This window comes from Cupressus sempervirens, chromosome 1 (genome assembly GCF_028749045.1).
Source record: "Cupressus sempervirens isolate cs-2001-9-10 chromosome 1, ASM2874904v1, whole genome shotgun sequence".
Lineage (NCBI taxonomy): Eukaryota > Viridiplantae > Streptophyta > Pinopsida > Cupressales > Cupressaceae > Cupressus > Cupressus sempervirens.
In genome coordinates this window covers 165,672,918-165,733,865 of record NC_143118.1, presented here as the reverse complement: position 1 = coordinate 165,733,865, position 60,948 = coordinate 165,672,918, and the positions used below count along the sequence as shown (strand labels likewise).

Below are 60,948 nucleotides of genomic sequence, written 5' to 3'. Positions count from 1 at the left end.
GTATAGCCACTTCTACCCTATTTGAGGGTGAGTAATGCCAACACAACCCTTACAGTTTTGTCCACAAAACAAAATGTAAAACATGAAAGGAAAACAATTTAAAAACTCACAATAGCCCATCTCTCACATGTTTCATCACACATACAAAATCCACACACATGCAAAAGGCCTACTTAAGCAAATGAAAACACAACATGAAGAACAAGGCCATGAAGGATTCCTACCTTCACAAATGGTTATGGAAAATAGAATTTTTGAGAAGACTTAATCCTTCTTCCTCCTCCAATCCTAGCTTGACTCTAAATGTAGAGAATGGGTGAACATCCTTCAACCCTCAAAATGATAACTAAATAGGCTTCTAAACTCACTCACTTAAAATGGTAATAACTCTAGACTTGACTCAAGCCTTCTAGGGTCTTCCCACTTGATCCTACCATTAAGACAACCTCTTTGGTAAAGTGTAAACTTGGAAAACTCATGGAGGTATTCAATTTTCGTACTTAAGGAAAAATGAAATATTTAAGGGGTCATAAAAGTCGACAAAAGGTTCTAGAAGGGTAGAAAATGTCCCCAACCCATACACATACCCCCTAGGCACTTGGATAGCATTAATTTTGGCCTCTAGGATCATTTTATGACCTATATAATTGGCTTGAAATTTTTGATCTTTTAAAACCTTAAGAATGAGACCTTTCCACTAAACCTTAATTAGGGTAATTAATCTAGGTTAACAACTAAATAGTCTTATATTACTAATTTAATCAATCTTCGGGTAACGGGTTACTCTGCTAACTCTAATTAACATGTTGATACACATATATGTATTACAAGTGTCAAGTGACACCATAAGATTCATTGTTACGTAACATTAAATACCTTACAATTGCAGAATGATACATATGTTCAGATTATGATACAAATAAAATACGAAACAACAAGGTCCATGTCTCTTCATTAGACTTAACCTTGGGTTTCATAGATTGTACATAAGGTCAATTATCGATTCTCCGTTAGATTATGGTTAATTATCCTACACACTCAATTCACACATCGGTAGTTCAATAACATCATATTCATATATTTAAACCAAATTGCATAATCACATTGATCAAAACATCAAACTTTCATTTAAATAATCCTTTCTCATTTCTACAAACAATCATCAGTAATTGCATAATCAATATAACATAATCTATTCATCAATTCGAATTAAAATACTAGAATAATCATCATTAGGCATGCATATACCTAAACATCATAAACATCCTCAATAGGGAACACTAAACTATCTGAATGCATATAACCTAATCATAAAGGTGTCATTATCAACATCATCATCATAAGGTGAAACACCTTGTATCATCGTTAGTGCAAATTAATGTTTAAACAATTGAGATAATGCAGTAAGTCTCGAATCACGAAGTATTAAAACATGAACGTATCAGCTAATCTCCATTTCCCTTATGATACATAAACCATAAAATGTTAATTCAAATTTAAATAAGTACATATGAGGAGGGGTCTTACATCCTCCCCCACTATCCTTTGACTTCCTCCTAGAAGTCACACAACTAAAAACATTCATCCTATGCTAGACCTTGTCTAGACTTATACCAAATTTTACTTCTATACAAACATAATGATTAATAATTTACATACATACTCACTCATCATGGTAATAGTTGTACAAGACTTCCTCAAATGAGGTTTCTCATTAAGCAACTTGGCTCTTTATTCAAGGTTAATCACCTTCACTTTAGAGTTTCCATGACGTACTAAATCTTTGATGGGACACTAAACATGTCCATCACTACACATGCACCCATTACATCTAGAAGTCCATTAGGTTAACTCGTAACGTTAACTATTTTTATGTTGTGGTGCAATCCATTACTCATAGTAGTCAACAAATAATCACTAGACCTATTCTTGAAGTCCTTGGAGAGGGTGAAGCATGAATACTCTCACTAATAACCCCATACCCTAATGTTATACATCCATTTGGTTGTCAAGAATCCCTTTGGTAGGCCCATCATATGTCACTTTGTCAATAAAATTCACAAGAAAGTGCCTCAAAAATCAACATCAAGGATGAAATATCCAACACAAAAGTATGAAACAAAAGGAATAAAGAGTGACCACAATCGTATAATTTTAATCAAAAAATAAAAACATGTCCTAGAGGCAAAAATAGAATCATCAACAATAAATTTGACTAAGTAGCCCCACATCACATTGTTGGCAAGAAGGAAAGAAATATTAAAATACCAAAATCTGAAATCAAACAAATAAGGAAATAAATACATTTGCTTACAAAATTTACATTACTGACAAAATGCGGTTGTACCAGGGTCACTGATGGAAAAGAGGAATCTTAAGTCTTCCAAATACATTGCAGGGATCTTGAATTAAAATCAGATGGTGGTCTAAAGACCATATTGCTCAAATTATGATTAAACCCACATACTGAATACATATCTATCTTTATCAGCATCACCCAACGGTTAGGGTTTACTGTACCAAGGGTGTGTCTAGACTAGAACCCCATTGTAACGTGCAAATGCGAGAATAACCAAAATGTCTTTCCTTCCATCCTCTTCTTGTTATAGGGGTCTCCTTTTGAAGAACCTAAACATGTGGGGACCTTATTGATAGTAGATTCGTACTCTGAGTTGCAGTTACAATACCAAATCTCTTACCCTTTGTTCATTATAATTACATACACTAGTTGTAGTTGTGTTATCAATCTCACCAAATTTGGCATGATCCTGTATATATACATACATACATATATAAAACTATCCTGTATTATTTCATTGGTTACAAAAGTTCTAATTATCATATGAGAATGTACTGAATGCTACTTGTTCTTAGCAATAATCCATATTTCATATCTCCTAGTTATAAATAGCTTATGAATTCATCCTTAGGTTGTAGCTTTGCAACTAGGTAGGTATAAAACCTTTATTAGGATGTTGTCAATGTTTACTTATTCACTTTTACAACTATCTTCTTACCGACAATATAGGTCATCACTGTTCTTATCATACCTCGTGGCTTGTAATTCCCTTATTACTTAACTCTGATACCTGAACCTTTAGTTCATATTAGGTTGATGATCTCATCACGACTTTACTTTCTCTATATTGTAGGGTTATAATTGATCCAATAATTTCAATACTAGAGTCTACGAGTATTCACTTGATAGTTAAAATTTAGTATTACTCATGCTTATACAATAAACCTACTAACATAACCCTAACTCAAAAGTTTGCATTTTCTATCTTATCGGTTCAATACTATATGTCACATACTTCCCACCATTTAATTTGTTCTTACCACCATATTTAGATAGATTTATTCCCTGATTAGGGTTCTATTCCTCGTAGTAGACTGAGATACTCCCTTTCTTTGTTTGTTCCTAGCTATCTCGCTTGTTGAATAACTTCTCGCATTAATAATCCTATCATTCGAGGTTTCCAAAGGTTACTTGTAGATTTCAATTGAGCTCTTGCTTGCTTTCCAAGGATTACTGGAACAATACATTTTAACACTGCAATAGGTTAGAGGTACCCCAATAGCTTGATAACATGGTATATCTTTCAAGTGTTACCTTCTTATTTACTCACCATTCATTTATCTATTCAATATTTTAATCCAAAGGTACAAAATTAAATTATGAAGATCGTAGGCTTCCTTTACTTACGTTGTAATGACTAAATCAATACCAATCTTCTTGATCACCTCCATGCACAATATGAATTACAATTCATCCACTAGTGATTGGATCAGGCATAATCTAACTTCTACTAGAGATGATGTGAAACACTTTCTCCATGATTACTAGGTTATGTACTCATTTCCACTCACAGGATTGGAAGATGCTTTAGGGTTCTTAAGTTAGTTTTCCCCAAGGTGATCACGATCAATATAATTTTGAATTCTTTATGAGATCATAATCTACCTTAATATAAATGTAACATTCTTGCATCTAATTAGTTGTTTCAAGTTATTAAGACTAGGTTATCTGTTTATGGTTGACTATTTACAATCGTTGATACCAATTTTAGGTTTTGCTTAGGTTTGCTCATCAGTATCGTTGTTTACAAAGACAACATTAGCTTCTTAAAGTTTTGCAAAGAGAAACCCCTACTTTGTATAGTGAAATTTAAATGTCCACACTTTACATGAACCCATTGTTGCCCAAGTGTTACGAACCTAGGTGCTCCGATACCAAAATATAACTCCACATACATGCACAAGGGTGTGAAAACAAAAAGAAAACCAAAACAACACAAAATAAGGGTTAGTACCAAACAAACCCAAATCAACTAGCACAAGAAACCTTGCTAAGAAATATTTCTCATACTAATATCATATTTGGAAAGCTATCATAAAAGCATAAATGATTACATAAGAAAGATAAGAGAAACACTATAAATAACATAGCTTCATGATCAAGTCCTACTAGCATGAAAGCGAAAAGAGAGAAAAGGAGGAAGTGATTACCTTGCCCAGTAAGATGCCCACCTTATCGTGAATCACTAAAGGAGGGAGAGCCAAATAGGTGGCCAACCCTGATAGTTCACCCATAAACTATGCTTGCAATTGTAATGCATCTTTTGACGGCTTCTGGAATACCCATAGATCCACCTTCTTGTATCGCTATGAATATGAAATGTGTGTCTCCTCAGGATTTAGTAACTTTTGCGCATTCCCTTCAGAAGATTTAGCATATTGAAAATGCATGTCTCTTTAGGATTTAGCAAATTATGTGCATTACCTTCAGAGATTTAGCATATTAAAAATTGAAAAATGTGTGTCTCTTCAGGATTTAGTAACTTATGTGCATTACCTTCCAATATTTAGCATGTTGAAAATTGAAAAATGAGTGTCTCTTCAAGATTTAGCAACTTAAGTGTGTTGCCTTCTAAGATTTAGCATGTAATTAAAAAAAAAAAAAAAACTATAGTACAAGGGAGACCCTATATATGCCCCCCTCCTTATCGTGGTTGTTTACTAGACATGATAAGGAAGAGGAAGATAATACCTACTTCATAATGCAAGAAGATATCGTGTTTAACAACAATGTATACCATATTCTTAGCGAGGGATATTGACCCTACATCCAAGAGTATTGATAATTGTGAAAAAGATATGTCACTCATAGAAAAAGGATCCTCGAAGAAAGAGATCTTATCAACAAGACCCCCACCTTAGGGGAGTGGTTTTAGATAAAATATCATCTTTCAAAGATAAACCAAGTGGGAACAAAGATTCAATCATCAAGCCCCCTATAAGGAAGAGGAAGAGGAATCTTTGGAATGAGGAAAACAACTCTAACACCAAAGCAAGGGTAAGAGTTTATAAAGAACATAATTTATAACATAGAGAATAGGTAATGAGCTAGGACAACAACCTCTCATATGAAAAGGTTATCCATAGTCAAAATATTTGTCAATATAATGAAATAATATTGCAATATAAATAAGTACCACTAAGCTAAGGAAAGAAGTTCCCTAGACAAAGAGAAAGAAGGAAGAACCTTGTCCCCCAGGGATGAAGACAAGGGATACCTTTGCAAAACAAATATTTTTAGAAAAGATATCTTGAAAAAGAAAACTATGGATCATTACTAACATAATACAAAACCATAGGTATACAATACAAAAAGGATAACCAATTAAGCTCAAAACAAAACATAATGGATTTGAGAGAATTGAAAGAAGTACCTCTTGGCCCCCAGTGAAGAGACACGAGGAGAAAAGATCTATTTTATAGAAGAATGAGGAGTAAAATTATGAAGAAATCTCAAAGGGGAAGTTTCTTTTCTCTTCCTTCTAATATCATTATGGATCAGATAAGAAGGGGAAGGTAAATTAAAGAATTCTTGCACATTTGCATCATAAACCATAGTTTGAGCCTCATCATAAGTGTGGGAAGAACTAGGAATAATAGATGGAGAATTGGGAATATGAATATCAGGAATCGGATTAAGAACTAGATTAGGAAGGATACAATTAGGAAGAGTATAGGAAGTGGTGAGAATGGAAGACACAACCCAAGGAACACTTGGAACCACAGTTAGAAGAGGGTTGGAATAGTTATAAGGAATACTATGGTAAGCAGGCTATGGGGTAGGTAAAGACACCAATGGAACACTCACAGGAAGAGATGAAAGAGATGTAACCACTATAAGAGGAGTGTAAGTAGGAATTCTAGGTAAAGGAATGGAAAAAGGTTCCACACTAGTGACAGGAGGAGTGAATCCCAAATCTCGAACTTCTTGAATTAAAGGTTTAATACCACACAAGAGATTAACACTTTTATCACTATCACAAAGGACTTTCTTAGAGGCCTCTATAGCTTGAATAGAATTTTGAGGATATAACATTCTAGGTGCATCAATGTTGTAAATAGTGGAACATGAAGGTAACCATGCACACACCCTATGGCAAAGATCAATTGAAAAGGTTGCAGAGGAAGATGAAATAGGAATAGGATCAATGGAGATCTCATTCGAACAATTTTCATCCTCACTTCCATGTACCTCATTAAGGGATCTATCCTTTTTTTAATAAAAGCCTCATCAAAGTATTCATAACAAAAATCATACATGTTGAACACAAAGTAACACTAAAAGCATGAAAGATGTAAATATTTTTGTATTTTAAAGAGATTTTACAATTTTATTTATTTATTTGTATTTTTGAAACTTAAGCATAAAAGGAATCTATTTTTATAAATATGCAAGATCTAACAGAAGATGCAAATCTAACACCAAAAAGAAAGAGTTGTTGTAAACGGGTTCACCAACATGTAAGATGAAGGTGAACACACAAGATAATATGAAGAGAAATCTAACACCAAAAACACAATAAAAAATCTAATTCCACAAAAGAGAGGGGGTAAGCTTGTCGGGTTCACCAAATTGAATAGTGAAGGTGAACACATAAGATAATATGAAGGGAAATCTAACACCGACAACACAATAGGGCATCTAATTCAACAAAAGAGAGACGATAAGCTTGTCAGGTTAACCAAAATGAATAGTGAAGGTGAACACACAAGATAATATGAAGGGAAATCTAACACTAAAAGCATAATAGGGTATCTAATTCCACAATTGAGAGGGGGTAAGCATGTTGGGTTCACCAAAATGAATAGGTGAAAAATGGAGCTTTAATAATGCATCTAACATTCCAACTATTCATTTGTATTTTGAGTTGAAATTGAATAACTAATCAAAAGTTGGAAATGCTTGAAATTAGATAAGATAAGATACATACCTCATGATGGAATTAATCTAAAAGTACCTGTTTTCTGATGCTTGTGTACAATCTTAGGAAATTATGCAACCTGCTTCAAACTAGAAATGCCGAGACAGAGAAAACCCATAATTTTTTTGTCTTTCTAAGGTTAGGTTGACTTTGACCTAGATAGCGAGGCACAATCTTACCCCTTTATTTCTGACCTTGACCTACACTGCTACAACAAAAATTCTATTCCGAGATCATGGAAGTTTGTCGAAAAGGGTATCTAGATCTAAACTTCAATTCATTGTCCTACACTTGTACTTGCAAGAAAATGGTTTTTTTGTTTGGATGAGGGGTTTGCCTTGGTCAAACCTCAATTTGGAATCAACCTTAATAATGAAATTGAAATAGAGAATGCTAGCAAGTAGTAGAAGTGGATCTAACAACGAAGTTATGATATTCAATAGATATGCAATTGTATTTGAAATGTAAACAAGTATGTTGATATGAAAGCTTGAACATAACATTATCAAATGTAAATCAAAACCTCCATGATTGTATGCTTGGAATCCACCTTGAGAGAAGAATGAATGGATCTTGAAGATAAACAAAGGATCTTGAAGGAAGATCACACCACCATGATGGTTAGATCTAGGGTTTTCAATGATTAATCTTGAATGCTTGAACCAAACCCCTTAAAAGGCTTGAATGTTTGAATCCTTGATCTTCAATAGAGAACTTGAATAAAGACAATGGCTTGGATGCTTCCTTGAAAATGCTCGATGGAATACTTGCTTGATTGTGGAGATAATGGATTGTCCGATATCATAATGTGCATTAGAGAGAATGAGAGGAGGAGGCTTCCTTATGTAGTGATCTAGGGCACAAACTTCTAGAGAGGTTGACATTGGAGAATTAAATCCTAATTAATCTTAACCCCTATAAATGGACCTAAATTAAATGCAATTTAAGAGTTTACCACTCTGAAACCTGAAACAGCTGACCCAAAAGTGGGAAAATGAAACTTTCTGAAGCTTGATATCCCGAAACCTCAAGAACTTAAAATTTGGACCTGGAGTCAGGGTTGAGGTTGACTCTGCTCTAGGTTAGAGTTGAGGTCAACCTTGACCCATTAGGTCTTCATTGACCCAAAAAGTCAAAGTCTTCAGTTTCTTAGAGAAAGTTGTCAAAAAGAGGTGAGAAATAAAGGAAGAGAAGCATAACAGGGGGGAAACAACTAGATCCATGCAAAGACCTATTCAAGATGCTTGACATGACCCCACACCACTTACTCGGAGGGTTAAAAATTCTTATCATGGAAGTGCTTCCATTTTAAGACGATTGGAATGCGATAGATCCAAAATCCACATCAAACAAAGTGAAATTATAGCAATTAGGTTTTCATCAAATTATATAAATTGCAAATTAAAATGCTACCATAGGCTAAAATAAAAGTGGGTTATACTCAAACTAAGCGCAAGCGTAAATTGATAACCCAATATTGACAAAAGAAAGAATTAAAATGCTAAACACCTATTTGAGACAAAGAAAAAAGAGATACCAATGAGGTTGACACATGAGATAGTTGAAGCATCAAAGACACCATTCAAATACAAAGAGGATATATTACATCAAGATTTGCAAGTTTGGATGTGATATCGAAAAATTAGAATGAGATTGACCCAAAATGGCATAATAGTTAAAGATTCAAAAATATTATGTGTTTTTTTTATAGAAAGTTAACTGCAATTTTTTGTTCAAGTTATGCTCTATAAATATTTAAATTCTTTAAAGATTTTCTCTCCTTAAGGATCTTGTTTTAGTTTCATGTATGGTGAGTTACATATATTGTTTATAGTGAGAGGGTTATACTAGATTAGTGGTGGATCTTGAGATATTAAAATAGCCGTGCTTAGTAATATATGATGATTGTTTTGTACCTCGTGGCTTGTTGTCCCTAATTGTTTCTATGTTCCTTAGATATCCTTTTTCCCACCATTATTTCTTGGTTATCTTAGGGTTCTTATGAAATAAAGTGCTTTAAGAACATCATGCTATGTAACCATGTATCTATAAATTTTAGTATCTTTATACACTATTTTTCCCTTTCTCTTTTCACTTTTCAATTATGTCAAAAACTCGTCATCAACCAAAAATATGGGGAGTGTGTTAGTGCCACCAAGCTTACTCTTGTCATTTGGTTATTTTAAAGTGAGAAAATTCTCAAAAAGGCTTGAAACTGAGTCATAATTAAGGTTAATAAAAAAAAATAAAAATCAACACACATTTACAAAGAGCACACAGCCTAACAACTACACCAATATGTTTGGAGACTTCAAAGCCCTATTTACATTTATGTAAACAAAAATGTAAAACTAGAGTAGAATGCCACACAACACCACAACAAACCATTCAATATTTTAAAAAGGATTACTTCTAGTCTCAAGGAGGAAAATATATATAACAATTGAAGCCTCAAAGAAATACCTCTTTTTTCTCCAAATCCCCTGTCATTGAAAACTTTTAACTCTCACAATTTGAGTTGAAAGGAAAAGATTTTGAGAAACTATAAGTTTCCTTCCTACAAATATACACAAACATAAAGATCTTAGATCTCAATATCATATAGTGAACAATAGAAAAATAAACCTCCCTTTACATGCCACAAACATCACCAAACAAACCCTTAACGGACAACAAAACAAATGACAAATATTCACAGAAACCACAAGACCCAACAAGCACAACCACACCAATACATTTGAAGAATTCAATGCCCTATTGCCACATGTGAACACAAAAGTATATAAGCAAAGTTGAACAACCCACATGTTGCAATGCAAGCAAACTTTCAATAAATTCACGCCATAGGCTCTCTACAATAGTTGGAAGATTGTTTGAAATTTATTTTTTACCATGTTTTTTTGGCCACAATGAATAGGATTTCCAATAATTCACTTGTGTTTGAAATTAAAAATTGCATAACAAAACACAACTTATATAGCAGGTTGAAAAATACTTGCCTCTATTAATGAATGATTTTCATGAGACCATCAATCTAAGAGACCACAAATCAGAAGCATTAATCCTAATTGAAGATATTTTTTAATTGCATTGGAAATACAAATCAGAAGCATTAATCCTAATTCTTTGGATTGGAAGATTTTTTTAAATTGCATCGGAAATATTTTTTAATTATGCTTGCGCGACTTATAAATGGAAAATTACTAGGTACCTACTTTAACTTTTATGGAAGAATAAATTAAAAGTTTTTTTGTATGAGGGCGTATATATACAAAGTTTTCACGAATCCTCCGCGTTGCTGGTCCGTTACTTGGCACCCTTGTAAGGAAAAGTCCTTTTCGTCCATTAACCAATCCGCTACGGAATCCCCAAGTTCCTTGAATTCGACATCGTAACTACCAGCTATTCAATCCAACTAACTCATTGGAAACAGTTAATAAATGTATGCTTGATTTGTTCGATATGAAAAAGGGATTATTTATTTTCAGGGCTTTCCCAATTAAAGTTGGCACAAATAAAAGGCAGTTATAACACATCAAATGTGTTTGAGTTGAATTTCTTCGGCACGAAGCAACAAAATCTTAAAATTTCCTTTTGATTGCACCTGTACATATCGACATACTGTTTCATTGTTGGGAGTAAACAGGAGCCTGCCAAATCCCCTATGAGATTAACTGGATAATTTCTGCAGCATAGGCCAGCCAGTGAACCGTAATGGGATCCTTCAAGGGATTTGGCCCATGTCTAACATTTTTTTTACTATTGCTGGTCTTGAACCTAGGATTTGCAGAGTGTGGCAGAAATGATTGGAATTCGATATTAAAATTGCCTACGGAAGCTGTTAAGGGCGAAGATAATGATGAAATAGGAACGAAGTGGGCTGTTCTGGTGGCTGGTTCTTCTGGGTATTGGAATTACAGGCACCAGGTTTCTTCTTCATTTGGCTATACCCATTGCATTTTATATTTTCCGTGTTTTTTGAATTGGGTTTGCTTAATCGAGAATTAGCGTCCATGCATTGTTTTTATCCGGCTTATTTCATTGTATTTTGTTTGATACCTAATTTGGTTTGTGTTAAGCTTTAATCAGACCTGTTCTCTATGCACGCCTATATTTTTCCCTTAAAATTGTAATTTGAATTGGGTTTTACTATAAGTGATGGTCAGGATTCAGGTACTGTCTAGCCCGATCAGTTAATTGAACTGTTTCTTGAATTGGTTTGTCTTGAGTCCTCTTCACTATCCACACCATTGCTTTATTAGTGTGTATTTTGAATTAGGTCTCAACTTTGAGATAATTCATAAATAAATTTCAAGTATTGGAGCCATTTCTCTATCGTTTACACATCTGGGTTTGTGTTAATCTGTACTTTAATTCTAGGTGTATTTCAATCATTCTTGTCTATTTTGATTTATAGTCAATAGGATTTGGAGAATTGGGGTATTCTCAATCAGTAACTAATTTCTTTTTGTAACCTCTCCATTGACTTTATCCTATTTTTGTTGATGGTTAAATCATTTTTTTCTGATTCATAACGAGGGCTTGTTTACGTTCGGTTTAATCTGTTTTGGTTTTTTCTCACTCTATAACTTAGTCATTGTCTTGTCACGTTTATTCAAGATGAATAAGCAATGTATAAATATTTTATTAAAATTTTAATCTGGACCCTTCATATTCCTGCACATGTAAATCGTTTTAACGTTTAATTACATTAAGTTGACTTTTTAAATCCACAACCATTCTTTCTTTCTTAACCTGACAATTTGGTTGCCTATTCTGATTAATGATGAATGAAGTTTGTCCTAGTTGATAATCAGGTGTTTCTTTATCCTTTCCGTTCAATTTGTTTTATTAATTTATTTTGAATTATGTCTTTTTTCAATTCGTAAGCATCTCGTGTGTTTTATCTCTCCATTGAATTGTCCTATATTTCAATATATGCTGAATTAGTTTTCCCTATCTTGAACCAAGTCTATCATTTATCCAACGCATTTCATTCTAGTCTAGTTGCCTCGAGTTCAAGGGGACTTTTCTATTTTCATATTAAGGTTTGTTGTTTGTTATATCCACTTGGTTGCTGTATATATTTATGAGGTCTCATCTTTTATTTGATCGTTTTTTCTTCATTTTATCAAATTTACATTTCAGTATTGAGTAATGCTGAATAAGGGTTGACTTAGCATTACCCTACCCGTGTAAATGCTTCTTAAACTTTTAATTATTCCGAGTTCGGATTTTCAAGTCCATAATTGTCTTTCTTCTTTAACCTACCCATTTAATTACTTCCCATTTTGATTTCTGACGAATAAACTTGTCCAAATTCATAAGCAGGTCTCCATCATCACTTTATGATGTATCCATTCAATTGTTTTATGTCTGTTGATGCTGGATTTAGTTTTTCCCTATTACTAATTAAATCTCATAATCATCCTACTTAGTTAACTGTATTCTTTTATTAGTTCTACTGATTTTTTTAGCCCATAAGAAAATCTATTGTTTATTTGACTCATTCTGTTCATGTATGCATTTAGTGGTTTTATTGATTGGGGTACCGGGTATGGTTATTCCATAATTGGCTTGTGCAGGCCGATGTATGCCATGCCTATCAAATTCTCAGACGAGGAGGGTTGAAAGAAGAAAACATTGTGGTGTTTATGTATGATGACATAGCAACCGATAAAGAAAATCCCAGGCCGGGTACTATCATCAATCATCCTCAGGGATCTGATATCTATGCAGGTGTGCCGAAGGTAAGTCACATGATTCATCTTAATTATTCCATAAACACTTATCTAGATGATTGCACATGATGGATTAAAAAATGGGTGGAGATTCCATTGAGCATAGTACAATTAGTAACATACTGCAAATGTGTCTGGTTGGCTTGTTGGAGTGATGGACAGTGGAGGGGCAAATCTTAATAAGGAGAATTATTTATGATATATTCATAACTTTTGAATGTTTAATTGAGACTTATTGACTTTGTGAGCAAACTGATCATCTAGATTATGATGAATTAACTATTGTTTGCTTTTTAAAATCAAGTTGGAATTGCTTGTGATTTGCAGGACTACACAGGTGAGAATGTCACCGTACAAAACTTTTTTGCTGTTCTTCTTGGAAATAAAAGTTTGGTAAAACGTGGGAGTGGAAAGGTTGTCAACAGTGGTCCCAACGATCATATTTTCATTTACTACTCTGATCATGGAGGGGCTGGAGTTCTTGGTAAGTGTTGCGACTTTATGAAATATGCATATTGATTTGTTTTTGATGTTCGTGGATTCCCTTAAAATGTTGTCACTAATAGCAATGCTAATTACTATTGTGGACAGAGTTCGATTGATGTAAATAGAAAATTCACACAGATTAAACATGCAAATCAAATAAAGATCTGACTGAAACAAATTTGATATAAAATCAATCCACATGGAAACAAGAACAATCAGGAGAAACTAACTCCTTCCTCTCAAGTTTCTACAACAATCTCGCTTCTCTATCACATAGCTATTGTCAATCACCATCACATGACCGCATGAGCCTCAAATAAACATCTCCAATCTGATACAAATCAGAAAATAAGCAAGAGGAAACAACGAGGAATTCATCTGACTTGAGCTTCGACCTCACTCCAATTTTTGTCCTTCAATATTCAACTGTCAAACTGAATGCTCCAACCCCTGTTTTCGATTTATCAAATGTGATGCCATGAATAATTCCCTTATGGTTACCACACCCCATGACTGGGCAGCCCAACCAAATCCTACGTTCAGATTAAAAATCTCTCCAAAAACCATTTAAATTTTACATTGAATGTTGTTGTAATGCTGCACAAGTCCACCTTCACTTCCACCAATCACAATAAACACAAATTATTAATGTAAAATCAGATTTTCTCCAAATACCAAATCCAAATAAGACAACCTTAAAATAATAAATGCAGTACAATACACTTCACAAATATTCAGTGAAACTTCGGGACCCCCCTTCCTCCCTACCCCAGCCAACCCTGCCCCCCAAAATGTTTTGATACCGGGTACTTGGGAGTATCCGAGCACCTACACCTATGGCGTTGTTGGGATGTGCACTTGAACTTCTATTTGAATTTTGATTTTTGAATGTTACACAACATGTAGAATCAAAAATTCAATGTTTTGAAGTGAAACACCAAATATTCAACTCTCTCTTGATATATAGTCACTTCTAATGTTAAGCTTGCAAAGTAAGATCACAAGGTGACTTCAAGGTGGACCATCTAGGGGACTTACGCTAGTTCACTCAAGGGACATCATCTCTTTGCACTTCTAAAGATTTAACTTTACAATGTGCAATGATAATATGGTTAGACTTTTCCAATCTAACTCCAACTTATACTTCTTGTTAAGTTTGTAGTTACAGTCAGATTGATGGTAAATCATCATTAGATAAATATTCTTACACACACACACACACACACACACACACACACACACACACACACACACACACATATATATATATTATACATATGGTTATTTATATTATTAATATATTAACTAATGATGATTAACTATAGAGACATGTCTCCTCGTCTCATTATTTATGAGTCCTCAAATTTGCATTTGGAAGACATCAATTACATTGGCAATGTTAGAACTTTAACATGGTATTAGAGCCTAACTACAGATTTTCTCATGTTAAAACCTATGAAATCAATTCTGATCATATGAAATTCATGGTCGATGATGCATAGTATTAGTTTGTGATTATGGAAACCACGAAAGATGTGTATGTTGCCAACCACTTGGATGATACACTCTGACAAGAAAACCACCAAATCCATAGATAAGAAATGATATAATATTAGAAAAATCTATGATGGTTTTCGACTCAGTGTCTCAAATATTAATGGAAGGCTTGCAGTCGGGCGTAGCAGAGAAGGAAAACTTAGTAATGAGAGGATGCTGGTCAAACATAAGCTATCCTATTATGATAGGAACCTTTATTGCCTTATACAAGAAATAGTTATCGAGATAAATGAAGTGGAGATTGAAAGGAATTGAAGGTTTACAAAAATTGAATAGTGATTGAATATTTGATACCCTCGACGATTTCAGAAATAAAATTAGACAGAAATATGTGTAAATTTAAAGATCAGTGCAAAATAGAAAACTTAGTAATGAGAGGATGTTGGTCAAACATAAGCTATCCTATTTTGATAGGAACCTTTATTATTAAGATAATATCTTATACTTTCTATAATAGTCAACTACTTCTCTGTAGTTCGTCTTTCAGTCTAGATAGGAATGTTTCCTATCCTGTCTCTAGTTTTGTTTCTAATTCTGTCTTCAGCCTACGTTGTTTCTACGTCCTTGTAATTCTTTATAAGGAACACATTTGTTCCTCTGTTAATCAATCAATCACCCGAAAAATCGTGGATGATAATCTGCAACTCGCGGTTTTTCTTTTCTGCTCCCATGTTCTGAAACTCGCATTTGTGGCTAAGGAACTCACTTTTTTTTGGTGTTGAAAATCACGGGTTTACCTTTGGCAAAAAATCACAGCTCATTTCTGGTTCTGGGCTCGCGACTGGTATTTACCTTTGCTCTGCAATGAATTTTTGTGTTTGGTGCCATTTTTGGGAGATCCGCGTCTCAGTTACAGACGGCTTTGGTTTTTAAAACTCACGGCTTCCTTCCAACTCACGGCTTTGTGTTACAATTCGCCTACTCCTGCCACCGTTTGGAGGTCAAACTCAGTGTTTTTGCACCGTCTCAGCCTGAAGTCATGATCTGGGAAATAGATTTGGTTTTTTCAATCGACATTTTCTATTGTCTTTGACCTTCCATGGCTGTCGACTGAGTTTTAGCTTCGAAAACCTAATTTTTGGGGTCTGAATATTTTTTTGATTTCATATTTGTGTTGGGTTTTTCGAGACCTCATTTGGGTCTTCGTCAGAATTTTCTAGGTACCTTGTTTTCTGTGCCTCGATTTTCGGGCCAGTGGATTTACATTGTGACTACAGATTCCTTTTGGATTTTTTATCTACTCTTGTGGGGACTTGTCATTTTTTCTAGGTTAGCCTCAACATTGCCTTGATCTTCGTGCAAATGGCATCTTTGACTAATTTGATGTTGGAGGGCAATCTACGATTTAATAGCCACAATTATAATCACTGGAAGCAGCGCATGTTAACCATCTTCGAATATCGTCGTTTGGATGAGCTTGTTCTAGGCACAAAGACTCGTCCGACCTCCGACCAAGTAGAACAGGACAAGTTTGATGATCGCAATCGAGAGGCTGTTATGCTTCTTAAGCTCTCTGTTATCGATGATCAGCTACCTCAGATTCCTTCTGGCAAGTTAGCTGCAAAAATTTGGAAATATCTGAAGGAGCTGCATTGAACATTTGACAAAAGTCGGGCATTCTTTCTAAAGAATCAGTTGTTCTCCATTATGATGGATGAACGTATGTCCTTACAAGAGCATCTGACAAAGATTAAGGACATTCGTGATCAGCTCGAAGCTATTGGTCGGAAAATGGAGGAAGAGGATATGGTAGTCATCACTCTGAAAAGTCTACCATCATCCTATGAGCACTTCATAGAAACACTCAACATTACGTCAACTAATGTTGATTTGAAGTTTCCAAAATTATGCACCAAACTTCTGCAGCAGGATCATTGGAAACAACAGTTTGGCAGCAGTGCTTCTACAGCCTCCTTGGAGCAGGCATTTGTTGCAAAATCCTTTCAATAGAACATCGGCAACCATCATTCTTCTCAGCCTTTCCAGCATCAACCTTTTGCTCAATCCCTGGATGGCTCTACGAAGCAAAATGTACAGTGTAATTACTATCACAAGTTTGGTCATATGAAGTTCGAGTGCCGGAAACGTTTGGTTGCGCAAGCAAGGCAAAATGCTTCCCAACCAACAGCACAAGTTGTCGAGCTTCCTGATCAAGGCGAAGTTGCATTTTTCGCCTTCTGAATTTGTTTCTGTTTTTTTTGGGCTTGTTGATTTTCTCCTCAAAAATCATTTCAAGTTGTCTGTAATACGCAAGGTTGCGTGAGATTCTGGGTTTTACCGTTTTTTCCACAAAAACGAAGTTTTGTAATTGCAACCTATTTTGAGTCATAGCACTCTTCTGGCAAAGCTTCTTGGTTTCAGCATTCTGTAGATCCAGTAAGGGTCTCAGTTATCACAGAATGTTCCGACATCCATACGTTGACCATTAAGGGAGGGTATTAAGATAATATCTTATAATTTCTATAATAGTCCACTACTTGTCTATAGTCCGTCTTTCAGTCTAGATAGGAATGTTTCCTATCCTGTCTCTAGTTTTGTTTCTAATTCCGTCTTCAGCCTACGTCCTTGTAATTCTTTATAAGGAACACATTTGTTCCTTTGTTAATCAATCAATCATCCGAAAAACCGTTAATCTGCCAATTCTTGAATCTTGTAACATTTATTACCTTATACAAGAAATAGCTATCGAGATAAATGAAGTGAAGAGTGAAAGGAATTGAAGGATTACAAAACATGAATAGCGATTGAATATATGAAACCGTCACCGATTTCATAAATAAAATCACACAGAAATATGTGTAAATTTAAAGATCAGTGCAAAATAGAAAACCTAACACATGAATATTGCAATCCACAATATGTTTATACGAAGCAATAATATTATAGTTTGACATTTGGAGAATCTACAAAGGAATTAAGTGTTAAGAAAGAGGACCATGTCAGAGAGGTGAACAGTAGGAAATAAGATCAATTTTGAGATGACTTTGAAGTCTAGCACAATATTGGAGAGATTTTTATTTAAAATAACCAATTTCAAGGGCGCGATCAAGGAATGAAGAGAACTATATTTTATGGCTAACTACCACACCAATCAATGATCGATACTTGGGGTGCATAAGGAAGACTAAAAGAAAAGACTTATAATTGTATCAACGCACCAAGATTAATAATCGAATAAGGAAAATCAAACTAAGAGAATAATAAGGGAATTCAAAATAATAAATTCAATTATTGAATTTGTACGATCATACCTTTTGTCGGTGACATCATCCACGCTAGCCGCCAAGAGGCAAATATAGAACGATCGCTTATTCGTTCAATCTATTGGAAAATAAATTTAATGTGCATTAGAAAAGGTTGTGAGCGAATTATATCACCCTTCTGGCTATCTGACATGGACCCACAAGGATAGGATGGAACAAATAAGGAACAACAATAAAAATAAACAAATTGGGAGCATCGAAAAAGGTATTTAAAATGAAGCATATGAAAATGGGTGCTACCTTATTTATTCACCCCACTAACATGGGTAAAGTATTAAGCAACAAATGAACATATTCCCATGTAAACTTCCCATCCCCTAGGCACATGGAAGAAAATAGGAATATTTCTACCGCCCATCACATCATATAATGCTTTATATCGTTGTTGATAAGCAATGGTTATAATCCTGTGCGAATTACTTTCTATACACCATATACATTGAACATATTCACTGCTAATCACTACCAAAGATTGGCAAAAGATAAATGAAGAGATGACTACCACATATTCAATATACGAGTCATATCAACATGACATGATGACATATGCCGCTAGCCATGTAAACTAACATACATATATGTTGATTATTAAATGGGCATTTTAATCAAACAAATATATAAATAGAATCAATTTTTTCTACCTGAGATGACAAAGGATGGGAAAAGTAAGGAAAAATAGATAGTTAAAAGAGAGCGAACACAAGTTTTGACCCACTAAGATATGCAGCGAGTATACATTACCACAAAATCCATGTGCTATAGCAATAGGAGGCAGATAATATGATCGTAAAGTAATAAATTCAAACAAATATTACTAAAGCAAATAAACCCAAATGGTGATATATGACTTTGTTGGTTATTCGAATGGAAGAGAATTTTTTTTTTTTTGAATAAGAATAATTGCCGATAAAGTATTGTTTAAGATTTAAAAGAGACATGACCATACATTGAAAAGTCATATCTCATATTTGAATGAGATATAAATATAGAAAGAGGTTTTGGGACAGGCAAAGGTTGTAAAGCGCTGATTCGCCTAATAGGGTATAATAATTCAGAAGTAAATTTTGCAAATCAACTCAAAGAATATGTAGATCAAAGGCAAAGAAAATACTAAATAGACATATTCTAGTTACAAGATGGTTAGAGAATTATAATCATGATGGAACTGATCGAAAGACTCTATCCTGACTTTAAGACAAATCAAGTGCTCGACTTGAGGTAGATTTATGAAGTTATTGATACATGAATTTAGAGAGATTTCTTATAGGAGAAATGGCACCACAAGAACCTTTTATAAGCGTAAGGAACATACCTTAGAGACTATAATATAACAATTCAGATTAACTATTGGATTAGAAATGAGATCTCAAATAGATAAACATATGAAGAATAGAAACATCAACCCTCTTATAGTGCATCTCTATACGAAATATAATCCTTTTGGATACATATTATAGAGCCAAGTAAGAAGAACAAGAGGGAGATTGAGAGGGAGATTGACACACACACACAAGGATCATCTCAAGATTGAATATGAATATAATTTATTTACAAGTGGAAGTGAACTATACTATTTTATGGTTCAAATCTAAGTTGCCGGTTTGGATTTTGGTTCAGATGTGGGTTTGACATTTAGGTTTGAAATTCGATCAAATTCTTTTTTGGCTGGGTTTAGTTTCATTTTGGGGTCGTTCATACAAGATTTTATATATATATATGTATGTATGTATGTATGTAAAAATATGCTGCAGCAAACAAGTTCATACACCACTATGCTAATCTAAAGCAATTTAGCAAATTAAACCATCAAATATATTAATGATTTTGTTCGAATGACATGACAAAATGTCAAAATATACCAATATATGAATGTTTCAGTTCAAAAACTCTAAAACAACAATATCAACATTATTAATCAGTAATCAGTATTCAGTCATAGACTCATATGTGATAAAATATCAATGTATCATCAAAGAATTCATCATCATTATGCAATTGCTGATTAGAAGCACAATTAGTGCCACTAGCATCAGCAATCTCAACCGTAGCCTCAAGATCAGCTCCATCAGTACTATGTATCTCAGGATCACCATCTTCAATCGCAAGTGCATCAAAGTGGGCTTCCAACTTTGCAGCCTCTGGGTCGACATTCCATTGTTTTGCCTCCCCCTTTTTGTAGGTATTCTTTTTGTGTGTTGTGAGCCTCAAGTTTGAATGCACAAAAACGAAGTTATTTGCCTTCTTGGAGTTTAATCGGTTGCGTTTTATTGAGTGGATGGAGTATGTGCTCCAATTCCTCTTAGATGATGATGAACTAGCAACCTATCAAGATTTGCAAATTTACCAACAAGAAACTAGAAATTAGAATCTTAAGATTAAGGAACTCACCTGTGATAAAATTTTGATGGCAATGGGCTGCAAGTGTTAGTATCTTTGTCCATGGAAGTACCGCCATTTATGAGCATCAGCATTGTTCTTGTCTTCAAGAGTGTCAATACCACAATCATTGGTTCTCGTGAAACTCATAATTTCAGGCCGCACTGCAAGTCGTAGGTGCTCAGGAAAGAGTCTTTGAAGGGTTGTCTTGTACCCTTGAACAACTTCAGGATCTCTGTATGGAGCAACTCTAGTGGTACTCCCTTTGAGGACCAACTGGCTATAGAACTTGGGGCTTAATGCAAAGGCAAGTAGATGCAAAGGGATAGTCATTTTGTTCCATCTCTCTACCATGATTAGATGTAGCTCCTTGAAGAACATTTCATTAGGATCCTGCTCTTTCTCATTTATTATATTGTCCTCAATCATGGAGTCAATGCCATCATATACCTTACCCAAGCAAGGCCTATCCATGTCAGTGTATCGGATCATGCTCAATATAGGCTCGGTGATCATCAGAAGGTACTTAGCCCAATCCCACCAAGGTTCATATAGTAGCAATCCCCTTATGGCAGCTCTGCCTTGGCACTATTAGATTGCCTCCATATGCTCCAATTAGCACTAGTTACCATTCTAGTCAATGCGTCTTTAACCTTGACAATGCATCTCAACACAATAGTGTTGGGGGCAAAATGGGTCTTAGCAATCTATTTTAAAATAAAAACAATAATAGATTAAAAATTTGAAAACATAGAAAGTTTACTAAAGAGACTAGATTTCTAAAACATGTTTAAATTTTAAGCAATTCAACTTACCTTCAAGAGCTCCAATTTTGAGAATTGTCTGAATATGGCTTGCATCATATGGTGGTTTGTGACAAACATTTGGATCTCTTGTGCCTCTTCATACATTTTTTTAATTCACTCAAACTTAGTGCCAATTTTTTGCAGCATTAGGTTAAGTGAGTGCACAACACAAGGTATCCAAAAAATGTGTTCATAATGCTCCTCAACCAATAAACCGACAACCCTACAATTCTTCGCATTATCAGTTATTACTTGAACAACATTTTGAGGGCCAACTTGCTTGATAGCTTGGATGATAATATTTGCAATGAAAGGACCATCCTTTACCTCTCCTTCACAATCCATGGCTCTCAGAAACATTGCACCTCTTGTAGACATTGTAATAACATTTACCAAAGGACAGTTCTTTGCATCTTTCCATCCATCTGATACTATTGTCCCACCTATTTCAATCCATGAATCCTTGATGGGCAACATTGCATTCTTTACACGAGCCACCTCATCATCTAATACAGTGGAGCATATCTTCTCATAACCAGGGCCAATGAACCCGAATGGAGCCTCATTAACTGCCCTCATCATGTATTGCCAATATAGTGAGCGAACAATATTAAATAACAATCCATTTGCATAAACACATCTGGTTATGGCTTGATCAACAATGTCTCTAGCTTCATTTTGGAATGATGATTCCAAGGGTCCCACTGCTCTCTTACTAACAATTTGCTGTTCAAGAGGACGTAAGAATGGATGGCCCTCTGCAAGTGGCTCACTAGGAGTGGTAGTTGAAGACATAGATGATGTTTTCCCCTTTCTTTAGAGGCCTACCACTTTCTAATGGATGTGAAGAATTTGCCCTCCCAGTAGCTTCCTTTGCTTGAATGTATTTGTTTATCATGTGATTTCGAAGGAAGGTTTTAGGCAGCACTCCGTTTACTTTTGATTTCCCAGTGCAAAATTTGATGCCTTTTTCAGGAATAAAGCACAAATGTGCTTTTACTCTATTGTAAGAGCTACTAAATTCCTCCTTGCAATGGCTACAAATCCACACATAACCTCCTCCACCCGGCATTGGTTGAATCATTTGCAACGCTGCAATTGTTGCTTTTGGAGTCAAGTTTTGGTTCCAGAACAAACACACACAGATGAAGGTGAGTCTTCTACATTAAATCACAAGATGTCACATCTCAACTTTTGCCCTTGTGTATCTCAACCACGAGCTGAAATGCAAAAACAAACCGTCATCGAATGTGTAAGTAAGAATACGTGTATAATAAGAAGTGTGAATATAGGTGTAATGAGAAGTGCGAGGGTGTCGTTTTAGGGTTAGGTGTGAATATGAGATAAAACCGATTGTAATAAACTAACAAACGCCTTTCCAAAACTTCAAAAAGTCAAACGGTTTTTGTCGTATGCCCAGATTTGGTACAAATTCGATGTCATTCCATCTGGGCTCTTTCGTCGACTCCTAAATTCGCTTGAAATTTGCTAACATTTGTCTAGGGTGCGAAATGAAGAATCCACAAGGAATTTAGCAGACATTTGGTGAATTTGGATAGAACCGGGACCAACTACATTTTTACTGTGAATCAAATTTCAAATTTGCCTATTAAGGAGCGAATATTGTTACTTCGTTCAAATTAATAATAAAGTATGTGGGAATTCTACATTGTGGGGGGTGAGTGATTACCTTAACCAATGTTTCATTCCCCATTGGAGGCATTTTCTTGTTTGATGTATATGGACCTTCATTGGAGCAACTTGTATCAAGAATGTTAATGTGCAAATAAGTATTCATTATCTTTGATTATTATATTTACTTGCTTATTATTTGTATTTCTACACATACTATACGAGTAAACTGCCTTGATCTTTTCCTTTGTGTCTAAGGATGCTCTTCCAGGAAAAGAAGGTTGGTACTTTACCAAATATAGTGCAAACTCATTCTTATGGCAACAACTCTAAAGGAGTTACTCATTAGTCAAACTCAGGAAGCGAACATCTTTGATGATTGATATTATGAGTATCCTTTCATATAAAGAGAGACTTCTATACTTCATTAGAGACAACCATTCACAAGGAGCTCAAAAAATTGACCCTATTCTTTATATCTGCAGACCTGGGTCTGCAACTCAAGGTTTTCAGACTTAAAATGGCTTGAAATGAGAATCAAGATCTTGCAAAAAGCCCGCAACAAGGTTAGGCTCAGATTGAAAACAATGACAAAACTCAGATTTACATGGAAAAAATATGATTTTCTCACATAGTCCAGACTTTCATTTGTAGACCTCCGTTGACTGAAAATTGTTGTAAAAGAAAGGTTTTTGGTCACTGAATAGTCTGCAAACAAGTTTGGATGCTTAAAATGCTTCAATTATTTTCTATGTTTTTTCAAAAAGTCACCTCTGTTCATAAAGTTTTCAGATGGGCTTGCTTACCTCATATTTAACCCTCTAATGACCTCCAAATTGATGTTTAAAGATGGGGCACTGGTTTAGAATGAGTGGTTGGCAATTTAGGCACTTGAATTTTTTTTCATGAATTTCTAAAATTAATTGCCAATCTCAGAAGTCTGCAGACTTGGACCGTAAAATAGTTGTCTTTGGCACTTCAATGGCCTTCAATGTCTCATAAGATATTCTCCATAAGTCTGCAATCACAACTGGACCAGTTTGGCACAAAATTACTTCCATGAAGGTCATCCTCAGATTTCTGTCACTTTCATGGCTTACCTCAGACTTACAAGCAATGTCAGGCCTCCTTTCAATGGCAGCTACCTTCCTTTTTCACATAGACTCCAATGACTAATGTTGGATTGTGACTCACCTTGGTCACTTGCTCCAGACTTTTCAGCAACATAGCCTTTGTTTTTATAAATCCTTGATTTCTTCTTTTCATCGATGACATTTTAAATGGGTTTGGGATGTTGCTTTACCACCCCACAAGCAATGTGGGATAGAAGTTTAATACCCTTCTAGAAGCCTCGCACTTTATTTTATGAATTTCCCTTTATTTTCTTTATTTAATTATAAAAAAGGCCCTAAAAGGAAAAAACGACCAAGGTATGAACCCCCACAAATTTGATTAAGTCCACATTTCTCTCTCCAACATGTCATCCATGGATCCAAAGGGCACATACACACTCTAATTCCAGTCATGCAAAGTGGGAAAATCAATCAAGGCTTGGATAGGATCCATCTTGTACTTCAAAAAAAAATTGATCCCCCTTTGCCATAATAAAGGGGAAAATCCACCCTAGTATATTGATCTCACTTTAGCTGCAAAGGGGATATATATAACCCTAGTTAGGATAACTCTTATACTTAGAAAAATTTCTCCATTCCATACTTCCCTTGAGGGGAAAAAAATCCAGGTACAGACATTTTCAACACTTAGATGATTTTGCATCACTCCTTATCCTGCCCAAGGGAAAAATGACCTTAGTTTTGACAAATTCGACACTTAAAAAATTCCCACATTCGAAACTCCTCTCGAGGGAAAAAGCACCCATGTTAGGATAAATTTGACACTTGAAAATATTTGGAATCCATACTTGGCACCTAGGGAAAAATGACCCTTGTTTGGACAATTTATAGATTTGGAAAATTTTCAAGTTCCAAACTTCGTCCAAGGGAAAAACAACCCTAATCTGCATGGGAGAGAATCATCCCTTGTCTGGATTTTTCCAAAACTTATAAAGTTTACAAGCCAAATCATCCAAAGTGGTGGAAATTCATGGTATGCTTGGATTTTGATCTCTAACACTTGAAATGTTTTCTGAAAATGCCAAAATATAAAGGGAAATTCATGTATACTCTGGATTTTCATCAAAATGTACAAGGAAATTCATGTATAGTCTGGATTTTATGTATTTTTATAAGGAAAAATTGATTTCCTTAGGATTTTAGCATTTTGAACGAAAAAAATCAAAAGGATTTTATGGTCCTTATGCGTGGAATATACCTTCATATGGGATTTTGGACTACTTGACTAGCCAAAAGTTAAATACACTTAGCATTTTATGTTCAACCCATTATAACATGATTACGACATACTTCAATTTCAATGTTTCCACTGTAAAATCACAACTTGGACATTAGGTTTTTTGTGTTATCCCCAGCCTTTTAAAGCTCTAAATTGCCAAATTTATTGCCGAAATCTAATTGACCTAACAACTACAAACAAAAAAAGGGGGTCCCCATTTGAAATGGGGTGATGGTGTTTAAACTTCACAACACCCCTACCCCTTGTTATTGTCCCCTTGCCGTTACAAAATTGAGGCCCTTTGTCTCCCTATTCTGGAAACTCGGCCTGGTGTCTCAATGTACCCCAATGCCAGTGTTACATTGGGAATATTGTCATAGGCCACTTCTAGCAACCAATCAAATTGGCCAATTTTGACTGCTCCATAACTCCACAAGAATTTGTAGTGAGACATGTATTGCTACCTGCCACCTGGATGCCCACCAATGGAGAGATGGTCTTTAAACATAGCAAATGCAATATCTTATAGTTATAACTTACTATCTAGTAACTGCCAACACTAATAGTCAAAGTGAAAGATTATAGGAACATGTCAAGAAGACACAACCAACATGTGTCAAGCTTCTATGCTAGATTAAACTTTAGGACTTGGCTAAATGATTCATTAAATATTTTAGGTCTTATTACATCAAATTTATTCACTAAAACGTTTTAAAACTAAAATATTGCGGAAATTAAATAAAGCATTTTTCATTGATGCAGATTGCTCTTACATCCCAGGATGATCCTGCATTATGGATTAATGTAAATTGTTCTTTTTTAGTGTATTTATACAACAGTTCAAAATGAGTACTAACCCTTAATACGATCCACTAAGGATATTCACCATTATTGTAAACTGATTACTTTTGATTGTTAGATTGTGGTGATTGATTGTGGAAGTACTGTACATACTCCATAATTCCTTGGCGGGGTTCTAGGCCAGGCCGGGCCTAGAGTGAGGGTTTGGGGGTGAGGTCCCCGAGATTTTTTTTGGGGCTACTATATCGGCATTTTATGGCCGACATGTTGTAATTAATTTTAACCCTAAAGCGCCAAAAATACTTGTATAAAAGGGCTTAGGGTTAGGGATTGTTTCATTTTGGGTGATGCAAAAATTGCTTCTTGTGGCAGTATTTAGCTATAAGGGATTACGGATTGTAATGAGGTTGTAATCACTAGATCGTAATAATATTGGACTTGCTGTTTGGTGGACATAGCCCAAGGATTGGGTGAACCACGTTAAATCTTGGTGTCTTGTGTTCTCTTCTGTGTGATCTATTATTTTTTGTTATTGTTTATATGTGCATGGAATTGTTACTTTTGTCCGTGTTTTATCCTAACATTGATTTGTGTGGAGTAAATTTTGCAGTGATACTGGCAGATGTTATTGAGGTGAAATTAATAGCCAAAGTTATTGGTGTTATAGTAGATGAACTTTATTGATGACATTGTTTTTAAACTATATCCTTTTTGGTAACTCATTTCAATTTGTTTAGACTTTTGTTATAGTTACCTATGACTCTTCTTGATACAGATTCAGATTTAGGATTATTGTAAATGGGGTTTTTTGTAAAAAAGTTATTTAACCCAGAATTGTTACATTCTGCTGTGTTTTTATCCTTTAGGAATTCATCCCTTTATACATACTTGGATGATACATATTTCTATGCCTTATCGTTAATGAAATTGGTTGTAGGGATGCCTATTCCTCCTTATCTTTATGCACGTGATTTTGTCCAAGTCCTCAAAGAGAAACATGATGCTGGAACCTATAAGGAAATGGTAAGTGTACTTAAGTGTTAGTACTGTTGCTTCCTTCCAGTTGCTAAACAACTCTTCGTTCTTTCTTTGGACTCAAATATCACTCCAGTTTTGATGCAAATACTAACATGTGATATTAATGAATGGAATTTGATTTTGTAGGCTAGCAATTGCTTTCATTTTATCTAGTGATACAAGCTAGCATGTTGTTGATGCATTTGCACTATCACGTTTTTAATGAAATATCTCTAGTGGGTCATCAATATTTTCCTTGCATTAATAGGTGATCTATATTGAAGCATGTGAAAGTGGAAGCATTTTTGAAGGTCTTCTACCAAAAGACCTGAATATATATGCTACAACAGCAGCAGGTGCTGATGAGAATAGCTGGGGAACGTATTGTCCTGGAATGGAACCCTCTCCTCCTCCAGAATATGATACCTGTCTTGGAGATCTTTATAGTGTTGCATGGATGGAAGACAGGTTTGACTTAATCTTTTTGTTTGTTATTAAATTTGATACAACTAACTAATTGCCTCCAGTGCCCACTATTGAAAATGATTTATTAACAGTTCATCATTGCATTGCCAGTGAGATGAACAACTTAAAGAAGGAAACCTTGAAGCATCAGTATAACCTTGTAAGTATACATATTGAGGCCTTCAATTCCTGTATTTGTTAAATTTTATAATGTTCTACCAGACAATCTTAATACTGATCAAGGTATTTGTAAATACTGTATTAATTATACCTGTATTTCCTCTATTTGTGTTATCTGGTTTACAAAAGCTAAAGGAGCTAATATTCACGTTGGTAGACTTGTAATTTTCATTTTTTGCATAAAATTTAAGAGAATGTCTTAGCGGAAGATTTTCTTATCAAAACTCAAGGGCGTACTTGTTCAAAGATATAGAACAACGAGGCTCAAGATGTCTTTGTTCATTGTTATCAGTTGATTAAAAATATAGCTAGCTTTGAGTAGCCTTGTACTTTGATTTTGAAATAGCACCTTTTCTGTTGTGGTCCTTGTTTGCTATTGTTTAGTTATCATGTTTTAAATTCAATTTATCATAGATATAAATTATGAACATCTATACATTTCAGAGCTTATGAAAATGAAGAGAAACTAAAATAAAATGAATCATGATATATCAGTAAAATTAGAATTGTGTATTTGTAAGAAAAAATGGGTAATGTTCAAATCATCGTACAAAATATTATCTCTTATATCTCAGAGGATGTCATGGAGGTTTTTGAGTAGTGAAATATAAGTGAGACCCTCGAGTGCTGAAAATGGGTGCATTCAGAGGTTCTTGAGTATTGAAAATGGGTCTGGCCTGCCTCCACTACAATAAGACGTTCTAATTTTAGTGTTGATCTTAAGTAAAAGAAAGCAGAATGTTAGTAGTCTCGATATACAAAATTGCAAATGATTCAAATGAATCAGAAAATTTAGTAATCAATTAATAGATCTAGATGATCCACTTGGCCTATAGGGAGGAAATCGTACAAGCTTTCCTTGCACTCTATAACTAGACTAGACTAAACGGCAACGCCAACTGATAGGGGGCCATAGGCTGCAAGCAAGTTCTGTAGGAGGTAGGGCCCTTGAACAATATTGAAAATAGAAAACTGTCAAGTCTGTTCCAGCGAAAGTATTTTGGATCCATAAAGATTGCTGCATAGTTTTTATATACGTGATATCCATGTCCTAGTTAATTAGGTAATCTTCTACAACATCTTTTGAGATGGGAAACTCTCATATTGGGAAACTGTCAGAAGGTCTCAAGCATAAGAAGTTCTCATTTCATTTTGTTGTCAAGTTCTAATAGCATAACAAAATGTTTAATTGTTCATGCACAAGTTATATTGGTAAAGTTCTACAATACAAAATAATAATTTACATCTTATGCTCACTGAATGATTTTGTCATTTCTTGTTTATTCTGTGGCAATTGTCAGTCTGCTATTATTTTAATAATTGTAGTAACTATTGCCTGATGATTGGTATTGAATTGATCTCTTTTGTGAGGGATATTTTAGGTTTCTATTAGTTATGGTAAAATGAAGTTCTTTAAATGAAGTTCTTGAACATAGCTATGCATCCTTACATTTTAGCTTTTCTTCTGACTTTGTAGATTAGCTAATAGATAATGTATTAAATTATTAATGTCATTAGTGTTTCGTCTGAACCATTAGTTTACAAAGGCCCAACTGTTAGTTTTTTTAAAGGTGTGTGTGCTGCAAAGGTTCATTAATTGACAGGTTTGTTATCTATTTGTTTTGCTGCTAATAGGCCAGATCTGATTTTTTTTATGTTGGTTGACGAGAAGTAGAACTGTAGAACAATTGTTATTTGTCCGAATCTCTATGTTGTTATTTTCCAGCTTTGGTATATTAATGTGTGAGATGCTTTACAGGTGAAGCGCAGAACCTCTAACCATAACACATATGTGTCTGGCTCACATGTTATGCAATATGGGGATGTCAGCATCAGCAGAGAGCAGTTATATCTGTATATGGGATCTGAACCTGCAAATGCTAATGCTAAATTGGCCCCTGAGAACAATTTACCGCAATTTGAAGATATGGAGGCAAGAGCCATAAACCAACGAGATGCAGATATTCTTTTCTTCTGGCAAAAGGTTTGTAAGTCAAATATGTTAATTATGAAAGTTTTAATGACACAAACAAATTAACATTGTTTTGATGTTGTGCCCAAGGTTATCTCATATTAATTATCTTAAAAGGGTATGGCATAATTTTCTTTTGTTTTATAATAAATTTGTAGTTCTTCAAAGATGTGTACTTATCTCCTCTATCAGAAATGCATCTCGTCTCAGATACACATGGGGACATCTCTAAATGTTGGGACATTTCAGATGAAACTTCTGCATTTCTATATGCTTTTGAAGTTTCTTATATATGATATGAATCATCGGTTATTTTTCCCAAATTAATGGTTGGTAAGAGCTGAAAGAATTGAAAATACATCAGGAATTGTAATTTTTTGTTTCATAAGAAAAACAAGTTTTTAGCTAGCGGTACTTGTTGAAAATCAAAGCCCAACAAAGTACTAATGAGAAGAGAAACAGTAAAAGGGATCATGATGTCTAGTGCTGAAGTTTCCTCAACTAATTGAAAATATTGCCATCTTCAAGGACCCCATTCCAGTTTTTATAAATTATCTCAGTTCCCATCTCCGGTCTCTTGGTGATTACAGTTTGCAATTTAACTATTAATGTCACAATGGTGATTATCAAATATCACTATAATTAATATTTACTTTAGTTGACAATTTTTCATAGTAGTTCTGTTGAATCTAAAGCCCATAAATCAATGGTGATAAACAATAATTAGAAGGAGCCAAAACTGAACCAATAAACACCAAAAATACCCTGGGAAAACCCTTTGAGAAGGAAGGGAAAAACCTAGCCACACAACAAAAATATATCTTTATTGATAATAAAATGTTCAAGTGTACAATATCATTTGCTTGATGTGAATATATAACAATAGGAGGACTCTTCACATTATAACCGAAGGTCTCTCAATAACTCCTATATTAAGTGTCATTTTCAGCTATAGATGACAATATTCGAGAAGGAAGGGAAAAACCCAGCCATGCAACAAAAATATATCTTTATTGATAATAAAATGTTAAAGTGTACAATATCCTTTGCTTGATGCGAATATATAACAATGGGAAGACTCTTCACATTATAACCGAAGGTCTCTAATAACTCCTATAATTAATTATGAGTCTTCGAATATTCATGCCTCAATGCATGTGAATGACACATGTCATTTACATTTAATATTACAAATTAAACTTAAGTATCATTTTCAGCTGAAGATGACAATAACGGTAATAACGTCCAAATTTCGAGAGATAAAGATCTCTATCAGAGCTACAAACTTTAACACTCCCTCTAGCAAGAGAGATCTTTAGCTGAACAGTCACACAAAGTTTCATCCAAAAATGTCAATGATAAATTCTGATCATACCAATTCAAAACATAATTCATGGAGTTTCTCAACTTGAAAACCTATAACAATGAGTCATATTCATGGAATCACTCAACATGAAAAGATTTGTAAGACTCGTAGCTAAGCCTTTATTCATGGACTCTCTCGACGTGAATTGTCATGAAATCTCTCAACATGACATTAAACTCCCATCATGTAATCTCTCAATGTGATGACATCATAGTTATCATAGTTGATCTTACAATCTCATTTATTAATACAAGAATAAAATAGACAATAACAAACTAAGACTTGATTCCATTTAAGTCTCAAATTTTATAAATACCACAAGCATCACAAGCATCTATGAGAGTGATGGGGATTCCATAAGTACTTCCTCTTAATTATGAAGCCTCCCTTTGACGCTAAAATCTCCCTCTCAAGCTCAACATCTCTCTTTGGAGCTATATTCCTTATCTTGTTACATCCTGCAAGTAACTAAGAGAGATTAATAAAATCAATTTATCATAAAGAAATATATATACATTATGACAACAACCAATTAATAGAAGCTTATCTCTTCTGCCTTTTTTTAACGATTTTGACCGTCATAAAATGGCAGGATACTATGCCATTGCTCAATATTCCAACTTTGTATGCTCATGCAATTATCTCATGTGCAGATTAAAACACAGCTCAGTACTATAAATTTGAAATATATCTGTCTGCCTGAAGGTATATCAAATGAACACATCCAATAAATAAGGATGAAGCCTACAGGAATTTGATCAACAAAGATCAAATTTAAGTACCACAAAACAAGTACACAGAAGGCACTAAATATTCTAGATTCTGTAGACACCAAAATTATTAGAATAAGATAACTAGCATGAATATCATAATTCTCTAGCCAAAGGAATATGCTAGACAATTTGTATGTCTCCAGCAAAAGATGAATTCATTGGGACAGTATATCTCCAGTCGAGAAGAATGATAGACACCATTCTGGAAAAACATTTTTCAGCCAAAAACTCTCTTATCAATTAGAATGTGCCATGCAACCACGAGAGATTAATAAATATTAACGACTTATAATATCAACTCTAAAATATTATCCACTATTCCTAGTAAAATGAATACTTATCTCTTTCGTATTTTTCTCCATAGCAACCTCTTGATATGTTGGATATTTACCTGTGACTTGTTTATCTGCTCCATCCAGGTGCAACAAGCCCGAACAAGATTTTACCCTTTGCAGTATCAATTCCAAAGGATTTGATGACTTGTAGATAGCTTTCCAATTCACAGTTTGACTTGCAAATGATTTCTGAACTTTGTACTTTGGAAAAAAAAAGAAATGAATAACAACGTAAGTGTCAATTTCCTCCTATTCTTGGCTCAGACAAAAGTCCACTTGCAGCTCCCATTACATATATTTCCCACGGCAAGTAGTTTCTGCTCAGCAAGCTTCCATAGTGGACCTCTACACAAGGAGCAATATGCAAGACATTATTTCTTGAGCTGACAGAGTCTCTGTGCTGCGGCAGCATCGGCTCAGACTTGGATGTTTGTCCATCTTCCTCGTTGTTTCTGGCAGCTATCAAAACTGATAAACTCCAGAAATATGGCTAATACTACTGCAGAAAGAAAATCACATAATAAATTTTACCATTACCCAGAGACGATCATATAGAAAAAAAAAGGGCAATCAAAGAAGAAAAGATTATCAACACTTGGCAATTCAAAAACTGACCATACAAAATTCGATCATCATGAATAACATCAAAAGGAAGAGAACACCAAGTGACCACCAAATCTTAATTAATGACAGAATAAAAGAAGGAAATATTAATGCATGAAGCAATAAAACGATTAATGACCTTAGAATGCATGAAGCAATATGCAAGACATTATTTCTTACGCCGACATAGTCATTGTGCTGCGGCAGCATCGGCTCAGACTTGGATGTTTATCCGTCTTCCTCGTTTTTGGCAGCTATCGAAACTGCTAAACTCCAGAAATATAGCTAATACTACTACAAAAGAAAATCACATAAAGATAATAAATTTTACCATTACCCAGAGACAATGGTATAGAAAAAAAACACGACAATCAAAGAAGAAAACATTATCAACACTTGGCAATTCAAAAACCGACCATACAAAATTCAATAATCATGAATAACGTCAAAAGGAATAGAACACTGAGTGACCACCAAATCTTAATTCATGATAGAGAATAAAAGAAGGAAATATTAATGCATGAAGCAAGAAAACGATTAATAACCTCAGAATGCTAAAATAAAAAACTCCAGCATGAAAATGACATATGCATGGTGCCAGGTTGTAGAAATATATGACTCGCCTTACCTTACCTTTTTTTACTTACACTAGATCAAAGAGATCCCAATTCAAGACTCTATCGGCAATAGGCATGAATGCATGCAATACAAAAACACCACCGATTCAATAACTCTGGATGCTTCTCCACTATCAACCAAATTTACAATATTTCTGAAAAATAAAATTGCCAACATGCAAGTTCCTGCTTGGAAAAATGAAACAACCAATCAATATCAACACTGGTATGAAAAGCATCCTTACACTAGCATTGCTTCTCTAGGTCTCCTAAATACGATAAGAAACCCCTCTAACAAGAGACATCGCAACAGTTATATTATCGCACCACATCATCATAGAAGGCAGGTTTGAATACTCAACACAAAGGATAGCCGAGACCTCACACAACCATAATATGAGCCAAATCCACATACGACAATTAAATAAAGGAAAACGACACTTGCATGATGATACGAAGCCACTAAATAACACAACACTGAAATATTTGAAGTGGTTACATCTTATAAGCTGCCAACTGAAGAAAGATATAAGATAGAACAAAGTCTATTGAGCATGGTGCCTAAAAGTGTTGAACACCAGCAGGAAAACAAAATAGCTGCAGAAGACTCCAAGCTGATAAAATATTGCCTCATCTCCATATAGAAATACAAAAATGAGCAAAAATTGAAGCTCCAAATTGTTACAAATTTTTCAATATAACAAGATAAAATCTGCGCAGCAAAAGAAATTATTGCATGAATCTAGTATAACTTGCAATGCTATCAATAACTAGGCTCTGATACCATGTTGAATCTAAAGCCTAAAAATCAATGGTGATAAACAACAATTAGGAGCCAAAACTGAACCAATAAACACTAGAAATACCCTGGGAAAACCTTTTGAGAAGGAAGGGAAAAACCCAGCCACACAACAAAAATATATCTTTATTGATAATGAAATTGTTCAAGTGTACAATATCCTTTGCTTGATGCGAATATATAACAATAGGAAGACTCTTCATATTATAACCGAAGGTCTCTCATATCTCCTATAATTAATTGTGACTTTTTGAATATTCATGCCTCAATGCATGTGAATGACACATGTCATTTACATTTAATATTACAAATTAAACTTAAGTGTCCTTTTCAGCTGAAGATGACAATAATGGTAATAACGTCCAGATTTTGAGAGATAAAGATCTCTATCGCAGCTACAAACTTTAACAACTTCCAAATGTTGGTTTTTTTGTAAAGCATTTTAATTTTTTGAAGTTTTACAGCTACTGTGTGTTTTGTTTGTCTAAACTCAATAGTTTTTATATTTGGCATCTTAAAGACCATTCTCCTGAATCAGTTCTAGTCCGTCCATGGAAATTGTGCTTAATTTTCATCCTCTACTAATACAGATATTTCCTACTCTAATCATCATTTCGGTATAATCCGGCATTTGTCAAAATTACACTTTCTATAAACAAATGTTGATTATGATCGAAGTTTTAATTTGTTTTCTTATAATATTAAGCTTGAGCCTATTGCTTTATTTGGTTATTTGCAGTATAAAAAGTCCAAGGAGGGCTCTCCAGAAAAGCTGAATGCAGAGGAAAAAATTGTAGAATTCATGTCTCATCGTATGCATCTTGATAAGAGCGTGAAGCTTGTTGGAAATCTTTTGTTTGGATTAGAAAAGGGTCCTGCAGTCCTGAATTTTGTCAGAACGCCAGGAGAGCCTCTGGTGGATGACTGGGACTGTCTTAAGACAATGGTAACCCCAGAACTAAATTCTTGTCCCCCCATTTTTAAGCATCTTAATTTTATCAGTTGATAGTCTGGACTTTGGAATTGTAGAAGATACCATAGATATTTATATGGTTATATTGAAGGAAGAACAAGTAGATAATGCTTCGGACATAACATTTTTCCCATCAGTGATACAGTTGTTAACATTGACTTGTAACAGGTACGAACTTTTGAATCACACTGTGGGTCCCTATCCCAATATGGCATGAAGCACATGCGTGCTCTAGCAAATATATGCAATGAGAATATTAGCGTGGATGCAATGGCTAGAGTTTCGGCTGAAGCATGCACTCAAGTTCCCCCGGGATACTTCAGTTCACTCCAACGAGGCTTCAGTGCTTGATGGTTCAAGGCTTCTTCAGTTGGCAAAACATCAAGTTCCTAGGAAATGTCATATAGATGAATTTCTGTACATAGAAAGATGTTTATGCATGACATCTTGTTTAATCGCCTTAGCCATTTCTAGTGATATCTGCACATGCTGGAAAAAAAGGCTCATCTTAGATTTGATGTCTGAACTTTTTCATTTCTTTCTTTCAATATTTGGTAAATATTGTGAGTAGTTTTAGTATAATTTAACAATAAACTGTGTTTCAACTTTTGGGATGGCATCCATCTGAATTATCATGTAAAATTAATTAACATATTTTCACTGTAAAATTTATTTGCTGGAATGCCTAGTTCATCCCTTCCTTTATGTCTCTCTCAAGTACTTTTTCTTTTCTTTATTCAACTCTTCCTTTCTAAAGATGCGGCGAATTGGTTTTTGTTCCATTATGTAGCCTTCTCTGTTATTTTAGCTGCTGTGTCTGTCTATACCAATTTGATCTCCTTACATTTACTTCACAATTTTTTTTAAGCTTATTTGCAGAATATTGGTCCAGAATTTACATCATCTCAAACTTTAAAGGTACGCCTATTGGAATTTCATCGTTTTGAATGATTGCAGATATTGGACAATGATGGCCAATTTTAGTTCATGAGAATTTTAGAATATATTTACTCAATAACAACCACCACACCCCAAAGACTTAAATTTGTTGCTTAAGGCAATGAAACCCATCAATGCAACTACAGAGAGCTACTTCTTCATTTCTTCTCTTGCATTGATAATTGCATTATCATCTCATGTAACTAAAACAGGGGAAAATTTATTGAATCACAGAGAGACACAAAACAAAATAGCTTAACAAAAAGCTCTAAGAGCCCTATTCTGATCATCAAGTTGATAAAAAACAATCAGGGGGAATTGCCTCTTTATCTACAATATTTCAATTCTGCATGTGAGCTGAAGCCCTTTTAGCCAGGCAATCAGAAGCACCATTCCACTCTCGAGGGATCTGTGTAAAAGGAGTCAAGAGACCTACATAACTCGAGAATCTATTCAATAACTAAAGCTAAATGTCAGCTAGAATACCCAAGTTCCTGCTTAGTTAGCAAATTCACAACCACCTGAGAAGCAGTCTCACAATTAATCCTGCACCAACCACGCACACAACATTGCTTTACAACAAACAAGATGGCGAGAGCCTCCACATAATTTTTAGCATGGAAGCCCTTATACAGAGAGAAAAGAAACTGGACTTAACCAGAACTACTGCACAAACTCCCCCCATGCGTGCAGGTTTTGGATTCCTCCAAGAAGTAGTAGTTTTTAGCATTATCTTTGAAAATTATTTTATTGGAATATCTAGCTGATTTCTGCTTGTCCCTGAACTTGACTTAATACAATTTTGGAACACACTTTGCCAAAATTTAGTCTTACTTGATTCTCTTCAACATAAGAATAATTCTTTTGCTACCATTTTCATGCGATTTTGAGGTTGCTGGCTCAATTTTGGCTTTAACACTGTATACTTCTAGATCACAGTAATTCTTTTTTATCATTTTCATGCAACTTTGAGTGTGCTGACTCAACTTTAGCTATTACAATTCCTTTAAACACTGTAAATTTGGAACAAGATTTTGTGCTTTTGACTTAGTTCCTCTAAAACACTGCGTCATAAGTCATGTTAGGTGGGCAGTGGGCACGCCCAAAACCTGCATTTATATCTATACTTGATAATTTTGCCACACAAGACGTTTCCTTTAACCCACAAGACATTTCCTCCAAGCCACAATTTGATTCTTCTGCTTAGTTCTTTTCAATTTTCTTCAAAGACGATATACATTTCTTTTTAGTTATCAAATCAAAATCTGTGTAAAATTCCATCAGCTACATTGAATCAAGCAGAAAAACCACGAGAAATTTCCATTTAATAGCATTTATAAACCCACATTGCCAAAGAAACAGTATTTTCGGTTCAGTTAAGGGCCAAATTGTAAAGAAAAGATTTACACCCAGTATGAATAGATATTATAGCCCGAATACCAGGCGAAGTATCAGCAACAACGAGACTTCTTTCCGTGAATAATCTGTCTAGTGCGCATGGTTTTCTAGGAATAAAACCAAAAAACTCAGCTTTACTACCAATGTTTTTCAAATGCTTGATGGAGGCTTGCGAGGTGGAAGATTTTTCAATCACTTCGGAAGATTTGCCAGAGTCTACGTTGAAGATATGAGGTTGTAGATGTCTGATGCCTAGGAGTTGACATCAATTAATGTTTACTGACCTTTATACGAGTTCTTTGTGGTTGGTGGCATATGCTAGTACCTAATGGCATTCGGAATGCTGGCTTTGGGATTTTGGAATTTGGAATCCAGATTATGATTAGAGAATTCGATTTGAGACTGTTTGGTTGACCAAGGATTCATTGTGAGAATATAAATTTTCACCGTTTGGTTGCACATTGTGGAATTGGAATACTAGCCAAAATAACATGCAAAATATTATCGTCTAGCTATAGCATTATCATCATCCAAAAAAATTCAACACTTATTTGGTTTGTATTAGTCCAAACATTTTTAACAAGTATAAAAAGATTAAGTCATGTTGAAAGTAAACATTATCATAATAGATGAGGATGAGATTGTACTAATGGATACTAAAACTTTTATGACTCTTGTTCTATAAAAAAAATACCATTGATTATAATTCACATAATTATTGATATGAAATATCTATATTGTTCAAGTCTTGTTGAATGAATCCGAATCACAAGAACTGATAAAATAAGAGTTAGAAACATCCCATTAAAAAAAAATATATATTTGTAGAGATCCAACATTTGATCATAACAACATTCAAACTCATAGGTGCAAAGTCTAAATGTTTATATTAAAATTTTACGAAATCTTACCTGGAAACACTTTTAGGTCAGAAAAAAAATCAATAGAGTAGATTGTTTTTGTCCTGCATACGATTCATTTAACTGAGAAACAATGTATGTGAAAAAGTTATTTCACCAAACTTTTTGCAGTAACTACCGAGGCGGATTAGGCGAAAAAACTCTAATAAATTACTCAACAGTGGAAAATATATGAGCAAGTAATAGCGGAAAATTCCCCCCCAATTAAAAAAAATTAAATTTCAAAAATTAGTGCAAAAAAAGGTACCTCGAAATGGTCATCTGGATGTCAAACCCAATTAAATTTTACTTTAGTTGAAATCCTCATTTTCAAAAAATGGGATTTAAAATGGAAATTAAAACGGGAATTCCAAATAACAAGTATTTTGAAGGAATTTGGAATCCTTGTTTTGGGAGTCAAATGGAGATATTGGATTCCACTTTTTCCCAATTCCAATTTCGATTGTGTGGACTCAAAAAATGGATTAGAATTTTTTAAGAATTCTGAATGCCAATTCCATTCTAATTCCAGCAACCAAACGGGCCGTAAGTGTGTAAAACTTGGGAAAAGACTAAAATGTGTAGGGGAATGCCTCTTGAAACTTTTGTGAACTTTGGGTTCGATTGTTTCGTATTGAAGAATTGAGTTGGAATTGGAATTTTTGAATATAAATTTTTAAATATAAATTTTTAAATTCTTATTTTAATCTAAAATGAGCATAAGGATATTCCACTTTAAACCTTGAAAAAAATTCTACTTTTCATTAAATAGAATTTGATAAAATTTTCATGTCTACATATTGTTTGTTGATATTACAAACCAGCTAAGCAAACAAAATTAACTCTTCCAACTACGACTTTGCTAAGCACCCATTGGAGTTGGTAATTAGTGCTCGTCCTATTTGATTGCAATAACTAGAAATCAATTTTGGAGTTAAGCATTATATAAATGATTTTTCTCATCTCTTGTAATTGTAATGCTTGATTTCATTTATTCATTGTAATTGTAATGTTTGTATAGATTTTTATCTTCCAAATCAATCAAATGGTTTAGGTCATGTATTCGGAAAACCATTTTCTAGATTTAAAACTTTTTGAAGGAAAATTCCAAATATTTGGGAATTCTAGCGTTTTATAATTACACGAAATAAAGGGGCCTTTTTAAGGATTTATTGACTTCCTTATGATGGATTTAAAAATGATTAGATCTAATAATAGAATGCTTTGTAATTTTTTGCATGGTGGAAAGTTTGATATGAGATTGTTTATTTGCACACATTTCAAATATTTATCTAGAAGACAAACATTAATTTTTATAGAAGGATGAAATCCAAGGGAGAACATATAATTGTTTAATAGTGAACTTAAGAACACCTTACTTGAAGTCGCGGGTTGCATGTAGAAATGAGGGAAAAAACATAAGGGGTGTGAACTCTTTTAGGATTGAAAAAGCTTAAAAGAGCCAACAAAATACATGCTTAAGTCAATTGTGCATATTATAGGCCAAGAGAAGAAGTGAAGTGGAGTACTAGTTAATATGAGCATAATGATTGAAGTAAAGATAAAAATAGTTGGACTATGTTAGACTATGTAGTTCAAGACATGACTCCTTTACACAACATCTCGAGTTGTGAGAAGTGTGGAGGAGGAGGCTTGATGAACTAAGATGGATAATGTATGAAAAAATAAATTCACTTTTATTTGATGCCTTGTAATCTATTGAAATATATGACACAAATGACATCTCTAAGAATGTCTAACAATGTAAATTATGCTATCTAAAGGGTTGTGAAGTTTGAACAGGTTGGTTGTTCCAACTACTTATCCAAGTAAGCTCTATGAATTAAGCAAGACCAATCGACAAGCCCTTGGATAGATAAGCTATTAGCATGTGTAAATCAATAGGATATCCAATTACAATAGAACTTGATTATATCTTTGATTTTAGACACATAAATCTTGACAACAAGAGATTCTAATCTAAAATCTAAAACTCAAAACAAAACATAAAAGGAAATCATCTTTTTATATTTAGAAGCAATGGCTATTCCAATACATTATTTGAAGAATTAACCTACTAAAATAGATTTGTAGGTTGTACTTAAACATCTAATTTGTATTTTAAGTAGTCAGATTCAAACACTTTAGCACTTTAATTTTAGGGAAGCATATATTTAAACACACATAAGCACAAAAGTTTGCAAAGACAAAATCAACGTGTCTCTGATGTATTGTTTTTTAGGTACAAATGATGGAGACAACTTGGAAATCATATATATTGATCACATATTGCTCAACTATTACAATCAACATTGATTGTTAGTGATTGCAATACTACTTTTCTACACAAACCTGTATACTTGGGACTTTCTTTTTGAACTCCAGGGCCTTTCTATTATGGCATTAAATTCCCTTTTATTAGAAAAAGGAACCAAACAAGCTTCATACCATTTACAGTAGATAGTGGCAGTAGGCAACTACTTGATTCATTAAAAAGTTAAATACATTATTGATGTAGCTAACAAAGACAAAAAAACATTATAATTGAAGTTCTACAGGTGGTAGATGGTGTTGATATTTGACAATGTTGCAAATCAATTTATCATCTTGACAATTTAAGTTGCATTTTGCTTCCTTAAAAAAACTTGCATTGTTGCATAAATCTTTGTTATAAGTTGTTAATAATATTTGATATGACAAAAAATTAAGTTATGAATAAACTCTTTTTTCCTTTATTTAGCTACCAAGCCAATAGAATAATATTAAAAAAATTAAAAAGCTTGCAAGAAAGGCAACAACTAGTTCATGGGTCAAAATTAGTTCAAAGAGCTCGAGAATTGTCAAAATTAAGAGTCTTTGCATTTTGCATTGAATTAGAAGAAAAATATATACCTTATTTAAACTCCACCTTATAAGTTTAATATATAGATTTTCTATATTCTTGAATTCATTGGAATTGTGCTCCACCTTTATCAAACTTGTATATACCTTATTTGCATTGAAAAAAATAGGGAAAAAACTTTGGTTGGATGTGCATATCACCAATTACTTTTGCATGTAGGTAACCCCCAATGAAAAACACTTGATGTCATCAATTTGTTTCTTTAAAAATAAAATTGACCATGCTAAAAACATTTTAAGTGCGACATGGGATTTGTATTCTTCTAATATCTCTTTAAATTCTTCCATGATGGATCAACATGAGTTAAATAACTTCAAAATTTCTTCCTAACAAAGAGTCTATTGATCATATATGACCTTATTCTCTGAACATCTATTTTACTTTTTCTAATTCTCATTCTCTCTTTGTAGTTCTGTATTTTTATCCTTCGCATCAACTAGGTCTTACCTCATTTCAAAGACATCTTGTTTTGATATCTTTCCTAGAGATAGACACAAACATGCTTATTATTAAACTCTTTGTTCTTTATGTATTTTTCTCAATCAAGGGTAAATTTTCTAGGTCTTTTGTGATAGCTTAATTCTTTGCAAATTGTGTAGTGTCATCAATTTATCTACCAAAACCACTATAGTATTTGGTCACCTTCTTATAGTAGTTAGTGATCTAAATCATTTCGTCCTTGTACTATCAAAGACTTCTTACAATAGTTGGTGATAGAGATGGAAGCATACAAGTTTCTTGTTGAACTCTTTGTTCTTCAAGCATTGCAAGTTTCTTGATCAAGAGTTGATTTTCTATTTTTCTTGCCTAATAGCTAAGTTATTTGCAAATTGTGTAACTTATCATCAATTTAGCTACCCTAACTACTATAATATTTGATGGTCTTCTTATACTAGTTGATGGTGATAGACTAACACTGGGGCAAATTAATTTGAAATATTTAATACTTTAAAATGAGTTTCAACTTGGTCTAATCGTGTAAGTCTGGGGGCATAATCTTGTGAAAGGTGTCCGGGCAATATGCCATCAAGAGACGCTAGTTGTAAGATGAGCGATTATGGATGCACAGATAAAACACCCGAAAACAAACTTGCAGCAAATCAAAATGATTTTGGTGACAAGAACTATCACTTCTAGTGGCAAAAACTAAAACAAATAGCTCTTAAAGTAAACTATTCAAAAAATTGGAATAAAACATGAAGATGAAATGAAGATCAGAAACTTGTAGAAAATAAATAACACACTAAGATACGATATTTAAAAGAATAATTATTTCCAACCAACCAACATATGAAAATGAAATGATTTGAAGATGCTCTCTGATAAATAATTTGCATACATTTTCTAGTCTCATTAACAGTTTTGTTCAATATTGGATCTCATTAATTCAAAATATAATTGTGATCAAACAAAATCAACCATTTCATATTGTTTATAATTTAGGAGATGATTCAATCATATGTGTTGCAGGATGATCTGCTAGGCACGTGAGACATATCACATAAAATACAAACTCTAACTAATTCAAAATATAAAACAATCTCACCAAATGTTTTGAGAGTGGGCCCTTCCTCTGGTCCACAAAGTGAATGAAAAGAAAGACGTTTGTCTATGTTGGGTTGATCAACATAGCTATTATTTCATTCCTCATATGAAAGAATGGAGAATAGTAATGCATTTGATTATGCATTATGCTGCTTATATATACACAACTTACAACACATATAGACCATAATAGAGATAAAACTTATAATAAACAAAACAATAGCTAACGTACACCCTTGTTGACAGGCTAAAGGTAGTTGCAACAGAGAATAGGAAATGTCAATCTTGGTCCTTGCCATGTATGATATCCTTCATCTTAAATATGAGGTGGAGAGGAAAATATTTGCATCACGATTTTCCTTAGCATCTCTAGCACAAGGTTTTATATTCTAATAACCATAAAAATAATACACGTGACACCTTGGTTGGTAATGTATTACACTACTCCTTGCAGGCTTATTATAGAAAATGGTGAAAATGGAAGATTTTCAATTTCTCTCAAAATAGATAGCTCCCTCTCCATTGAATGGTGTTATCAAATAATTACTTTGAACTCTTTCTCTTATTCTGAAGATGTAACCAAATGTCATTGTGGAAGCTAGAATACTATTCTAATATGATGACATGAGTAAATTGTAGGCCGACATCATACACAACAATTTCTCTATCAAATGCAGCAAGAAGAACTTGTGAAATGGGTGATAGGAACATCTGCACCCATAAATCACTATGTTGTAGTAATAAAGATTAGTAAAAATAAATCAATAATGAATTTTCCATATTTTAGTCCCAAACTGTATTAAATAGTAGTTATATATATTAAACCACATGCAACATAAAATAGTAAAATGAGACAAAATGGGATGGAAATGGAATAGGGAAGTGAGTATGAAACTAAATGAAATGTATTAAAATATGGCATATTGGGTCATAAATGGCTCTCATTAGATGATATAGATCATTGGACCCTTGTACTATCAAAGGATTCTTAGTGCTCAGATAGATAGACCAAATGGAAAGCATATTATGCTTAGCATCAAATGCAAACCCAAAGTAAAAATATTTTCCCCATCATCAAATGAAAATTTTCTTCCATCATTAATCCTTTTTTGTATGTATTTTCCACCCGCAAATTAATATTGTTTCTTGCCCTCTCATAGACTTTTTTGGTCCTTCATATTATTTAGCAACTTGGAACTATATTGGATAGTTAATGAATGCTTATGCTTTATGATAAAATTGGTTATCTATCAAAATTTCCTAATAAAATGTCAATAATAAGATTGTAATGTCTCCTCTATCTCAATAGCCCATATGTTTAATAAATTTATATGAATAAATAGACATGAAAGAGAGGTATCGTCATAAACAATACCATTTTGAAAAAAAGGAAGGCAACTTAAACATAAATCCCTCATTATATATCGGGTCTATTTAATTGATATACATCATATAAGTCCAATCTTAATTACTATAATAATATTATTTCTAAATTAAATTCATAACGTAAACTTGTAATAATGATAACAATAAATTTAACTTTAATATTATTTACATTTCTAATCTAACTCTAATCTTAACCACTATTGAATCCAAATCCATATGTTGATCCTAATTATAATCCAACCTTACTTGCAACCTCAACTCTTATTGATCCAATCATCAAAATTAAACCCTAATCTTAACCCTAATACATAATTAAATATTAGCTCTAATTGAACTCTATCCCTAATTCATAAGTGTAACACATACTAACCCTATTTGAATTTTAACATTTACCTAGGTTTTTAACCCTTTTACCTTAATAAAATTCTAACCTAATTGAACTTCAACATTTATCATAAAACTCTATTATAACCCTAATTGAAAGCTAATTAAGTTTTAGCTATAAGTAATAATTGAACACTTATTGTAATGAACTCCAACCTTTATTTGAGTTAAATTATATATAACACTAATTGAATCCTAAAGCCATAGCCCTTGTTGAAAACCAACCCTAATTAAACTCTAATCTTAATCCTTCTTGAAACTTGATTAAACCATTGTCCTAATTGTAGTTTACCTTGGAAATTTTAAACCTTAAGTTGATCTTAACTCTTATTGGATACTGACCATTACTAATTGAGCCCTAACTCTAACATTGATTAAACCCTAATTCTAACCATAATTGAGCTTTAACCTTCCCTATTTTAATCCCAATTGTAATCTTGACCTCAAGCTTTATTATAGAATCCTAAAGATTAATTTTAACTTGAAAGTGAACAACAACCTTAATTCAATCCTAATTACATCTTTAACAAAACCCTAATTTAATTGTACTCATAACTAAACCATAATAATAACAATAATCCTAATGGAGTTGTATACTTGACCCCTTATTGCATCCAACCCCAATTGAATCCTAACCTCAAATAAACCATATTTTTAATTGAACCTTGGCCTTAATTCTAATATTCAATCCTTAATCATAATTATAATTATAATTACTGTAGATTTAGTATCATTGTTATAATTTTATATGGGTTTATATGGGTAGATTATAGTTAGAGTTAAAATTGTGTTATTTTTAGGGTTAGGACCTATGTTTGTTGTGCACATCTTTATATGTGGACATAATACAAACCTCAATTTTTTTAACTTGCAACAATGTAATCTAACATCGTACCTAACATGATGATGTCATGCCTACTTGATAATAGTATTCATGCACTATTCAGCAAGCATATTTCATAGAAGGTTAATTGAGGAGAAACAAGGTTGGGTGTGATATAGTTGCCTATCACATATCCTGAGTTGTAGGTTGTAATATAATATTTGGTTAGTCTTCATGTTAAAGTGTACATCCTCGAGTACTCACATTAGACATTATATCATAAATATGTGAATAAAGGTAAATGGGATTTGTGCTTTCATAAAAAAAATGAGTCAGTTGTGTTATTCCTACAAGTAAAATTTATGGATATGTAAAGGTTATTATTAGGCTTACAATTTATGCTAGTGTTAGTTTTGGATTAAGGCTAGGGTTAAAAAGTTTTATATTAGAGTAATGGGTATGGTTATAATTAATGATTGTTTAAGGGTTAGGTTTACAATTAGAGTTGCAATTAGTGATAATTAGAGTTAGGGTTAAGGTTGTAATTAAAAATAGTATTAGTTTTAGAAAGAGGGTTAAGGGTAGGGTTATAGCTAGAATTAGAGTAAGGTAATGGTTACTTGTAGTGTTAGCGTTAGAATTAGATTTCAGGGTGGGAAGAGAACTAGTGTTAGTGTTATATTATAATTAATGTTAGTGTTATATATTTTTGGTAAATTAGATTAATGTACTAAAAGTTGATGCTCTTGGCTACCTACTTCAAAAATAAAATTAGCTGAACTTGATCAAGGACATATCAATTCCTAATAATGCTACTATACTTAACTCACATTTTGTTGATGATTCTTCTTTGTTTATTCAAAATTTTGAATCATAAGTTAATATGTTTTGGAGGTTCTTGATTTATACTGTTATGTTTCACGTTCTAAATTGGCTAATTATAAAACCAAAATTCTAATGATTCAATCAGATACAGTCTTTCATTGGATCTCAAAGGAATGGAAACAAATTAAACATGGGTAGATTATATGGTATTTTGGAATTTTTTTGGGTTGGGAGTTTCTTGATGCAAGAGCATCTTGGGTTTCTTTGCAATCTTGTATTTGGGTAGCTTGGTAGTGTACTCAGTTACCTCTGGGTTTGGTTTTCCTAGTAACTGTTTGGTGTACTCAGTGGATTGTTCAATCACCAAGTTGCTCAGTTGTTGTTTTCACCAAGGTGTTCAGTTTCCATTATCACCAAGTTGGCTTGATGTCTTCTATTCGTGGTTGTTTTTACTCGGTTCCTTGTTTCACCAAGTACTTTTATGTTGGCTTTATCTTTTTGGGTCAACTGTGCATGTAATTTAGGTCATCATTAATAAAGGGATATTCATTGGGAAGCGTTTGAACCTATTTTGGGTTGTTGATTTCTCCTATGTTGGATCTAGAAGGTTCTTTGAGCCATTTCATTTAGTATAAATAGGGACCCGTGATGTAGGTTTTAGGCAGTTGGGAGAAGATAAAAGAGTCAAAGTTTGGAATATGCAGATCATGTATCTCACATGTATGAAGAATATTATGTAATTGTTTCATCTCTTGTTACAATGGTCGTAATCAACAAAGCCTCACAACCTAACATTTTAAAAGATTTTCAACATGAATATATATTGAATCTACATTGTGTTCTCTCCTTCCACTATATTTTTGCTCCTTTGATGTGTTAGGCAAGGTCCTGCCAGTGCCATTTCTCTTCATGCCATGTGGAATTGGTTCATCACAATTTTTTTAAAAAAAAAATCTTTAACTGGGTAATATATATCTTTCATTAGTTGGGAAAATACAAGTGATGTATCAAATTTTTTATATGAACAAAAAATGGCAAAATGTGGGTTGGCTAGATAAAATTCTAGACTTGTTCCATTTTTTTTGTCTTAAAGTTTCTTTCCAATTGCAATCCATTTGGAATGCTTGGAAGCATGTATGTCACCTTTTAAATTGAAGAAATGATTCTTTGCAACACAATTTCAACTTTACCCATTCTTCCATTTGGTAGAACATGCTTGTTTTTTTATCATGGACAACCTCTTGTTGTCTCATTTCCTAAACAAATTCATTATCTTTTTAAGGAAGGGATACAACAGTTTGTTGATGTTTGGGACTTCACCTCTTTTGACTGGTCAACTTGGCAAGATATAAAATAGTCTTATAGTTTAAAAAATAAGGACAAGGGAATTTGATCTTCATCCAATCATTAGTTCCAATGGATCTTCTAATAAATATATGCACATCTCTCCAATGCAACAGTTTTAAGTATTGACTTTGGCTTGAGAAATGTCCATTTTCTTGCTTTCCTTTGAGGATCATCTATTTGAAATTGCTGCCTACAATAAATTTGAATCCTAAACTCAACAAGAAGTGGAATTGTAGGTTGAGAGAAAAGAAATGGAGGAGCTTAAGTGCTTAAATATGGAAGTCTAAGGCTGAGGCCAATGCCCCAAATATTGACATGGAAAGTTTTACATCACAAGTTGCTAGTAGGGGACAATCTTAAAACTTTGAAATTAACTTCAACCAAGTGCCCATTTTGTCATTGTCATGAAAGTCTAAAACATATATTTTGGGATTGTTTGAGAGCAAACAAAAATGGAATATTGTATTTAGGCAATTTCCTATTTTTTTTAGTACGCTTTGAGTTGGAAAGAAACCATTTTTGGATTTACTCTTCATAAGAATGTTATTGTTGACTCTATGAGGCAGTGCATTCTGTTGCATATATCCATAAAAGTAGGTGTCAAGCACTATTTTCTTATGATATACATCATCAAGAAATAGATATTTTAAAGTCTTATCTTTTAATTCACCTTTCTATGTTTTCAGCTGAAGAAGGGACCCAAAAAAGATACTAGTTGCAAAAAACATTTGGATAGGATTAGACACTAGTTTTTTCTACCCCATAAAGTCTAGAGATCAAATGTCCTAGATATTTGCAAAATATTTTCAAGTTTCAAGTTTAATTTGTATAGTTACTATAGTTTGTGACCTGGTTGGACAAGTCCACTGTATTATTCCTTTAATTTCTTTTACTCTTCTTTGTTTGTTTACTTACATGTTCAATGAGCTGGTTGGACCAGCCAATGTAAAATCCTTTTGATTTCTTGTCTTCTTCAGTATTGTGTTGTCACAAGATCAGTTTTGATGCTATGTTCGGGTAACTGTATAGTTGGATGTAAGTCTCAGTTGTAGTTTTCTTTTTCCTTTTATCTTTGTGCCTTCCTTTATCTGAATTGTTGTTCTTTTATTGTAATTTTCAAGATTTGTACAGTAAAAATAATTAAAAAATAAAGTTTTGAAGCTCACACTTATAAATGTTATAAGTAATGTTAGCATTTAGAATTAATTGTAGGGTTAGAATTAGTGTTACTATTAGAATTTCCTATGAAATTTCAAAATATACATATAATGCAATCAAAGTTAATGTCAAAGCTATGGTTTGTGCGAGGAATAGAGTTTAGAAAAAAGTTGAAGTAAAGGCTAGAGTCACGTTCAATTAGAGATAGTGTTAGAATTAGGGTGTTAATTTTTTAGGCTAGTTAAAGCGCAGAGCAAGGTTAATATAGAAAAAATAGAAGTTGAAAAGTCTAGGTGGATAAGGCACAAAAAGGGTGAATAAAGATAAATTTTGATGGCACTTTCAAGGGACACCCTAGACCCTCCGAGATAGCTAGGGATTATATAATTAACATATAGATGATGGGGGCAAAGAGGATTAGGGGAATTTTAATGTTGTTAAAGAAATTATAATTATTTATGATGCTAGGTTAAGGAAAAATATGGGGGTCAAAAGTTTACACACTAAAGGTGATTCCCTTGGTATAGTTGAGACAATTATTGTGGGTACATCATAGGCATGACATTTTTAGACATTTATCTTCACCCTTCAAAAGAAGGTGGTAACTTATTTTGAGAGATTTGTTGGAGTTTCACATCGCATCTGATTTGAGACACTTGCCCAAAATGGGGACCCCCTTTCTTCTTTCAGTCTTCCATCTTTTAGTTAGTGGTCGAATCTGATTCATAAATGTATGAATTAGATTTGGGATCTCTTCAAAAGAGCTCTCGACTGATCAACTTCCTCATCGAATTCCAAATTATATTTTCTCTCTCCCCTTTTACCTTGTTTTTGGTTTTGTTTTTTCCTTTGTTAATTGTGCCCCTCCTAGTAAATTTATTACCTGGAGACTTTGAACTTGTTAGACTTCGGAGGTCTTGGACCTCTGTACGTTCGAAAACTCTAAAACCCCCAGACTCTAAAATCCCCCATTTTTGCTTCAGTAATTCTGTAAAGGGAAATGACTTGTCAGACCCTTCACAATTTGATGTTTTTCAGATTGGCAAAGTCCCAAAGCTCCAAGTCTTTTTTGATGTCATCACTAAATTTTGTACTTTAAAAGGGGTTTTGGGGTCTTCTTTTATTCATTTTGTTCCTTTGTCTTGAAATCTAGAAATTTCAACCTTTGTGATCTTTATTCTATTGTGCCTGATCAATTCACTTTTCATCTCTGTGCTAGTTTACCACCTTTCAATTTCACTCATCGAGCTCGCCCTCATATATTACATCCTCTTTCAATGTGAAGGCTCTTTAGAATTTTGCATTGTGAAAGTCTAGTGGGACTTTGCACTTTGAAACCTTTGATACTCTCATCGCCTTCACCTTCCAACATCAGTAACAACCTCACAATCTCTATACTCTTTGACTTTGAACCCTTTGATTCCCCAACCTTCACAGTCATCGTACTTGCATAGTTTAATGTTGTTGGATTATGACATTTGTGATATATGCACTCTTCTCAAATCCAAAACATGTTTAGACCCTCTTATCAAAGTGTCAACCTCTCGCAATCTGACAAAACTTAGGAGTGTGACAAGTTTGGAACTTTGAAAAGAGAGTCTGGACAATCTACAAAATTAGCCTTTTAACTCAATCTTTTTTGTTTTTTTGTTTGCATTAGCTAGATTATTTTGTTTTCTAAATAGATTAACTGCTACTTTCTATCAATAAATATTGATGATTACACATCTTCCATGTAGGATGCTTGAGAAATTATGATGCTCCTGATGAAGTACCACTACAAAGGGTACTCCAAACTATCTTAGAATGAATAATGCTCATTGTGATATCCTTGACATAAACACTAGGCATATGGAATGGGAGGACTTTCTACAACATTGAATCCAACTACTAAATAGATATCAAAACTATATGGTATTGTACTGAATAAATATCAAAACTATATGGCATTGTGTATTTTGGGCCTTGTTTCTATTGCTGCACACCCTCTATCGAGCCACCATTAAAAATCACACACTAGTGAGGAAAATTAAGCTTAAAAAAAAAGTCAACTTTGACTATTTAGCACTTTTAGTCTAGGAGTCAAGCCTTAGTGTGTGATTTTTAAGCCATCGGCTATGTCATTCTTGTCTTGCGACTTGATCATGACACTTCCACATTACCACGTCTTAGATGAAAATGTAGCGAGGAACAAGAATGGTGACATAGTGCTCGATTTGAGGTTATATGTAATTAAGGACCTCTTCATTTGCAGAATGACGTGAACCATTTATTCCCAATTTACAAGGAGTTGCGTTAGAGATGGTTTGATAGTCATATTGACGATGCATACAACCTAGTGAACAAACACTACCTCATGAATAAGTCAGAAAAAATTGACATGCACCAAGAGTACCTCAAGGGTTACATGATGGTTGAACTCATAATATTGAGCTAAGTATGAGGTCTACAATAGGCACACCAACTAGAGCCATAGATGATATACATCATTGAAACCATCAAGGGTAGATAGGCTTGCATTGATTGGGGGACCATTCCCAATGATAATTTGGATGAGAAAATTAGATAGGTCAAACTTATGACTCGAGGTTCTACATAACCTTTTACATTATGTATCTCTTTGTCATAAGGGAAAATTATCCATAGTTGTATAGAAAGGAAAATTTGAAGGACCTAGCTTGTTGGTCATACCATGTATACCCTTAGCATCAAAGGAAAGAGAAGTTGGATTAAGAGGGTAAGGAATTTAGGATTTTTAATGATGCCTTTGTTTTAGCTAGCATCCACTCTATTGAGAGCGACTATGCAAAAAAGATGTTTTTTGAAGTAGTAGCTAAGGTGAAGGCCATTGGTGCATATTTAATAAAATTCAAAGCCTTTAGTTATGTAAGGATTTGTGGAAGTATATTCAACTCTAAGAAACTTGCAAGGAACCCCTCTAATAGGTTTGTGCTGATGGAGATTTTCAAGCAATTGGTGAATGCCTATAAAGTGATTAATACAAAGAAGAAATAATTGTGGTATTTACCTATTTCCATGTGTATTCAAAAAGTGCACGACATTAGGGTCTCTTAGTTATGGAATGACTTGACAGACTTGGATTTGGCACAATCATCCCTTTAGCTACATGTTCCCTGTAAGGCAAGAGAGAGATTCTGACAATATTTTGGACCCTCTAAATAATTATGATAAAGTCTATGAAAATGTCATTTTAAATGTTGAGATAGGAAAGGATGAGGATGAAAGCCTCACCAAGAGAGTGCAACATGTGGTGAATTTGACAAATGATTGGGTGTTATAGCTCATGTCCTTGGATACTATCCTAGGAAGGCCTCAAGTGGAATTGTCTGTAAAGGTGGACAAGGTGAAGGCATAAAGGTCAACATCCCAACATTTAAAGAAGCCCCTCCATAGAAGCCAAAAATAATGTATAAGCATGAGAGGTTGATCACTTATGGGTTAGGGGGTAGGCCAAATATTTCTAAGAAAAGGAAAACTGGTGATGGCCTATCAGTTTGTACACAAAAGGCTAAAATTGAGCCACCTTCCTCTTCAAAAAAGAAGAAAGCACAATGTTTTAAGATATTGATCACATAGGATAGGGTTCCAATTGTCAAGGAAAAGATGTACAAATGTAAGGGACCTTCAATTTCCACAAAGCTACAAACACTTCCATAAGAAGGAGAGGTGGAAGAAGAAGTAGATGAGATCCCCTTGATCTGAAAAAGCATAAGGATAACCACCCAAGATTCCAAAGAGAAGAGAGATGTAAAGAAAACATTAGGTGTTGAGTTAGTGATGAGCTTAGAACTTATGATTTTTATGTAGAGAAACTTCTTGGAGATGAGGGAACAATTGGGGAGGTTCTTCCTAATGAAATTGAGGGTATTGGTACAAAAACAAGAAATGACACACTTCCTACTCCTCTAGTATAGTTTATAATAGTGGACACTCAAGCTCATGTACTTGATCAACAAGTACCAATATAGATGCATGCTGCATCTGCAAGTGAGCTTGAGCAACAAAAGAAGATTGAAGAGGTGGTTGAATAATAGGTTCAAGAACACAAGCCATTGGGCTTGAGGAAGGAGAGATCCATGTAAAGGAAACCATCAAGATTCCTAGGTGAAATGACTTGATTCCAACTACTCTAGAGCCAAGCATATTAACTCCTTTCTCTCCTCCACTTACACAAATATGATTGAAGTCTATACTTGCCTAGGATAGATGAAATGACCAACCCAAGGAAGGACTTTGGGCTAAGATATGGGTCACATCTTCTTCCTCAGACAAGGAGAAAGATGTTCTAGAAGAACAAATTCACATGGGGGTACCTCAAGAATAGGAGCAATAAGCTATCAAATGCAAGTTTGATTACCACCACTTTAGGAAGAAAAGACTCCACTACCTCAAGAGTAGGAAAAAACAAAAGAAAAAGGCCAAGTTAAAGATATAAGAAAAAGAGCCTTCACAAAGGGATCTTAATCCAATTTTTCCATATGAGCCCTTGATCACTTCCATTAAGCTCACTTGACTTTCCAAGGAGATTCAACTTGAAGGTACACTTATACTGATCTATGTGTAGAATGTCTACATTGGGGAAAACATTTCACATGGGAGAGTCCAACAAGATAGCGTGAAGGATGTGTTATGTTGTACAAGACAATCAAGAAAGGTGAAACACCCAAGATGTAGTACCCCTTGTTAGGATTAAACCATTGATAGAAATAACAATTACATGAAAATATAAACAATATCAAAAAATAATAGATCACATAGAAAAGAACACAAGACACCAAGATTTAACATGGTTCACCCAATCCTTGGGCTATGTCCACCAAACAAAAAGTCTAATATTATTACGATCTAGTGATTACAACTTGATTACAATCCGTAATCCCTTACAACTCAATACCGCCGCAAGAACTAATTTTTGCATCACAACACTAAGACAATCCCTAACCCTAAGCCCTTTTATACAAGTATTTTTATCGCGTTAGGGTTATAACTAATAATTACACGTCGGCCCAAAATCCCAAAGAATTTATGAAGTATGTACAATACTTTCTTGATCAGTCACCACAAACTAACAATCTCCCACTTGGGGACTAATCAAGCTCCACACTAAACAACAATCTCCCACTTGGAGACTAATCCTATAGAAATACCACTACCGAATGGGGCTCTCATTGGATCAAACCACCTTGGACATTGCTGTTCTTTTATTCCTATTTAGTCTAGAAGACCAACCAACACTGAAGAGGAATTCAACTTCTCCCTTGTAATGACATTGGTAAACATATTTGTTGGATTTTCATCTATATGTATCTTGTCTAGCTTAACTATCCATCATCCAAAATAGACCAAAGGAAATGGTACCGCAATTGTATGTATTTTATCTTTGAATGCAGAGCTGAACTCTTTGCAAGATGAATGTCACTCAAACTATCTATAAACAAATAAGTATCCTTTTGAGGGTGTCCTAATTCTTCCAAGAAGAACCAAATCCATATCATCTCCTTAGTTGCTTCTGTAGCAGTAGCATACTCTACCTCTGTAGTGGATAAAGCATTAACCTTCTGTAACCGAGAAACCTAGCTCACAATTGTCCCATCAATAGTAAATACATAACCTATAGTACTCTTCCTGGTATCAATGTCCCTTGTCAAATTTGAGTCAACATAACCTTGCAAGTCAATAGTAGAGCCTCTAAAGTGCAAACACTTATTGGATGTTCCTCTCAAATATCTGAGAATCCATTTGATTGCATTCCAATGCTCAATTCTTGGATGACTCATATACCTACTAATGACTCCCACTACATGTGCAATATCTGGCCTTGTACATACCATAGCATACATCAAGCTTCCTATAACTAAAGCATAGGGTACCTTTGACATCTTATCTTCCTCTTCTTGTGTCTTGGGACACATCTCCTTAGTCAATTTCAAATGACCAGGTAAAGGTTTGCCGAAAGCTTTAGCATTCTCCATAGAGAAACATTGCAACACCTTCTCAACATAATTAGCCTGAGATAGCATCAATTTCCTGTTCTTCCTATCTCTACAAATCTGCATACCAAGGATTTGTTTTGCTGCCCCCAAATCCTTCATAGCAAATGCATGTGCTAACTAGCGTTTCATCCCTTTAATCTAATCCATGTTAGACCCAACTACAAGCATATCATCAACATATAAACATAAAATAATGTAGCTATCATCATCCAACCTCTTAAAGTAAACACAATGATCTAAATGACACCTACTATATCCATGCTCGTGCATAAAATTTTCAAATTTCAGATACCATTGCCAAGGTGCTTGCTTCAAGCCATATAAACTTTTCTTCAATTTGCACACTAAGTTCTCCTTACCTTTGACCTCAAATCCCTATGGTCGAGCCATATATATCTCTTCATCCAAATCACCATGAAGAAAGGCTATTTTAACATCAAGCTGATCTAAATGCAAATCTTTAGTAGCCACAATACTTAAAATAGTACAGATAGAAGTCATCTTAGCAACAAGAGAAAATATCTCATCAAAATTAATGCCCTTTTTCTATGCAAATCCTTTTACAACTAACTTGGCTTTATATCTTTTCTTACCTCAATTGTCTTCTTTTAACTTGTAAATCCACTTATCCTATAAAGCCCTTTTACCTGCATGCAACTTGCATAAATTCCATGTCTTATTTTTTAGCAAAGATTCCATTTCTTCTTTCATTTTAGACTCCCACTAAATCTTAATATCCACTTGTACAACTTCATCATAACATTCAAGTTCACCAGCATCAATAAGTAAAATAGAATACAAAGAGGGAGAAAACTTTTTTGGAGGTCTAATTTTCCTTGTTGACCATCTAATATTAACTGGTGTGTGTGGTATTTGTTGTTGCAGTTGTTGCACATCATGAAAAATGGATAGAACATCATTTTTTGGAGTATCATCCAACACCACATAATCATCTTCTTTCTTCTCATGTTGTTGCAATAGATCTTTGTACAACACTTTCTTATTGAATGTGACATCCTTGGTTCTTACAATTTTATGATTTTCAAAATCCCTAAGCCTATAACCAAATTCAGTAATGCCATATCAAAAAAATACACATTTCTTTGACTTAGCTTCCATCTTGGTTCAAATTTCAAAATCTAGATGAGCAAATGCTTCACAACTGAAGGTTTTGCGAAAAGAATAACTCACCTTTTTACTAGTCCATGGTTCCTCTAGAATACCACAACTCAAAGGAGTAGATGACCTCTATTAATAAAAAATATAGTAGTATTGACAACCTCCACTCACATGTGTAAGGGAAACCCAACATGCAACCTCATTCTCCTTGCACACTTCATTATAGTCCTATTCATGTGTTCAGCCACTCCATTTTCCAGTGAAGTCCTTGGAACAGTTTTCTATCTATGAATACTATTAGTGGAGCAATAATATTCAAATTCATGATTGCAATACTCACCACCATTATCAAATCTGAGACATTTTAATTTCTTACTAGTCTCATTTTCAATCAAGCATTTTCATTTCTTAAAAGTTTGAAATACATCAAATTTATGTCTAAGAAAATAAACCCATACTTGTCTAGTTGCATCATTAATGAATCTAACATAATAATTAGAGCCACCAAGGGAAGATACCTGAGCTAGTCCTCATACATATGCATGCACAAACTCTAATTTCTCCCTTTTATTTTCCTTCCCAGTCTTCGCAAAATGCACTCTCTTTTGTTTTCCATACACAGAACTTTCACAAAAATACATATTAACACATTTCAGACCTGGTAAAAATTTCTTTGAATGAAGTACTTTCATACCTTTCTCACTCATATGCCCAAGTCTATTGTGCCATAATGCTTTATCAGAATCTACAATAGTTATTTATTCTCCCTACTCAACTGCAACAACTGTTCCTGAACATTCATTTTTCTTTGAAACAATTAAAGTAGAAGGAACAATATTACTTGTACAAAGATATAAGGTGCCTATTTTCACACCTTTTTCTACTACAAGGGAACCTTTTGAAAGCTTCCATTTTTTATCATTAAAAGTAACTACACAACCCTCATCACTGAGTTGCCCTGCTGAAATTAAATTCTTATTCAGAGTTGGAACATGTCTTACCTCATGTAGTAGCCAATGATTCCCATTCTACAACTTAATCTTAACTTTTTCCTTTCCAACAATCTGACAGGGTTCATTATCTCCCAAATAAATAAATCCACAATCCCCTTGGACATAATCAATGAAATAACCTCTATGAGGTGTAGCATGAAATGAAGCACCAAAATCTAAAACCCATGAATCATCAACACTTTCTAAAGATAGAGACAAAGCATCCTCTTTGGATTTGTTACTCACCACATTTGTCTCCTTGTCTCCATCTGGTTTATCTCTTTCATTTTTCTTTTGAGTCCAACAATCTTTCTTTTTATGCCCTGGTTTCTCATAGTACCAATAGTCATTTGGTCCTCTTGATTGAGACCTCCTCCCCTTTGACTTTCCTCTTGATTTCCCATGATTTTCAGAATTATTTCCTTTCTTAGTCATTTTACTTCAACTTTGTGCATTCAAAGAACTTCCACATGTAGATCTGCCTAAGGACTTCTTATGAGTTTCCTCACTCAAAATAACACTAATAACATCATCTTATTTCAGGGTACTAGATCCAATAATATAATTACTCATAGCCATTACCAAGCCGTTCTAGGTTTTAGGTAAAGAACATAAAATCAAGAGAGCCCTAATTTCTTCATCAAAATTGATACCCATAGAAGATAACTAACTAGTAATAGTATTAAACTCATTTAAATGATTTACAATAGATCCACCTTCTACCATTTTCATATTAAATAAATGCTTCATGAGAAATACCTTGTTTAAAGCGGAGGGCTTTTCATATAGTTTTGCTATGGTTTGCATCAACTCTTCTATTGTATTTGCTTTGGTAATATTAAATGCCACTAATGGTGCTAGGCATAATTGAATGCTTCCAAGTGCCTTTTTGTCTAAAAGATCCCAGTCGTCATTTGACATAGATCCCTAATTCTTGGTTTTGCCTTCCAATAGCTTCCATAAATCCTTATGATAAATATAGTCTTCCATTTGCATCTTCCATAACTAAAAGTTCTAACATTTAAACCTGTCAACCCTCAGCTTACCCTCATCTACCATCGCTCCCACTCAACCGTGAGACTTCCACCCAACTGTGAGACTTTCCTATAGAGGATTACTGAAAAAACAACCTCGCTTTGATACCAATTGTTAGGATTAAACCATAGACAAAAATAACAATTACATGCAAATATAAACAATATTAGAAAATAATAGATCACACAGAAAAGAACACAAGACACCAAGATTTAATGTGGTTCATCCAATCCTTGGGCTATGTCCACCAAACAAAAAGTCCAATATTATTACGATCCAGTGATTACAACCTGATTACAATCCGTAATCCCTTACAACTCAATTCTGCTATAAGAACCAATTTTTGCATCACAATAATAAAACAATCCCTAACCCTAAGCCCTTTTATGCAAGTATTTTTACCATTTTAGGGTAATAACTAATAATTACATGTTGGCCCAAAATCCCAAAGAATTTCTAAAGTATGTACAATACTTTCCTGATAAGTCACCACAAACTAACACCCCTTTGGGTATGGATATTATGGGATTATGCAAGAGGATTGTAGGATGAAGTTAATTTGGGAGAGCCTCCTAAAGACGATAGTAAGGCACTAGAGGTAGTGGGTTTGAAACATCTTATTCATTCATACAAAGAAATATGAAATTAAGAATCATGCATTAAACATCCAATTTGATGCATTGAAGGAGTGTATAAATAAGGTTATAGGGCTAACAAATGAGATAAACCTAGATGCCAAATTACATGCTATGTGTAAAAAGAAACCAACCCCTGATATTCCAACCAATTTTTTCATAAAGTCTTGTAAAGAATGAAAGGCTAGCTTTGTTTCATATATCAAGTTGAGCTTGGAAATCAATTTTCTCTATTTCAAGATAAATGTACATAATGTAACTCAACTAACCATCATGATTGAGACCATCACTCATGTGTATGATATGATGGAGATTAGGGAATCAATGAGGGATAACATCTGGAAGATAAGGAAATGATATTTTTAGATTTTGTTCAAAAGGAATTGGATAGATTTGATGGTCAACTAAGTTCTATGTATATAGATGTCAAGGAGTTTGGGTCTATTTTTGAGTATATTGAGTATATAAAGAAGGATGTTGCACTTTGGTGGTAAATGAGGGCGACAAGTTATTTCATGGACTTGATTTGAGGATGTATCAAGATGTTGATAAGATCCAATTATACTTGATGACTAATATCTACCAGTAATTCAAAGGAAAAATATATGGCATGAATACAAAGGATGATTTGGAGCAATTACTTCTCTACAAATAGGATATAAAACACATCATGGGAGGAGTAGAAAATCTTGAGAAATTGACCTTGTGCATTAAAAGATTCAAGAAAATACAATAAAAGAGTTTGAACTTCACCATCATGGTCAACTATGAGAAATTTAAGGAGATCATCAATTGGTTTTGTGCAACACACCAAGGAATCCTTCTAGATTGGTGTGGCTAGATTCTTTAGATGCCAAATGTAAGAACTTTGCACTTAGACAATTTTACAATTTTGATCCTTAATCATCTTTTGGACTTCAATTTTTTGAACATTAAATCAAATCTGAAATTTTGTTTTAGTTTTAACACTTTGTCATTTTTCAAAGGTCAATTTTTTTGACATGAAATTACCTCTAAATTTTTTTGGACTTAGCTAAATTTTGATCTTCAAATTTTTGGACTTGATTGCAGCCTCCAAAATTTCAAGTGTCAAGACATGTTTTGAAGTATTTGCATCTTGGAGCTAATTAATTTGGTTTAAACTGCATACAACTTTGGGGTTATTTTTCCACATCTTGGGAGTATTAATTAGTTGCATACAAATAGAGAAATTAAATTGAAGGATTCACGGGGTGAAATATCTGAGGTCCAGATGAACTTGAGTTAAACATGACAAAACTGCATCTTCTTTCTCTTCTATCTTGGCCAGTTTTATATTGGGATTTGCATGTAAATGTGATGTAGATCCATGTAAAATAGTTAGCAATCATCTTAGGATTATTTTGACATGATCAAATAGTAGTTTTTTTTTTTGTGTAGTTTAAATCATGGGTTTCTTTCTTTTTGAGTTGAAGCACTATATATACATCATGACATAATGTAATTAGGAGTGATTTTTTTTTCAATAAAGTTATATAAAATCAAGCTTCGTTAATGGAATTGATATCCTCCCACCAATGATTTTTTTTATGAATTAGTGCTTCTTTGTAAGTTTTAGAGAGCCAATTGTGCTTTGTTGTGGTTTCTATTTGTGATTAATCAGTGTGGTGTTAATCACTACTGCGATTATCTTTATATAAAAAATCATTGGGAATATTTCTTCATTTGTGCCTTAAGATAATTTATTCTCATGTGTGTGAACATCTATAGTGGCTTCATGATTTGATGAATTCTGATGAATCATACACCATGATTTTTCAATTGATTATTACTTTTGCAAATCACGAATTGTGATTATTGTTGATTTGTGTTTTGTGGGCTCTCTTCATATTTTTTATATAATAATTCACAAAATGATATGGTGATGGTTTACATTTGTTAGGTTTAACTTTTAGCAAATTTATTTAATTCTCGTTACCTTACACTCTTTTGTGTTTTTTTGAAAAATTTGTTAAGATAGGAATTCTCAAAAATACAAATAACTTGCATTGGTAGAATTGTATTTCATTGGAAAACATAAAAATACAAAAAAAAATTAGTGTCATTTAATTTTTTTACAATCCATAATTAGATAATTGAAAAAGGCCTCCTTGTGAACATTTACACCAATCTTC

The 60,948-nt window shown here is 33.8% G+C and overlaps 1 protein-coding gene across 1 annotated transcript; it reads left to right on the top strand.

The window, feature by feature from the left end:
• The first annotated feature begins 10,824 nt into the window (after window positions 1-10,824).
• Window positions 10,825-36,099, top strand: LOC149576665 (vacuolar-processing enzyme-like). The gene is made up of 9 exons (XM_089818857.1): window positions 10,825-11,207; window positions 12,866-13,030; window positions 13,349-13,505; window positions 27,232-27,317; window positions 27,580-27,779; window positions 27,888-27,936; window positions 29,716-29,940; window positions 35,161-35,367; window positions 35,563-36,099. The coding sequence occupies exons 1-9, from the start codon at window positions 10,995-10,997 to the stop codon at window positions 35,743-35,745; spliced, it is 1,485 nt and encodes a 494-aa protein (XP_089674983.1). The 5' UTR covers window positions 10,825-10,994; the 3' UTR covers window positions 35,746-36,099.
• The last annotated feature ends 24,849 nt before the right edge of the window (window positions 36,100-60,948 follow it).

What these genes read in the sequence shown, in the direction of transcription:
- LOC149576665 (XM_089818857.1), top strand. Translation starts at nt 10,995, where the DNA reads ATGGGATCCTTCAAGGGATTTGGCCCATGTCTAACATTTTTTTTACTA. An exon ending in CTGGAACCTATAAGGAAATG is followed by an intron (nt 27,318 to 27,579) that starts GTAAGTGTACTT and finishes TTGCATTAATAG; the next exon opens with GTGATCTATATTGAAGCATG. An exon ending in TTCTTTTCTTCTGGCAAAAG is followed by an intron (nt 29,941 to 35,160) that starts GTTTGTAAGTCA and finishes GGTTATTTGCAG; the next exon opens with TATAAAAAGTCCAAGGAGGG.